Source organism: Etheostoma cragini, chromosome 19, assembly GCF_013103735.1.
Source record: "Etheostoma cragini isolate CJK2018 chromosome 19, CSU_Ecrag_1.0, whole genome shotgun sequence".
Classification (NCBI taxonomy): domain Eukaryota; kingdom Metazoa; phylum Chordata; class Actinopteri; order Perciformes; family Percidae; genus Etheostoma; species Etheostoma cragini.
In genome coordinates this window covers 2,330,017-2,392,516 of record NC_048425.1, presented here as the reverse complement: position 1 = coordinate 2,392,516, position 62,500 = coordinate 2,330,017, and the positions used below count along the sequence as shown (strand labels likewise).

The 62,500-nt window shown below is 40.9% G+C and overlaps 1 long non-coding RNA gene across 1 annotated transcript; it reads right to left on the bottom strand.

The window, feature by feature from the left end:
• Positions 1-33,755: 33,755 nt before the first annotated feature.
• Positions 33,756-52,958, bottom strand: LOC117935122. Its single transcript, XR_004654684.1, has 3 exons — positions 52,949-52,958; positions 49,675-49,677; positions 33,756-33,859 (listed from the first exon to the last, which is right to left on the bottom strand). It is a non-coding gene; the product is annotated as an uncharacterized LOC117935122 (long non-coding RNA).
• Positions 52,959-62,500: the final 9,542 nt, after the last annotated feature.

The window sequence follows — 62,500 nt, the reverse complement described above, 5'->3', positions numbered from 1 at the left end:
TAAAGTGGACAAGAACAGGCAACAGGTGACAAAAAGCCGCGGTAAAGTCGGACAGTGTGCAGCCGATTCCAGCCGCCTTCAGGCTGAACAGGAAGTCAAAGAAACACTCCCATCCTCTTAGGTCCGATTCCAATTTAATCCGACCCATGTAAATGTTATCAGACCTTTATATCAGCTTGTACAGTCCACAGTTGTTTTTATTAAGACAGAGTAGCTGTCAAAATTCTCTGCATGAGATCTGTTGCTGATGTTGATAAAAACAGACTTTAGATGATCCATAATCAGAATGGATTTAGTCTCTGATATCTTAACGTCACAATCAGTCACACGTGTTCTCTACAGAATAAGCCTTTAAATCATACAAATGGAAATTAAAATCCCTCTGGTTAAAAAAACAATAAATCATTTATATAAGACATCATTTTGAGTCAATTCTGAACCAATCAACTGTTAAATCTGCTGAGAGGCCAGCGTTTCCCAGCATGCTCTAGGTCCACTTGGGTCTTGCAGTCGGCAAAAAGCAACTGGCCTGACCGCGTCTCAAACCCGAGGCCGCCTTGATCTCCTGAGATTATTGTTGCCCTGATGTCGGATCAAGTCGGCCACAAATCTAACCGGGGTTCGGTGAGCGGCGATTGCCGGGATCCATCCTGCGCAGACCCGGCTCATCTCGAACGAGCCGATTGTCGTGTTTGGGGATTCATTTTTGTCCCTGCTCCACCTTTTTATTCCTCACTTCTTTCCTCCATCCCAAATCCATCTCAAATCCATACATCTGCAGAATCACGTACCTGCCCTGCATGTTAATAAATAAGTTTCCCATTCCCTCTTTCACTTTTATCTCCCTATACCTTGTTGCTCATCTCTCTTTGGTGCTGTTTTTATTAATCCTTTGGCAAGACTTTAAAGGGAGAATTGCATTTTTGACTTGGCAGGTCAACCTGAAGATATTAGAATATTTAGCATATACAGTATAACATATCTAGTGTTATAAAGTACCCTGAATAACCATCAGGAGCAGCTGGAAATAATCCAATAATTGCAAAATGTGAGAGCAACCTTCCCTTCATTTGCAGAACAATTCAAAACCTTGTATTGATGCTTCCTACCCTACATTTAAAATGGGGTAACACTAAGAAGGTGTCCACATAAGAGTGACAGGACACTGTCATGAACACATGAGACATGACACCCTAACCCTAACTTGTCATGACAAAACCAAATGACACTTACTAAAAGAAGCGTTATGTCACGCACGTTAATGACGTGTTTTCAATGTTTTTGACACTTTCATGACAGTGTCATGTCACTCTTATGTAATGTATGTATGTGTAAAATGGCAAGTCTGATTATGTGAATACATTGTATGAAGTTTCACTATGAAAACACAAAAAGAACAAGTCCATATTCTCTAGAGGACATCAACCTTCTGTCTATTTTTCTACTATTTTTCTACTATTGTTCTACTCTTTGCCCTCTGGAACACCACTCGTCAGTCCTCCATCTCCGGCCATTCTTTTCTCGTTAACTATATCAGTAATGTGGAAGTATTTATATGCTCTTCTGTCTCCAGTGTGTGTGTGTGTGTGTGTGTGTGTGTGTGTCTGTGTCTGTCCTGTCCCATGATACTATTATGATTGGCAACAGTAGCTCCCAGCCTGGCATGGAAGGAGAGAATGTGCACACCGATAGACGGACAGGGAAAGGAGACAAAAAGCTAACGAATGAGGCAGAAATGACCATAAAGATGGGTTAAAACAGAGAGAAATGACGGGAAGTGACTACAACCCTAACCCCTTTTTTTAAACTCTGTCTATTCTAATATTTCTTCTTCATCTCTGGCTTTTCCTCAACTCCATCTCTCCTAAACGCCGCGATGATAAATGAAATCAACAAACTTGTTAAAAACCTCCTGGCTCCGACAGCGAGCCCTTATGTAATGCTGGCAAAAGCAACGCTCCTATTTTCTTCCCTTCACTATCAACAAAGAGCAGAGAAACGATGTCTCCATAAATGATACTCACTTTTATCTATTTATTGCCAAAATCTCAAAAAGACATGTGTTTGGGATTATAATGTTACTCCCTCACTTGTCATGATTTAGAAAATGCAGTTGTGGCTGTATGGCTACCAACGCAGGACCGTTATGGTCTAATGTGATGTATAATTACTGTAATTTTTTCAGTTTTTTTACTTAAATGTTGCTTTGTATTTGTTAAGTGCTCTTTGCTGTGGTGTCTCTGCATTGTACTTCCCAGAAATCACGTTGTCAATCAAACACCGTGGTGCCGGGACACGTCTAAAGGCTGACTCTGAGTCATGTTTGTTGTCACTTGCTCTTGTTCTGTTTCACTTGTGTTGTATGAGAGAGGATTTAGATGCAAATAATCCAGGATCCCTTGATAATTTAGTAGAGATTTACAGTCTGAGAAAATAACCCTGATGATTTTGTCGGAGTTAAATCAAATTGCTGTAGAGATGGGTCAGTCAATGCGAGACTAGTCCATGTCCACGACATTCCACATGCCGTCACCTTTCGCTTTCTTTCTAAACTTTTGGTGGATTTCTGAGGACTATGGTTACCTGGTCCTCAGATCTCTGCAGGGTGAATCCAGACAGCTAGCTAGACTATCTGTCCTGTCAGAGTTTTCTGTTGGACAACTGAAACAGCTTTTGAACGTATACGTTACACCAAAACAAGTTCTTTCCCGAGGCTGTTTTCAGGGCTCCGTCCAGTTCTAAGCATCGCCCATGATGAATGTGATTGGTTTGAAGAAATAATAATGGCAATAAACCAGAGCACTTTTTTCTCCCATCCCAATGCTGTGGACTAGCCAGACCAGAAGGTCTGGTAATGCAAGAGTGTTCACAAAGTAAAAGGTTTTTCAAGGATTAAAATGATATGAAGACTGTGCAAAGATTTAGAAAATACAGAAGCCATTTGAATGGTTGAAGGTTGAAGATCTTTCAAAAGTTGTTAGTATTTTGGAGAAAAAAAATCCGGAGCACAGCAGTAGACAACCCTTTAACCCTTGTGTTGTCTTCCTGTGGAAATTGAATATCAACACTTTAGTGGATGCTTTTCACTCATTTTTTACTTTTTCTTGTGTTTTTGTCCCTTTTTTCAACACTTTCTTAAATGCTTGTCAATTTGTTTGAAGTTTACACTACATAACACTAACTAATGACTTTAGTTTCACAGTTATTTTTGAAATAAATGGTCAGTAAACCGCATTTTTCAGAAAGTATACATAATGTTTGAGTTAGAAAAGCAGATATTAAGAATTATTTAGACTAAAATTAAAGGAATGGATGGTGATGGATAATCACAGACTGGGATATGTCAACTTTTACTCAATACTATTTCAAAACCACTTCAACTGTTTTTCAAATGCTATAAAATTGAATATAACACCCCAAAATTAATAAAAGTAGAGATTTGTACTTGTCAAAGAGCGTTGTGTGGAATCAATCATGTTATTTTGGGTAGTTAAAAAGAACATTGGTACAGGAAAACGGGTCAATTTGACCCATGGACAACATAAGGGTTAAATACACCCAACACTAAGGGCACTGGCAGGTATGGTGTCTTGATCAAGCACACCTCAAACCAGGTTTTGTCATTTAATCCACCCTACTGTCAACACACTTCAAAACAGATGCAATTTGGAAGCTCTCCATTACTTTACATATTGAACCAGCAAGTTGAAAAGCTTAAATAGACTAATAAATAGCACTCAGCGGCAAAAAACCCGCCAAGCTCTGAGCTCCGTTGGGAATTGCTCAGCAGCATTTTCTGTGAATAAATATGGGAGAGGGAGAAGCCAGGCCGTAAAGAGCTGCTCAGGCTGCACTGAAGATCTGGTTCTCTCTTTAGCCGACTCATTAGCAAAGACAGGCCTTCATGAGCTGTTTATTACTGAAACACCGAGGCTCGATATGCTCTGTGTGTGTGTGTGTGTGTGTGCGCGCCTGCATGCATGCATGTATTCACCATGATGAATGAAATAATCAAATATGTTATTGACATAACACTAATTGAGCATGTGCAGGTATACATCCTGGCATCCTAGAGCATTAAGGGACGTGTGTGTGTGTGTGTGTGTGTGTGTGTGTGTGTGTGTGTGTGTGTGTGGGTGTGTGTGGGTGTGTGGGTGTGTGTGTGTGTGTTTTAGTGTCCCGGTACAGCAAGCCGTGTCTTTAGTGCCGACAGATGCTAAATCCATCAACGGATAATTAAAGGAATAACTGGCGCTTTATAGAAACGTTAGCCATATACACTGAATTCCGTTTCCTGCCAATTAATACCATTCAACGGACTGTGGGAGGGAGAGAGGGAGAGGGAGGGAGGGAGAGAGAGAGAGAGAATTACTCATCAAATAATTAAAATAATTAAAAATATAATTTGCAAAAAAGCAGCAGTTTGTCCCTTGTGAACCTCTGAAACTGTTGTCTGCATTTTATTTTTGTGCAAAAGTTCCTCATGTTCAACTTGGTTTTATTTCCCATAATTCCCGCCCTTCTTTTCTCTCCTAAACCTTTGGCTCAAAGCTGATCGCCCTGCTGCGGCTCACACACAAACACACACACACACACACACACAAACGCACACACACACACACATTGACTTAAGCGAGACCTTACACAAACGTGCACACAGAAATAGACCCATCAAACCCACACTCGAGCCGTGATTTGGGTGCATGTTCTCTGGCCTCGGACGAGGTTCCAGGATGTCATCAACACCTCAAACTGGCAGTCTCGTTCTTCAGGAGTTGAAAATCAAACAAGAGCCTGAAAATCAGACAAAGTGAAAGAGACAAATGGCCAAGGGAGAGAGTTGGAGTAAAGACTTGAGGAGAGAGAATTAGAGAGAAAACGATGAGAGGTGCTTGGACGGGGGACTCGGTGAAGAGGTCGAACCATGAAGACACAAGACAGAGATTTGGAGCGAAGGGGAAAAGAGATGGAGAGAAAGAAAAACAAAGGTTCACATTTGACCTGCTTTAAGAAATGAAGACACTAGCCCAACAAAGGAAAAGCAGCATATGGCCGAAACTACGTGGACGCCCCAGTTCACCCACTCTTGAGGCGGGTTTTCATGGTTCGGGCTCGGCGCCATGCTTTCGACTAGTGGTTTTCAAACTTTTTCCAATAGTGTTACCCTCCTTTGAAATATTTTTTTCAGCAAACTGCCCCCGGACCCAAGCTGATCCATCCCACTGACCCCATTCTTTTTTTTGAGACGGAAGTAGTTTGCGATTGCAATCTGTTTTCTCATCAATCAAAAAAATATGCTGATCCGTGAGTCGACTTACCTCTACACTGCTACATCCACCTAATCCACTCTGGTTGCTATTTTTCTGGCTCTGAAACAGGAAACGATTGATATTGCTGAAAAATCAGGGATGCAGAGAGGGATCCAGAGTTGTTGAGGCTACATTGACTTGAAAACTATCATCTATTGCGTCGTTTTCACCTCGCATTCACACAGCGTGTCCGAGCCCTTAACCCTGGGGTTGTCTTCCCGTCAAAATCAACACTTTTGACGCTTTCTATCAGTGTTTTTAACTTTTTCTTACGTTTTTGTCTCTTTTTTTCAACATTTTTGATGCTTTTTTTTCAATGCATGTAACTATTTATTTGTAATCTAATGCTAGGATATGTGATGCTATCCTGTATTACATAGAGTCGGGCCATCTCATCCTCCTGCGCTCCGTAGCGGACAGTGTGACGGGGAGACAGCGCCGATTAAATATTAAGAACAAATTTTGATTTGAATTTGAGGTGTTAATGGAACAATTATCATTCACTACAAGTGCAAATAAAACTGCTGGATTTATCTGCATGATACGAGGATGATAGGGAGAGACTTGAAATTATTAAGAGTAATCGTCACTCCCACGTTTACTTTCTGCAGTCTGACATCCGTTCACCTCCTCACCATCAGCCTACGCTTGGCTCAGAGTTTACGCGGCGTAAAGTTTGTTTTTTACAAATCACACCCTTAGTGTGGGAAGCGGCATACGCACATTTTCAGCCCTGTTTTGTGCATACGCCTCATTTACAAATGAGACCCCTGGCACGTATCTTGTGGAATTTCAAGCATTGACTTGAATAGCTGTGATTGTTTAAGGGGGGGGGGGGGGGGGGGGGGGGGGGGGGGGGGGGGGGGGGGGGGGGGGAGATGAGGCTAAGTCACTGCAGACAATGACAATGAGTTGAACCCCGGCCCGGCTGCATTACATGTGCACTACGGATGGGCGCCCGCTACCAACTGGGCTATCCGGGCGCCCTCTTTTCATTTTCCACTCATGTAGTGACCCCTTCACATGAGATACAGTCTTGTGGTTGAACAGCAGCCAATCCCAGCAGCCATCTTCCATGTGCATGGGTGTAATGTTCAGGTGTCCACATACTTTTGGCCATACAGTAACAACATACTCAAGTTTTGGCACTGTGGCAGAAAAACTACAGTTCTTTCTACAGTTTGCAGTTACAAACTCTTTTCTTAGTTTTTCTCATTTTCCTCTGACGGATTCTCGCCTCGGTGAATCTTGGCTGAAGTTGGGCTGCAGAGCCCTGCCAGACCGGACCGACCAAACCAAACACCTTTGGTAAAGATTTTTTTTTTGAAGTCCTGTCGGGCTCCGTCGGGTCTGGCGCGGCGTGGAGGGCAGAAGTCTCCAGTTTTCAACCCGTTCAGACCGCAGGACGATGTGAGCGTCCGTCAGCCCAATTGCATGGTGGTCCTGCTGGATGTAGAACAGGCGTAGGCGTCATCTAAGTAGTCTTAACGGTTCCTTTACCGGCTCATGGATCTGTGTCTCTGTAACACATTACTCACTAGAAGCTTCACAAAGGTCACAGAGCCTATTTATATGGGTCTGCATTACATTTCCATAAGTATATGTTGTATGTGGAGAAAGATAAGTCAGTTGTGGTAGCATGAACAATGGACAACAAGTAAGAAAATGAAGAAATAAGTTAACCCTTGTGTTGTTTCCTTGTTGCAACTTATTGTTTTTCTGGGTCAAACTACTGAAATTAAAACCATAAGACATTTTAGTCCCTTTTCCCTGTTTGTCACTGTTTTTGACTGTTTTTGGATCAATAGACAGACGGTGGTGGAGTGCCCCGACACTTTAATTCATCTACAATGTAACAGTGTACGCCCAGTGCAGTCTGTATAGTAGTCTGTTGAGATGATTTTTATTTTTATTAAGCAGTACATGAAATCAGATGCATTACCTACCACCATTTAGTTGTTCTCTGTTATATTTGTGTGTGTGTTCTATTTCTATTTAATTATTAATATTAATATCTGGTCATGCCAGATATATTTTTGTCAATTTTTTCAATGTTCTACTATCAATACTTTTCTTCAAATGCTATACAGTTGAATCAAGCACCCATTATTAAAGAAAGTAGTGAAGTGAGCGTTTATTTTACTTGCAAAGTGCATTTTTTTTGACAATTTGGTTGAAAGAAACTCGTGAACCCTTATGTTGTCCGTCGGTCAAAATTGTCTCGTTTTCAGTTCATTTGATATTTGTCACAAAAAATGGGCCGTCGAAATAAACGCTGAAAAGGTCAACATTATTAAAACTTAAAAACTTTGGAAAAATCAACAAAAAGTGGCAAAAATGTGGGAAAAGTAACAATAACACTGACCCTTTTTTTCATGGTTGACAGGAAGAGTTACATTGTAACAGGAGGGTTAACACTTTGCACTACACTGTTGCAAAGTGACAGTAAAGGAGTAAAAAAGCCTCTTTACCCACTCAGACATTTCATCATGCTGTCGCGGGGGGGGGGGGTTGCTTCCAGAGAAAAGACTTACCAGCACCAGCAGCCTCTTGCAACCTTGGGACAAGGTTCTTCGAGTCAGTCATGGCCACAGCCATTTGTTTTTGTGGACTATTTGACGGGCCTTAGGGGATGTAAAGCGAGGAGGAGGAGGAGGAGGAGGAGGAGGAGGAGGAGGAGGAGGAGGAGGAGGAGGAGGAGGAATTCCAGACCTCCCTCACTCGGCCACTTCATTCCTTCTGTTGGTGGTAAAGAACAACTGGTGCTGAAGCTTTCTGCAGCCTGTGGTGCCCATAGTTTAGATTCTTCCTCCTCCTCCTCCTCCTCTCTTTCACCACCTTCGTCCCTGGGGTTGGGCATTGTTTTGATTTTACCAATTCTTGTTCTTCCTTTCAAATCAACTTCTTATTGATTCTTCATTCTGATGCTTTGAGGGCTGGAGTTGGTCAGAAGCGTATTTCACAGATAAGAAGAGGATTCTTTTTTTCTATTTTGTTTCCGTGGTGATTTGTAGTTTTACCGGGCTTCTTCAACGTAAAGTAAAGCCACACTTTACAGCGTTGCTCACTGTGCTCCAAGGCTGCAACCAACCATGCGCCTGGAAGTACGCTGGAAACTAAGGAACCCAGAACTTTAAATTTGGAACCGATGATCGGATTCAAAACCAAACTTCCACTGGAATTCTTTTTAAAGTCTTCCAACTTGTAACCGGTTCTCGATGCCCAATCCTGTTCACTCCTCCCCCCTCCTCCTATCTTTCCCCTTTAAATGTGGCTTTTTGTGTCCCTTCTTCTCTCTCTTTGCTCCTTCCTCCTCTTTTTTTACTCTCTACGCCTTTATCTTCCCCTTTGTCTTCCTTTCATCTTGCATCCCTCTCCACGCTTTTTTCCTATTATCTTCTTTAATTTGATCTTATGCCTTTCTTTCGTATATGTTTCTCTTTCCTCCCACATTTATTTCATCTTTCTTCATCCTCTCTTCCCCTTTTCTCTTGTCTTTCTCCTTTCCTTTTCTTCTCCTCTCTTTGTCTCCTCACCTGCCAGTTGTCTTCTTCTGCTCCCACTCTTCATCTTGTTCTCCTTTTCTTCTCTCCTCTTCCCTTGTCAGGTTTCCTCAGCTACTCTTTTCTCTCCACAACCTTCCCTCTTAGTTTAACTTCTTTGTCCATTGTATTCCCATCTTCTTCTCCTCTCCTCTCCTCTCCTCTCTTCTCCTCCACCTCTCTGCCCTCCGGTTGACTCCTCTCTTCATTTACTCTGTTTAGAGACCAGTTAACCAGCTTGCCTCTCGCAAACCTCCCAGTGCACCCATTTAAACTGCGGACAAACAAACAAAAAGCACAGAGGGAACACACACACACACCCATGGAACCGCATTTCCACACACACACACACACACACACACACACACACACACACACAAGAGCCCACTGGGATATAACACCCACAAACAAACAAAGAAAAATGCACATGATGTTTGTCAGAAGTCTGCGTCCTCGAACATTCAGCTCAACGATGTGTTTATAGTGTTTGTGACCCTGTGTGCTGCCATGTGACAGCCATATAAAAACACACACACACGCGAATAAGGCAAAAACTGCTTTTTGTTCTGTGTAGTTTCATTTTTTCTGGCAGATTTCATTGATCACAGGATCCCAGGGTGTTGTTCGGGAAGACAGTAAACTCAATTAATAAGGGAGAATAGTGTGTGTTTCTACGTGTGTGTGTGTGTGTGTGTGTGTGTGTGTGTGTGTGTGTGTGTGTGTACATGTTAATGCATATGTGGACATTTTCAGTTCTTCCAGATGAATCCTGTGTTTGTTATTGATTATTTGAAGGACGGAGGGAGGAGAAGAATGGATCAATAAACTGAGAAGAAGAACTAAACAGGAAGTAAAAACCATGAAACAATAAGATACACAATTCCTTTATAATCAGATTCAAATGTTTCACTATACAATTTTAATTAATGATATTTCCTCTATAACCATTGGCAGATGGCTGAAAATATGAAACCTCAACAGTATGCGTGTCAGTTTGTCGCTAGACTTTTCCTCCTCACCCTCAACGTCTCTTTGGAACAACAACTTAAAGTAGAAAATTCCACAGAAATTTTAGCAGCGTTCCTACTACTTGGTGCACATCCGAATAGCAATAAAACTTAAAATGATAAAAGTGTTACGTGTCTAGAGATATAACTTTTTAAAATCTATTTAAGACTTTTCTGCTTCCCAGAAACAGCTATGACGCAGCTAGCGCTAAACCAACCAGACTCCATTTAAAAAAACAGTACTTTTAGCGTGTATAGAGCCAACATATTTTCACATGTAAATCTGTAAAGTTTTAGCTTATTTCAACCAACACTAGAGTTTTTCAGGGTTGGAAAAGTGTATTGAAGACCAAAAATGGCTTTTCATTGTTTTATTTGGTTTCTGTTGACTTTGAACAAAGTGTGTGTTACGATGCTAAAATGCCTGTTTATTTACATGGAGTCTGGTGGGTGTGGTCCATCGTAAATTTGGTTAAATGAAACTTCAACAGTATGTGTGTCAGTTCGACGCTAGAATTTTCCTCCTCACCCTCAACGTCTCTTTGGAACAACAACTCATACTATAGGTATCAGTAAAACAGTCCTGATTTCAGATTTGTGACGATGCATTTTTGGACAATGAAACACACTAAAACAGTCCAATCAACCTGAATACTATTCGTGTACAAAAAAATCTGTTGAAATAGTATCTAGTCTGACTGCACCTTATTCTCTACTGCTCTATCTCTAAATATGTTTATCACTCTACATGCTCTGCACTCCCATATAAGCATTTAAGCATTTTATTTTAATTCATATAACTATTATCTCAACTTTTCCAAAGTGTTTTTAATTGTCTCTATGCTGTGTTCTTTTAAGCTGGGAACTTTCCACGGAATTTGGTACTATAGTGTACTGTGGTATGACAAAAACGAAGTCTTGAAATTTGAATCTTGAATTTTCCAGCTGATTCAAGAGGCTTTTCAAAAGACTTTATTCAGCTTAACAAGGAGAAGACTCCTCCAGTTATCCCAAAAATTCAACATCAACACATCTGGAGATGCATGGTTTTAACTGGGAGGGGAGAAAAAAACCTCTGAAAAGTTACTAAATCAACTGTAGCAGAGGAAGAAGTAGAATATTTAGCTTTGAGATGAAGTGGTCTGTCTGTCTCCTCAGCAAGCCAGTACTTGGCCTTGTCCCTCTCCAATGGCTTGTCCTGCCAAAACTGTCTTTAGATACCACACACACACACACACACACGCAAAATAGTGAAGTGTAAAAAGATTGTTGTGTGGAGTTGACACTGAACAGGCCGTGTGTGTGTGAGACAGCAAATGGAACTGGAGTCAGTCTTCTTGTTCTGGATTCTGATCCGTTTAATTCCATTACATTCATTTGGTTGTTAGCGCCACACGCTAACACCTAGCTTATCCAAAACCTCGACCTCTGAATGGTCCACTGTTTCCTCCATTACGGTTTTCTTCCTTACACTCTTTCTCATTCCTCTACTTCAATATCTTCATTCATTTCGCCTCACTTTTTGTAAATTCCACCAAGCTTCTTTATGGTCATCCATTAAAGATAGCTGATGTTGTGACCATTTAAAGGAAGTCTTTTCATGCAGGAAAGGAAGTGGAAGTTTTTCTTAGTGCCAAAAACCTCAGTACAACACGTCAAATGTGTTTGGAGGATTCTCAACAAGACGTTTGCTGCTGATCAAGCCAACCCTGAAAAAGTTCTAACATTGTCCTGACTCTGTACTTTTCTCCCTGCCCATGGTTTGTAATTTGTTCTCCTTCGCCTCTTGTTCTTGTCTCTTTGTTTCTCCATCCCTCATATCTCCTCCTCCCCTCCATCCCCTCCATCCCCTCCCACTTTCTCTCCTCCAGACTCCTTCATTCTGCCTCACTTAAAAGCAGCATGGATTTTTCCGAAAGAGAAAGATGAGACGGCAACACATGGGGCTATGTGGGAGATGATTGTGGATGGTGTGTGTGTGTGTGTGTGTGTGTGTGTGTGTGTGTGTGTGTGTGTGTGTGTGTGTGTGTGTGTGTGTGTGTGTGTGTGTGTGTGTGTGTGTGTGTGTGTGTGTGTGTGTGTGTGTGTGTGTGCGTGCGTGCGTGCGTGCGCGCGCGCTACACAGAACTACACAGAACACAAACACACGCATTTGATGGCTCATTATCTCTGTATGTCTCCAACAACTCACAGACTATTAGAGAAAAGTGTGTGTGTGCGTGTGTGTGGCATTAACAAAAGGGCAGTTTTCTGAGGTTGTCTTTCGGATCAATGCTGTATAAGAATGTTCCATATATTTCAAAGTTTAGGATTATGCCCATACATCTTTTAACATTGTCTTCTCAATGTATAACAAACACACTTGAGAAGTTTTCCTGCTTCCACCTGATGAGCTCTTTCTGATGATGCACCGTGTAACTGTACAGATATTTTCCTGTACGATTTTCTTTAAGCAGATGTGTACAGAACTTGGGCAGTTTTGTTGCAGTGAACCTTTTTAAAATAATTCAGCTGAATGAGTGAGAGAGAGAGAGAGAAAGAGAGAGAGAAAAAGTAATAAAATAAAAGAGAGAATTTCTGGCCTGAAAGAAAAGCCCTGAGTTTTGAGGTCTTGTCATCACCTTCTGAGAGGTTTGAACCACTAAGACACACACACACACACACACACACACACACACACACACACACACACAAACTCTGGAATTCTGCTTAGTGAGGACCAAAAGCTCAGTGAAACTCATAGAAGAGTGTAAGAGCAGAGTGCCAGAAGAGAGAGAAGAAAGAAAAAGACAGAACTGTACAGAGAGAGAAGTTCAAAGAGATTGAGACAGTTCAGATAGACATCAGTGACAGATAGCTTAAACACATAAAGGAACAAGAAAGACAGAATGTCACAAGCGAGGTTTAGTTGCTCAGTGGCAGTTCTGTTTCTGAGGTGGAACTTCTCTCTGGTTGAGTTCAGGTTCACTGGGTGGAGACCATAGACCGGTGGAGACACCCAAGTCCAGTGGGAGGAAACAGACATCATTCTGAAAAAGTAGGACATTCAGATGATTTTCCTGCAGAACCAGAGCAATCGCGGAAGTGGAACGTCGTGGATATGGACAACTTTCTGTCTAACTACTGTTTTACTAGCTTCTGTAAATCAGTCGAAGCATTGGGCTTCTTTCCTCAGTTGTTCTGAAAGAAGGACACATCTTTCTATCCTATGTTTATTTGAAGACACATTCTTATGTACTATACACAGCCCTCGCTAGGATAGGTTGAAACCTGTCTGATCTTAAAGGTTAACCAACGTTTAATGTGCTAGCATACGAAAAAAAGTCTCCAGTGATTAGACTTAGACTTATTAATCCCTTTTAGGAAATTAAAGTTACCAGCATCTGATTCAGCATGAGAAGGAGAAAAGAAGAATAAAATACAAAAACACAAGACACACTCTGATAATAATAATATGAACTAGCACTCAATAATAACTTTATTATAAAGGTTGAAACATGCTTTTACGGGCATTTCTTGACCTTTGTGTGGCTGTCGCTTTATATGCTTGTGTGGATTTTTTTTAAATTAACACCATTCTCTGCATAGGTTTACAGATACATTTACATGTATTTTTGCATAAATCTGGATTATCTTGATATTAAACGATGCTCTCTTCTAATGTCAACAGTAGCTCAATGAATACATTTATAACATTTTAAATGCAGAGCATAAAGTTTAATTCATAAAGATCATGGACTCATGAGCACCTCCAAATGACTAACCCTGTGGCCTTACTTACCTTGTATCATAATATGAAACTGGGTTATCTCTCTATGTTCATTGGGTAAAAAAAATCTAAACATTCAAATAAAATGTTGAGAGACAGAGAGGCTGAAACAAAGAGAGGAAAGAATGTCAAGAGTCATGGTTATTTGAAGAATGTAGATACCGTTAAGTGAAAAGAAATAAGGCCAAATTGCTTCAGTTACGGGAATCCAACCGACAACCCCCCTGGATACGACTGACTGCTGACCAGCTAATTTGAGAATCCCGACCACACTACAGAGGGGAAGTGTGTGTGTCTGTGTCTGTGTGTGTGTGTGTGTGTGTGTGGACTAACTGTGTTTGCATGACTGAAAGTATTTGGCAGCAGCAGGAAGATAAATTTCTCTCCATCTTCTTTTTGGACAGCGTGGCTGATCTCTCTAAGTGTGTGTGTGTGTGTGTGTGTGTGTGTGTGTGTGTGTGTGTGTGTGTGTGTGTGTGTGTGTGTGTGTGTGTGTGTGTGTGTGTGTGTGTGTGTGTGTGTGTGTGTGTGTGTGCATGAGACAGGAAAAGAAATACAACCTTAAACAAAAAGAAAAATTTTGCTTGGATGTGATCCCTTCTAAAAATAAGTGAACTGGTCAAAGATATCGAGGTATTATGTGTGCGTGTATGCATGTAGGGGAAGGTGAACTGAGGTACTAAGCCAATTCAGACACTGCACTTACTGGAATAGAGGCCACCTAAAAGGAGACACACACACACACACACACACACACACACACACAGCCTGTATTTGCCCTTAGTTCAAATTAAACACGGCTGTCTAGTAATCCTGTTATCATAGGTTGTGGTCGCTCTATCTGTATCACTTACACTGTATGACAGTACACACACACACACAGAAAAAGACCTAAGGAATAATAATAGAAATGAGACAGAAAGCATTAAAAAAAGAGAAAACAAAAGCAGAGAGACACGTAGACAGACAAGGGGAAAGAAGGAGAGAAAAGAGGTAGAAATGTGTTTAAAGTATGCATATTTTCTGACTTTCCTCAAAATCCATTTCTTGGCTAAGGGTACTTTCTGATATGTGCTGCAGCTCTCATCCTTCCTTCACCTCTCAGCGTGACTCCCCAGTCTTTATTGTCATTTTTCCATCCGTGTTTGTGTTTGCACAGAGACAGAAAGTCAAAGCTGATTAAACTCACTTAAAAAGTCAATACAGATGAGTCCTTTTTCTGCAGCTGAATGGACTTTGTGCAGTCACGGTTCTCAATCGAGTTCCAACAAAACTGTGTCTCATAACTTTGTTTTAAAATCAAACATTTTTCTCAAAGGAATGTGACTGATTCATCATTAAAATAACTAAATATAACGGTGCAAACTGTAAAATAATCCTATTTATTTTAGCAACTGAGCCAAATTTTTAGCGCATAACCCCAAATAAAACATTGGATAGTTTTGTAAAGATGATATAAACAGGATATAACAAGTTAATTTGTTAGCTTTAGTGATGCTGGCAGGCCGATTTTGTTACTTTTGAACCGAACCAGGCTAGCTGCATATCCTTAGTTACAGCCCATCTCCTGCTGTAGATGAAACTCAGAAGCCAAAGTCCTGACGTTGTCTAGCCATGCTTGCAATAGCTTCTATAAATCAGTACATTCTCTCATTCAACATTTGTTTCAGCTGTCTTTCTAAAAAAAGATTTCATATTCTTTAAAGACATGAGAGTGGTATTGATCCTCATATTGAATTCTTAGCAAACTAAGTAAAGTAACTATTTCTTTTTTAAAGGTGGAGTTCATCAAGGAACCTACTGGGGCCCCTTGTGGTTTTTCTGATTTGGTTTTATTTGTCAGCAGGATTATGAAGAAATTAGTAGCCCGATTTTCATGAAACCCGGTGGAAGTGTGTAGCATGGGTCAAAGAAAACCTGGTTGCAATTTTCTTCAAGGTATCTACATAAGAGTGACATGACACTGTCAGTAACGTGTCAAACATTATAATCAACTTTTTTTGTGTCATTCGGTTTTGTCATGACAAGTTAAGGTTAGGGTTCATGTGTCATGACAGTGGCATGACAGTGGCATGTGTTCATACCTTTTTTAAGAAAAGTGTTTTAAACAAAACAAACTGTCTCACGGCAGTTTGTGAAATGGTCATGTTATTTGTTACCCCCACACGCAGGAGGCGCTACAACAAGGGGATGGTTATGGGTATGAGAAGAAGAACGGGGAAAGGAACTGACACACATGGGACGCAATCCCTGGTCTCCGGGTCGAAAGTCCTGTGTGGTTTGACCCATCCACCACCCCAACCAACCTCCTTACACGTTTTTTCGGCTTTTCAATACTGCTCTCTACTGTAATTGTGCTGTTATCACAAAAGATTGCTCCCATTGAAATACATTAGTTTCAAATTTGTGCTCACCACCACGAAAAAAAAGAGAAAATCGTGTCCCTTTTGACAAAATCAATAGATTAAATACTGCCATGAGAATAGGCTGTACATTTTGGAGCAGATCCAGATCATACCAGAGAGTACCAGGTCTAAAGAGGGCTTAAGAGTTTGGTATGGATCAGGAAAACTAAAAAAAAAAAAAAGCCAAACCACTAATCAGTGCTCCCCTGTGATTGCCAGGACAAATCTGGTGTAAATCAGCTCAGTAATCCTCTTTTGTGTCCCCAGCATGGCTGCTGTTCATCGTTGTAATTCATCTCATCTGTTTGCTATTTCACTTCAACCAAAAAAAACGGCAACCTGCCATGAATTACTCTGTTCTCAAGGGCTACGCTGAAGCGTGGGCACGTACGGACACAAACAACCCCGATTGAATCTGTGCTGTCACCTGATAGCTTCACTTGTGTTCTGTTCCTTCCAGGCGCCAGCTATGAGTATCGTCAATTATTCATTTGAACGGAAAGCTTACAAACTGTTTGTAAGCCAGAGCAACCACTTACAAAAGATGAATGTGTAATACCTAGAAGAGCTAATCAGCTTTCTCAGAGCGAGCATTTGCTTGAAATTATAAGAAATAACTAAAATTCCGATATCACTTTGCATCACTCCGTCCCTCCTTCCTCCCTATCCTCCCCCCATCATGTTGGTAATGTTCAGGCTGAGCATGGTTGTATTGGCGTTGAGGAAAACCAGCTTGCCACTGAGAAACTTAATTAGTAAAGCCTAAAACCCACCGGAGTAGTTATTCAAGATAATTGAATAGTAAAAGAAAACTTTTAATGAGTAGTAATCACTAGGCGTGTTTTGTATTTTCCTCTAATACGAGCTACAACTCTATGCCTGAAGCTATTAAAGTGGCACTGTAGAAAATGAAGACTGATGTCAGGAGTAGGTTTCTAGTTAGAAAGATATCTCTTTTTCAATAACAAATCTGGATACATGGATAACATATAACAGTCCAATTCTGTAATGCAAGCAGGAAACTTATAGGGCTGTACACTCAGAATTGGTTCAGTTGAATCGGCTTAGATATTTTCAACAAGTTGTTCCTGTTCTTTTCATATAGATTATCGAGCAACACTTTATTTACTGCCAGATTTTTGAACATTGTTTGGTGGGACGTTCAGCGTTACAGTGATGTTCACAAGCCAAGTTAGCCCTCCGTGGTAGTGTGTCTTAACTACGCTAACGATGGATTGGAAATGTAATGTCATTTTTTGCCAACATCAAACATTAGCCCCAGACTATATGGTATATCGTTGATAGCTGACCGGGCAACACTTCACTTCCTCCAACTAGCTGCCTCCGTCTCACCCTGGGTCAGTAGCTGCCTAGTTTATATCCATTATGTTCCACTTCCAGGATTGCTCCGTTACCGACGGAAATTCCGCCGGATTTCACTCTTTTTTCGGTTTGTTACTGTCCACTTCCTTTGTTTTTGAATTTAAAACTCGGATGGATTTCTGCGGACTATGGTTGCCTGCTCCTCACATCTCTGCAGGGTATCTTTCCAATCTGACTTCTCTGTTGCAAGACTAAAACAACCTTTGCAAAACAACCATTGAACGTACACATTGCAGACGCTCAGTGGCTCTGCCTTGTGCTTAGCAAGCACAAGGCCCCAAGCATCAAGCGCCCAACACGATTGGGATTGGTTTAAAGAAATGTCAATAAACGTCAATAAACCAGAGCGTGTTTTTCTCCCATCCCGGAATGCTGTGTGGACAAGTCCGATCTGGCAAGGCGAGAATATGCCGAACGGTTTTTGTTTTTCAGTATGTCAATTTCGTTCCATCAAGATAAGAAGCACCAAGACAATGCATTTAAGTCTGCAAGTCCATGTTTCTCTGCATAAAAAATTCCAACACATTTCAGCGTTGTTGAGGAAGGTCTGGCAATGCGAGACTAGTAGCTGCCTGTACCGGAGAGTGGCGTGATAGCGAGGAGCGCTCAGCGCCCTCAGGTCAGTGGAAGTTCACCAGCTGAACCAAAGCCAAAGGAGATCCCAAAAGCACAGAATGGGCTCCTGTGTGTGTGTTGCTGTGCAGCTGCCGCTTTCCTTGTGTAACATACAGTCACTGTGATGCACACAAGGTCTATCGGAATGTGCCTCTCTGATCTGTTTTTTAGTGTGGGACATTTGTTAACGTTCATAATATGGTTAAGTTGAAATCATGATTACAGAGGGGAAGACACACAGCCTACAGAGTAAACACACACACAAACTCATCCTCATCTCTCTGTTCCCGCCCCCCCCTCATTCAGTGAAATAATGCTTTCTTAGACACCCATCTTCTATTTCTTGCTGATGCACACGTATGCAGACTCGCACGCGGTGCTGAGTGATACATTTGCGGACTTCTATGAATAGCCAGCGGAATAGCAGAGCTGACCAAAAGCCTGCATTATCCCTGGTCCACACCAAACATAAACTCTGTATATTTTCCTTTCAGCTCAGTGATACAGATGTTGGCCAAAAGTCACCTTCGTAAAACAGAGAAAGCCAGCCACGTGTGTATGGGTCAGTGTGTGAAGAGACTGTGTGTATTTTCTCCTGTTTAAGTGTGATTGGGAATGATTTTATCTTTGTGTTACAGTAATGGTAGCCAGCCACAGGTCCTGCAGAGTTCATGAACAAAGACATCATCATCATCATCATAACCCTGTTGTTTGCCGACGTTCCTCAATGGGTGTGTATATACTTAGGCTGTCATGGGATTGGCCTGTGTGAGAGTACATGTGTGTGTTTTCCCTGAAGTGATACAGATGTTGGACAAAAGTCACTGGTTTACCTCTGCTCCAGCCAGCCATGTGAGTGTGTGTTTTTTTGCATGAATGTATTAGAATATATTGTTTATGAAACAAATCATGGTTTTGCAGGCAGGTGTGTGTGTGTCTACATCCAAGCAGCTCTACATGAAAGCACTGTGAAGTTACTCAGTTGTGCATCATGTTGAAATGCCAGGCTACATAGTCCCTTCAGTTTATCATGTTAGCGAGCATCACTGTAGCACATGGTAACCTTTGGCTGTCCTTCTGACTCAGTTAAAGAATCCAAGTCACTGAGAAAAGAAACAGAAAGCAACATCTTCATTTTCTTTCTAATAGCTGTCTCTGAGCCTGCCAACTTCAGCTCCAACTAAACATTGTCCCTCTTCACATTGTTTTTTCTTACAGTGTTGGCCGTTGTTTTACCCTTATGAATGCTAGCATGTGTTAAGCTTTCAGCTAAGTCACACGGGAGTTACTTTAAGTTTGCATGTGTTCATCCTGGCTGTTGTCATTTCCATTGCATGTAACCTCTGTGTGCCTGCTGTTATTTCAGCTTGTTTTGGCCTAACTTGAGCTAAACTTTGACTTATGGTGTATCTTGACAAATGGGATGTGGTCAGCGTTTGACCTCCACATTGCAGGGACAATTAAGAGCTTTGGTTACACTTGGCATTTGAGATCTAATTCTACAGATTGGATTTTATGTGACTGCGTTGCTGTGCGTCCAGACTTGGCCAGAGTGCAGCTGCTGTGGCTACACCGATATAAATCTTTGTCCACACCGGAGATAAATGCTGCTCGAAGGTGCAACCGCAAATAACACGCATGGTCGCTAAAGTCCTCGATCAAAACGGATGTTTTGGCCAAGAAGGAATTTTTTCAGCCAGTAAGCTTAGAAGGTATCCTAGAAGATTTGTATTAAGGCATTTTGCTTTTGCTCACCACTCTTCCCTGTGGTGTTTCTGAACTTTATCGATCAATCAAACTAAAATGGGGCCTTACCTGACCTTCAGCACCGCAATGGAATTTTTGTTGAATATTCTGTTAATGAAGTTTGACTTTCTGAAGCTGCTGTAGAATTTTTCATAAATGTTTATAATTTATAATTTTCTCCTTATTTTCTAAACTGTAATTTTAATATATTGGTTATTCTGTACGATAACATCCACAGTATTTCATGCTTGTCTATCCTGGCAGATAGATCTCTCCTCAGTTGCTCTTCTAAAGGTTTCTTGCATTTTTTGGGGGGGTTTTGAATCGAGGGTCGAAAGGACAATAGGGTGTTTTACGCCAACGCATTTTCACTCACAACTCGTAAATAAGGACCAAGTCTGACTTTGCCAGGCTACTCTGTGGCTACGCCACATAGCATGCTCTGGTTTAATGGCATTTCTATAATAGAAAGGTAGGTATTGTCTTGGGTGTTGCTAAACTCCGCACAGAGCCACTGCAAAATAGTGATAGGAGAGAAAACTCAGATTGGACAGATGGCCTAGCTAGCTGTCTCAATTTACCATGCAGAGAAAGTCAAAAATAGTCCTCATTAATCCATTGAATTTAAAACATTGAATTGCACCACCGGAGCAATCCCTGAAGTGTAACGTGAAGTGTAACTGTCTCCTGGGTGAGTCCTGTGTTTGTTTGATCCATCCATCCATCCCGACCTCCTCCCTATGCTAACTTTGCTGCTTTTTATCCCTGTGGATTTCATGACAGCATCAATTCTTCTTGTGAAGACACAATTCTAATCTTTTTGGCTCTATACACCACCACAATAGATTTGAAATGAAACGAACAAGATGTGCTTTAACTGCAGACTTTCAGCTTTAATTTTAGGGTATTTACATCCAAATCCGGTGAACACTTTAGGAATTACAACAGTTTGTAAATGTGCCTCCCCATTTTTTAAGGGACCAAAAAGTAATTTATAGTAAATATATAGTAAAAGACAGTTGACTGCTCAGCTGTTCCATGGCCAGGTCATTATCCCTTCTACGACGAGAAGATAAAAGGTCTAGAGTTCATTTCAAGTGTGCTATTTGCATTTGGAATCTGTTGCTGGCAGCTCTCAACATGAGATCCAAAAAGCTGTCCCTATCAGTGAAGCAAGCCATCATTAGGCTGAAAAATCAAATCAAACCCATCAAAGAGATAGCAACAACATTAGGTGTGGGCAAATCAACTGTTTGGAACATTCTTAAAAACAAAGAATGCACCGGTAAGCTCGGCAAAACCAAAAGACCCAGAAGACCACCGAAAACCTCGATGGTGGATGACCGAAGAATTCTTTCCCTGTTGTATCTGCCTGCATTTCTTAGCATTGAGGACACAATTAATTAACCCTAACCCTATTAATTAATTAACCCTAACCCACCAAATATGCAACTTAATTTGCAGAAATGCAGCTCCAAACTTGCAAGGAACCGGCACAATCCTTCACTGTTGCCTTCAGACACTCGTCAGGGTAGCGCTCTCCAGCCCTTTGGCCAACAAACTGCCTTCTGCTACAGCCAAATATTTCAATTGGTCCAGAGCACCTGCCGCCGTCTTTCTGCTTCCCGGTTCCTATGTTTTCGTGCATAGTTGAGTCGCTTGGCCTTGTTTCCATGTCGGAGGTATGGCTTTTTGGCTGCAACTCTTCCATGAAAACCACTTCTGGCCAGACTTATGACAGTAGATGGGTGTACCTGGTCCCACTGGTGTCTGCCAGTTCTGAACTGATGTCACTGCTGGACATCTTCGGATTTCGAAGGGAAATAGGCTTGATGTGTTCTTCGTCTGCTGCTCTAAGTTTCCTTGGCCGACTATTGCGTCTACGATCCAACGGTGCCCAACATTTTTGCAACCTCTAAGAATTGATGCTTGTTTGAAGGCAAAGGGTAGTAATTGAGTGTGATTTACCAAGCTATTAAAACAATACTTGTTGGCATGATTTTATAAATCATCTATTAATGCTAAACATACATGTGGCTTAGGAATCTTAAGATGAACTGTGGATGAATTTTAGTGACTACCTTACTGCCTTACCTATTGGCCAGTGAGCCTATCAGTGGTGATTTATATCTGCTACTATGTTAGAATTATGTTAAGACATTTTAATTAATGAAAAAACCTTTTTGACAATTGTTTTAGAGTCCCCCCCCCCCCCCCCCCCCTGCAGTGACTCTGAGTACCCCTGTTGAAAATCCATGCCTCAGACTATAAATATAGTACATGTCTGTTTATAAAATGTTATAGAATATGGGCCTGCTGTATGTGAATGATTAAATTGCCTTATACTGTAAAAAATACTTAGTACAACCTTCTAATTGGGCCTCTAGTTGTCTCCTGCAGGTTGTTTTTCTTAACTCTTGTATATAGAAGAACAAGGCACAGCCCTATAAAATAGAGCAGAACAGAGAAAGCATGCACTGACCCTTGAATGTCCTCTTTAGGCACATGGACAAATCATTAGGAAGAGTTTTTTTATTGCTGCCTATTAGCTTGCCAATAGCTTCCTTTCAACTTCATCCAATGGTTTAAACTTTCAAAGGTACCAAAATGTATGTTAAATTTATATTTGTCAATAACAAAACTAATAACCCAAACTACGTTTAAACCCAAAGGTGACAGTCCATGTAAAACAGGTGAGATTTAAGTATTTGGGTTTCCGTGGCATGTGTCACTCTAACCCTTCCTTGGCCTGGGGTTCAGATGGACGAATCATCAGAGACATGGAGACATCCTCATATCTGTATTTTATAGTCTTCTGTCCTGCCAATGTATTTCATCTCAACTTAAGCCAGCGTCCTACTGTGTCTTCTGGATGCTCCCCAACAGCATGGTTTCCATCGCAGGGCCAAACCAGTCCTAACTAGGGCTTAGCTACTTACCATTTATCCCAGGCTGCTCCCCTCAAAACAACATTTCTGGGATTCTCTTCGCTTCTGTTGGCCAAGACAAACATGTTTGCCAGTTTGGCTGCAGCTTTAAAGGATTGATAGTAGAGAATATGCTACACGGTCTGCGTTCTGCAATGACAGCACGTCTCTGAATTGTCTGGGAATGATTAGATTGGATTTTATCAGATCATCAAATGGATGCTCTAGTTTTCAAACAGTTTCAGGTTAATGTTGTTTTATTTAATGTCTCTGCTTTATTATTTTATGTGGACCTCAAATTTTACTTCAATATAACAAATTAAGTAGTTAAAGTCTGATTAAGATGCTGCAACCTGCTTTGTTAAATACTATCAAATGTCTACAAAAACGGATTCTACCGGTCTGAATGTTTCCTAAACTGCTATTATTCCATGTGACTTTTAGTTATTAAAAAGGCATCACTACTGTTTTTTTTCAGTGGTTTGAAATGGAGATGCGTCTCTGGATAACTATGTTGAACAGTTTGTTCAAACACAAGAAATCAAAGACTAGTATGACCATCACCAATGCAGCATGAATGTAGAATGCGGTCTTCCAATGAGGACCACATTCTTAAAGAATGAATCTCTTTCCAAAGAAAATTCTTGCAAATTGTAAAAAAAAAAAAAAAAAAAACTTTAATGACAGTTTAACTATAAAGAACCCAGTTATCAGTCGAACAGGAAACCAGCACAGCTATCCACTGCAATTTCAGTAGCAAATCTGGAGTTTTGATCACAACAGGTAGAAGGGCTTACACGTCTCCAGTTACAATAAAAGCTCACTTTAAAGCCATTTCAGAAACTTCAGCATTAACGTGTGGCTGACATTCATGATGGTTTTTTCAATGGAAACTAATCATGCCCAGATGCAGACCAGAGTCATGTTCAGCTCTGCCAGAATGATTTAACTAAACACTCATTTGGTTCTTCTATTATTGACATCCGCAGGGCAATACACACCACCATTGTGGGTTGACACACATTAGGATGTGTCACTATTCTGTTTCCCAACAGTGAAGCATGTACATTGTCTAAAATAACTGCAGTTTTATAACCTATGCTGCCTGGATCGTGGCTGCGACATGAAGACGTACTGTGTGTGTATGGCATGTCTGGTGTAGTACAGGCATCAATTGATCAAGTGTGTTACACTTAAAAGCAGTTTTTCCATGGGGTGAACAGTTTGAAGTCCACCTTTGTCAAGTCTAAGACAAGTCGAAGACCAGGACTAGTTGAGACCGAGGTAAGACCAAGTCCAAAGAGGTTGAAGTCCAAGTCTAAGCAAACAGTGCTGGACTGGCTCAAGACTAACTAGAATATTTGGCGAGTCCAATGGCTGAATCCAAGACCTAGTCCAAGTACCAACTAGTCCGAGACAACAGAAAAGTCCGGACTGAAGTACTACAGCCCCGTCCCCCTTAATCAATCCAAACCCTCTACCCTAACCCTTTTTGCAAATATAAAGTGCATTATAAATTAAAATGTATTATTATTTATTATTATTGTAGTTTTCCTAAGAATTGTTTATAATGTTGTACAGGAAAGACAAATGATCGCAGGCCTGGGCAAGTGTGGATGCCAAATTTAACAAAAGTTGCCCTGAGGAGATGCGTGTGACTCTGGATTCCAAATATGATATTAAACAGTTTGAATGGCCAACTAACTTTCACTGCCAATCATCTTGGACTTAGTTTATTGCCCACTTTAGGCAATCATCCTCCGTGTTAGGAAATAATTGCTTTAAGTATACAAAAAACATCTGTAAGTGGTGGGACAGTACATGTCGCTCTTACCTAAAATGTTGCACTGGTGACTTCCTGGTTTGGAGTCTTTTCCCTGCCCGTTGGATGACACTGCTGTTGGACAGCGACACCATCACAACAAATCAGCGGCTGGAACAGGATCAGAAAGCCAATCAATTACTGGAACGTATAGGCCCTCATTATCGGGCCTAGCCAATCGCAAAATTTGGCACCACTGTGCTATTTGTATCACTGTGTACTTCTCCTTTTCTCATTTTCTTTTGGTCTTCCTCAATGTTGGCCTCATATTCTCATCTTTTACTTTCATCAGACTCCTCTGTTTATCTTTCTGTTTCGGGGAAAACTAGGGGAGGACATACCTGTGAAGAAAGAGACAGAAGAGAAGATATAGGGACAAGTGTTCCTCTAGCCTTTGGCTGACCTGTAAGGATTCCAGCCCAGCCCTTTAAAGACACCATGGGACTCTTATAGCAGCCTCTTCCCCTGCACTGATGTCACCGGAAAGGAACAGTCTCCCTCCTCTTTAAACACGTCAGTGCTCCACACAAACAGACTGATGTACACTTGATCTTTCCTGCTTACCCTGTCTCTCAGTGTCTCTTTATTAGTCATGGCCCGACGTCACCCACAGGCCAAGCAGAGGTCGCTCGAGCCTGCAGCTCAATTTGACAATCCCACCTAGGAGATACCATATTACCTGGTGAACTAGGACCACTACACAAGACACAATCATGTTATACACTTTGAATTTGGGACAGAACGATCCCCACATTTCAGTATTTTTAGTGATAACAAATAGTGAACAGGTTGTGAGTCCCTAGAATAATAATCACTTCAGGTGAAAAATTATGTAACACAGCAAAAATTACCGCCATTTAAAACAAATAGCCATGCCGATGATCGTAACCAACACAATTGTTGAAAGTGTGGCTTCAAATTGGTTGTGCGTATCGGACGTGACTGTCGTTGTCGTGCATTTTCAGCCCTTGTCAGGGTCAGTCTTTTGGGTGCGCCACCACTTTGGTTCCCAGTTAATGAATCCCAATGGCTTTGGTGATCCACTGACTTTTCATCTGCAACAATAAACAGGAGTTTTTACTTCTTCATGTATTTTTAGCGTAACATTTGGCACATATCCCATTGCTTTATTAATCTGCTTCAGAGGTAAAAGGAGATGAACTGGATAGAAATAACAAAGATCAGTCAGAGGCTAAGCTGTCGCACGAACACAGACACACTAATTGGCTGCTTGGGTTGATTACCTTGGAAAAATTGTGTGATTGAAGATGCGGAGAGGGGAAGGGTACTCTGTCTGAAAACACCTTTAGTCTCATTTAAGGCATTCAGTTTCAGTCTGCTTCCCAGCTTGTAGGAGTCGCGGGGTCTCATAGTTGGATTTTTGGGGATTGCATGTAACCCTTAACCGTTGTGTTGTCTTCCTATCCAAATTTGAAAATCAACACTTTTGCAGACGCTTTTTAATCATGTTTTCACTTTTCTTATGTTTTTGTCCCATTTTTCAACACTTTTTTTGGACATTTGACACTATGTAACACTTACTTATTAACTTTAGTTTTACAGTTAGTTTAGGAAGTTATGGTCCATAAACCTCATTTATGGGAAATTATACCTAATGTTTGTGTGAGCAGAAAGGAGCAGAAATTATGAATTATTCGGACTAAAATTAAAGTATGTTGATGGATAATCACAGACTGGAATATGTCAACTTTTCTTCAATACTATTTCAAAAGCACCTACAATTTTTCTGCAAATGCCATACAATTGAATAAGACTTAATGAAAGTAGAGATTTGTACTTGCCAAAGAGCGTCATATGGAATCAATCAAGTTTTGGTTAATTAAAAAGAACATTGATATAGGAAAACGGGTAAATTGGACCAGAGGACAACATGAGGGTTAAAAAGGCACCTGCTCTAGCCATCTTTTAATATATTTTCTGTCTCTTTTACTTTCTCTCCACTCCATTAAGCAACTCTTAATATATTGTTTTAATAAGTGCTATATAAACCGATAGATATAAATAGACTTGCAGACCTGTAAAGCAGGTGGGACTGTCTTGAGCTTTCTCCTTTGACCTAAGCAGGACGAATGACACTATTACACTGCAAAATGACTTTGCAGAAGGGCAGCCAAAAGTCAGACGTCGTTGTTTACTTAGTGTTTATACAGTGACAAGTCACCGCGTCTCGCTGCCAGCCTGTGGTAGACCTGTGAGCGTCTCACACACACACACACACACACATGCAGAAAAACACGTACGCTATGCAAAAGTGAACAACTACACACACATAAACATAAGTTACAATGGCAGGGGATGGTCACTAAAGTCAAACACACACTCAGACAAAGTGTGGTTTAACCTGTAATTCACCCCAATCCCATCCCTTAACAGACATGACAGAGTAACAATTGTGCTGTCATGGTAACAAGGCAAACCTGAGGTCTAGTACCAGGATGTTTAACTGTGGTTCAAATGACCACAGCATTGCTCACTTGTGTGTTTGTGTGTGTGTGTTTGTGTTTGCAAGCTTAAAAGGAAATCAGGCGCAGTGGACTGAGTGACTAAACTGAAGTTTACATGTTCGTGTTTGTGTTTGAAAGAGTCATGGCTTGTTCGTTTCAGCAGTAGAATACACACCAAGACAAGGAAATAATAAACACTTTCAGCAATGCAGGCCGAGAAATGACTCCGTCCTACGTCTTTTTAACATCTTTCAGGGATTTAGGAAATTAAAAATTGTAAACACAGTGAAGAAAAGTGCTGCTTTGAGATCAAAGACTTTTGCTCTTTCTTTTTTTAGATGGGCATTTCCACCTTTAATAGATGGGATAGCTATGAAAGGGGGCTAGAGAGGGGGAAGACATGGAAATCATTAATGGTCAGACTTCAACGCTGGATCTTCTGCGTCAAGGCCTAAACCTCTATATATGTACGCTTAGTCTACCAGCTCAGCTATCGTGGCCACAAGGTTCAAGTCCTGATCCACATCAATAATCACATTCTCAAAAGGTTCAGGAGTATCAGGATCAGCTAACATTGCACCGCCAAGGTTACGTTCCAAAAACTCCAGAGATTGAAGGTGTAAAAATGACTAAATTCAGCAGTGTGAGACAAATTGTATGCTCAGTGATTTTGGAGTATAGATTCGGAAAAGTTGAATGAAAACAACATTCAATAAAACTTAATTGCGCAGAAACCTTTTTTATGCTCCTTTGAGGTGGTTTTCTCCTGTGTCAAAAAAGAGTTGGACTGGGACGTGGAAACCCCTTTGCCAAATAAAAGTGATCATGTCTCTCCACTCATCATCTTCAGTCTGTAACGCTTATCAGTTCAATTTTCTAAAACCAAACGGACATTTGGAAAAAGAGAAAAATGGGTTCAAATATCCAATTTTTTCTGCCTTGACAAAGTAAAGAATTGGATCTTGAACCAGTTTTTTTCCATTTTTTGTTTTTATTCAGAGGATCAGAAATTTAGGAAATTACAAAGTTGCGTCTGGGCCCCAATTATTCAATACTGCAATTATGGTCTCTCCCTCATTCCACCTACCTACCAACGATTGGATGGCTATCATCGTGTGTCACGGTGCGTCTGATGTCTTCAAGAAGACTCGGGGCACGTCGACAATTGCTGGATAATTATGAGAATATAATTTGCAATATAGTTGAGAAATTTAGGTTATACTTGTGGGCGACAAAGGGGAGTTCATTGTCTAAAAGACATTGTTGGAGATGTTTGCTTGTTACCCTTCTCTGACTTACAAAATGCATTCAGTGTACCATGCTCCTCTTTCTTCTTTTACCTTCAGTTAAGGTCGGCACTCAAGGCGTACGGTGTCCCCTGGCAGAGGCCTTTGCCCATCCGTCCTATTCGGAAGTTATTTACCGTGCAGCCTAAAAACTGTGGTATGGCATCCAGGCTTTATCAGTTCTAGTGATATCTCGCTGCTCTGCCCTTCCTTTTGAAAGCATCTGGGTACGCAATTGCCTACACCTGGGTGTTGAGCTTGACTTACATGATGAAGGGTCTAACATCCCAGAAGTGTCTCGCAATCCAGACCATCAGCAGATTAACTACCATTTAATTCATAGGACACATCTCACTCCTGTGAAAATGCACCACATGAAAATGATTAACAGCATTTTTTAGCACTTTCTGCCCACTAAAAACTCAAGGTGCATATCTTCACATGTTCTGGGAGTATCTCCTGTTGGTCAGTTCTGGAACAATATTGCATCCAAAATTTCCGCCTTGATTAATGTTACTGTGCCTGTTATTGCTGATGTTTTGGTTCTGAATGACCTGTCAGCCTTCCAGCTCTCTAAAGCTCAAAAACGTGCTGTGTTTGCTAGACTTACAGCTGCTAAAAGGGTGATTACAACCTGTTGGAAGCCGCCTCGTGCTATGTTTGATCATACATGGATCATTTCCTTTTTGGATGTTGTATACATGGAACCACCCACTGCTCGCGTGAATGGAGCCCCAGGAGAGGCCTACGGACACTTGGCTTTGAAATCTATGCGGTTCATTTGGGTTACAGTCTTTTGAATGTGTGATTGGTCCCCTGTCTATGTGATTTGGGCTCTGTCTATGTTTGTGTCTGTTTATGTATGCGTTTCTGTATGTCTGTTTCTGCATGTATTATTTGTATGTCACTTTCTCTGTTCCTCACACGGAGCAAAAAATTGAAAACCCTCTTCTCTGCAGACTGGATGGTGATGTTCATTATAGTTGTCGACATTCATTATTTGTTATTGAGTGCCCATTTTCTAAGAGAGCAGTATCTTTTATTAGCCTGTATGGAATATTATTAATTTGTCAGGTTGTTAAAGTGCTCACTCATATTGCTGGGCCGCTCATTTAATAAGTGTAAGCTAGTGTGCTGGTTTTTATAGGTCTGTGTGGAGTTCAACCAATCGTGATTTTGGTTGAATGGCAGAGAAAGATATTCCAGTTTGCGGTGTCATATTATTAATAATGATAGAAGCGGTTTTTATGAACTTTATTTGATTTTGGCCAAATTTGTGTCTGCGGCTATGATTTTATTGTGGAGTACGTGAACCCCACCTCCTTCTTCTGGTTCTCATGCTCCTTCATTTATCACTCTTTCCTTCTTTTTCTCATTCTTCTATCTGATTCATTCTGTCTTTTCTTCTTTTTCGCCTCTGTAATTTTCCCGTGTATTCTTCAGCTTCTTATTACATCCGTCCTCCATTTCTCATTTGCGCAGCATAGCTCTTTCCCTCCCTCTTTGTGTCCCTTTTTTGTCATAATCATTATTTATTTGCTTGCCTCTTTTCCATTTCCTTTGTTCTACTCTTACTACATTCATCGTCATGTTCATTTTCTTATCTCAACCCATCACCCTTCATTTCCTTTGATTCCATCTTCTATCTCTGCTTTCTTTTTTTTCCTTAACTTCTTTCCATTTTTATATCCTATGTTTTCCTCTCTTCTCCATTTCTTGGTCTTTCCTTGTTTTCGCAATTCTTAAATCTTCAGTTTGTGGAATTCCCTGTCAACATGACGTGTTATTTCCTGATAGGGAACAGGATGTAATTGACATTTTTTTTCAAAAACATGTTTAAAAGGAAGCCTTCTGTGGTTGTAGCCTTGGAGGATATTTGTGCAGAGGGTCAGTGTGTCACGTAGTCAAGACAAAAAAACTCATGTGGTTACTTTGTGGTACTTGAGTCAGCGAGTAATGTTAAGGAGTGGCCAAAAAACAAATACATAAATCTACTCTTCGCTAGCCAGTTGGCATGTGTCGCACTGCATGAATCAAAAAGACACTTATATGACTTGTGAAGACAATCTTAACTGGAAAGAATCACATTTTACTTTAATGTAATTTAAATAAAGAGCTTGACTCATATGGTATGTTCAAGTGAGGTTCATGTTCAAGTATGCTTGCATGTCCAAGACAACAATGACAAACAGAGAAGAAGAGAAAAAGAGATTTTGAGAAAAACAAGATATTTTTACTCTAACATTTTGAAAAACTTGTATGCTATTAGCTATGCAAATTCCTAACAACATACGTAAGCAAAATAAGTAAATAGCCAAAGCTATAACACTCCTGTTTTCTTTGTAACAAAATGCTACACAAATACCAAAAAAAACAGAATTAAACTAAATTAAATGGTGTGTGTGTGTGTGTCCCTGCAGGTTGTCAGCTGTGTGTTTGCCTGGTGTAAGCCTACTCTCGGACGGCCGATTCAACTCGCTGGGCCTCATCAATATAGTTTCACGTTGTCATGTGATCTTGTGATCTGGATGGGAAGGATAACTCTGGGAGTTGGAAGGGGTGGTTTGGGATTCTGCCTTCTCACTCAGGAACACAGGTTTGTGGGTCTGAGTGTTGCGCTTTCGGTTTCATATTTTCATATTTTGCATATCGTTATGTCATATCGCCCTAGTGACAATGGATAAAAGTAAGTTGCTCCCAACATCATCAGGACAGCAGAAACTGTACACATCTTCAGACTGAAAAAGTCATCTCTTCAGTCTGCATCTTGGCCCATGAAGAGATGAATGATCTCTTGTTTCTAAAATGTAGCACTTGAAGCAGTTTTCCTTATTCGATGAATGTCATGTATTCACATGATTCTTGCTTTTTTTGGGAGGTATCCCCTAATGATTGAATTCACTTTTTTTAAGTAATGTAATGTTTGAGATAGACATCGTAGATCTCGGTTTTTGTCTCTTTTCCAACAAACAGGCAACGTTGTTTCCTTTGATGCTTATGTTCCATGAAGGATTGACAAGTAGTTTCATTAACTCGGTGTAGGCAACGCCGTGGCGTTTTTCTCGCTACTGCTAGCACTCTAAATTTCCAAACAACAGAGTTACACATTGAAATGTAGACTATAGTGTTAACCATAAAGATGGCAGATCAGAAAATGTGCACATGAGTCGATGTTGCTGAGTTGAACCGTCAGAAACCTTTTCATCTTTTTTTGCTTGGGGGTCCTTCAAAAAATTGGAAATAAACCAGCAGGGCGCAGGTGGATGTTTTTCTGCGTGTTGGCAGTGGGAACCATCAGACGGACTGGGCCTAGGCACTCACTACACCACTGGCATGTGCTGGTAGCTGACATACACATAGAATAATAAGCATGGCTAAACCTGCTCTGATTCATCATCCCCTCCCTTCCTGGTGTATTACCAGCTGTCACTCATCATCTGCCCTTAAGTACTGAAGCACATCCAGAATAAGCAAGCGCCAGCCCATTCTGTCTTCGCCTTGCTGTAAAAACCTCTTCTTCTGTTCTTTGTTAACATACAGACTTTGGCTAGACTTTGATTGTGCTGCGTTTTGAGTTCACAGACCACCTGCTAGAGGAAGTGGAGTGGATATCTGGCAGATATTAATGAGACATCATGGTCAGGAAACAAGAGGATAACAAACTGTGGAGTTATGACCATGGTAAATCATACCTTTGTACTGCTTTGATACTGCATTTGCAATGATATTAAATATTCTTAATAAAACGGACACCTATGCTAATTGAATGAATTTTATGTTGCGCGACCGGACAATATTAATCCACTCGCTGCAGGTGGCTTGAACCTTTTTCTCTGAGAGTGTTCATGTTCTGTCTCATCACTAGCAGCTATGACTGCTCCTCGTTGTTTGAGTGTCTACGCGAGGTGGCCTGAGGAACACCAACTGCTGCATCTTGTTGGTTTATGTTTGGCTTTGTTTGACTTTCCTTTTCCCCATTGAGATTTCAATGTGCAGACAACACCACCCAAGGAGCCAGACAGAAGCAAACAGGTTACAGCGTAGGCAAAGTATAGCGGGACTCACCCATCCCCACCCATAAAGTAACAAAAATTAAAACAAAATACTGACGTTTTTAAATGACATTTTCCATATAGTGTCTTAGTGTTTCTTATTTGTAGTTCAGCATCTTCCTCCGGCTACCCACTGGAGTGGAACGGATCTGATTCCCATGCGGAGTCGCAGGCTTCCTGTTATTACACACCATGATGTCAAGCACTGACACATTACCACTACAGATCCACATATATCACACAAACCAGAAATTAACAAACACAAGCATGTACAGGATGGACACACAGTCTAAACCACCACATTCCTGATTCACGGTCAGAGCTGCCTTGGTGAGGACTTTGGTCAAACCTAATTCTGGAAGTGTGTGTGTGTTTGTGTGTGTGTTACTGTGTGTCTCTCTGTGTGTGTCCAAACTTTTTTTTTTAAGGAAAAACCACTGCACGGCCAGAAAACACCATCATTTGTATCGCAGAAGCAGAACCACAATTAAAAGTGAGCTCAAGTTCAAATGGAGATCATGGTCTCAGACACACACACACACACACACACACACACACACACACACACACACACGGTACACTGGACCAAATATAGAAATTATACAAACATACAAATAAAAACAAAATGCACATACTATATATGAACAACCAGTATGCGTGAGGGCCTGGTCCCACCAGAATTTAAAACAACCAAAGATCTGCAGAGGAATCAATCATTCCAATGAAACTGCTATGATTAGAGGATTTACCAGTGCAGGAGTTAAACTCATACATGTACATGGTACATGGAGGGAGTCATAGAGTTGGAGATTTTGGGAAGGTGAATCAGTCATTTGGATAGGAGGAGTTGGTTTCACACACACTCTTTCCTCTCGCTTTGCAGCTCTGATTGATGAGTGAAATGAATTTTTGACTCACCCATCCCTCGCTCTCCCTTACTCTACTATTGTCCATTAAGATCTTTAACAAAGAAATAGTTGTTCAAGTTTTCCTTCTCTTGCCCCCCGTTTCATTTCATATAGCAAGAGCAGTGTCAGCAGCACAAACACACACACATATTTCAGACAGCTGTATAAACGGGGTTGAGGTGTGTCGGAGTGTGTGTATTCTGCGGCCGTTATGGCAGAGTGTGTCACTGAGGCGAAAGGTTAAGTAAACTACCCAACTTTGTAACTGATTATAGCCCACTGGGTAGAATAGAAAATAACAGAAAGGAGTGGCAAGTCTGCTTATATGAGAATAGACATAGATAGAAACCCAGCAGAATGTAACAGTTTCATTATTGTTAATAGCATTTCATTGTTACTTTTAAAGTGTATTATTAAAATACACCTAGATTTGTGAACAGTGCAATCCTAGACACAGCACACAAACACGCAAAAGATTCAAAATAAAGATATTTCAATGCCTGACCCACAGATCCTTTTTTTCAGTCGTCAAACTAGCAAAAGTGGGCTTGGACACGCCCTAAACGCACCTGCGCCACGTGCTTTACGCCGTGCTCTTAGATCGTTAAAACAAGGCCCCTCGTCTTATTCCTGGAACCAAGTCTTCTCTCTCAAATTGATGGTTAACACTGTGGGGACCTGACTTCTGTCCCCAGATGGTATTTTGGTCCCCATATTGTTCCCCCCTAACACACACACACACACACACACACACACACACACACACACACTCAGAAGCCACCCAGGTCGGCTTAGTAAAAATTAACAGACGGAGAAAGACATTTTTCCATTTAAAAATGTATGGATGACTCTCAGTCACATATATCACTGCACGAGTGTGTGTGTGTGTGTTTGTTTTCAGTGTGGATATCATATAAGGAAGCAGAGAGAGAAAGATGATTTTGTGTGTGTTGGGGGGGTCAGTGAGCAGAGTGACCCTGAAAAGTGCTGAACTAGAAATGTTACAACATTTACTGTTTCCGCTTCCACTCCAACCATACATGCATTTTTTTCCACCATCCCTCTTTTCCTTGTCTCTTTTCCTCTTTCCTTTTTTCTTTATCTGTTTTTTTGCTCCACTCATCTTTTCATCATCTCATCATCTAATTGTAATTTGTCTGTTTTCAATCCATCATTTTGCTTTTTTGTTTTTCATCTCTCTTCATCCCCTTGTTCTGTCTTTTATTCCCTCTCTCCCTTCCTCCACCTTTGTGTTTCTTCTTTCATCGCTGTAGACTCTCCATGGCAGGCATTGAACGTGTGTGTGTGTGTGTGTGTGTGTGTGTTTGTGTGTTTGTGTGTGTTAGCATGTTACATAGTGTGGGCAATGGCGTGTGTGTCCACACAATTTTTTAGTTAAATAACAAAACCCATCAAGCAACTCTGTGACTTCCTCAAATCAACACACACACACACACACACACACACACACACACACACACACACAAACACACAGTTAAATCTTCAAACAGGCCTCACACACTGTTTTTACCCGCACCCTCATGATATGTGCTGATACTGAGATGCTATCTCCCGTGTTACTGTTACCGTGGAGATACCATCTTGGCATCACCACCTGTGTGTACCACTCCAGTGTTTGCTGTGCAGGTGTGTTTTGCCAGTCAGTGAATTTTGACATTTCCTGTTGTTTTGTAGGTATCTACTCTTAACACTAATATATAGTATATGTGTACCAAACTGTATACTAATATACAGGACCTGTTGTTACTTTTGGATAAACTGAACGACATCCTCAATATCATCAAATTTAACAAGACAAAGAACTGTGGCGTGAATAGATTTATTTATTAAAGGACCACACCAAGGTTTTGCTTTGTTTAAAAAGAAGCAGAAGCTGATAATTGTGCGTTTTGTGTCATGCAATATGTATCTTAAAGCGTGCATCCTCAAAGGCGCAACATATGGGAAGAGGAAATGAAAATTCCAACATAGTACCCGATTTCTGGTCCCAGGGTACTGCAGCAGAAGACATTGTGTCTGCAGTTTAACGTCTTAAATAACGAGTTCAAGTTAAGTCAAGTTAGCTTCACAATCTGGCCAGTACCTTCCAGGTGTTGCCAAAAAATATACAATCTGAGCCACGCAACCTCCTCTCCACCATGTGACATGGAAAGCGGACAGGCTACACAAACAAGACAAAAAGGAAAACTGAAGCATGTCCTGATCCCTGTGGTTTCCCCCACAGATCACCACATCTGTGTGAAATTCTACACATCGTGGTTTTAAGATATAACAGCTTCTTATCTAATTGTACAAAAAAAATATATCAACACCACTTCACGTCATGAGATCTACAGACTGCTATTGCAATGTATGTTTGGAATAATGGATTATCTGTAAATAATATGACCATGTAAGCTTTTATTACATTTGTGGTTTAAATGAAAGCATTGTAACATGCCATGCTTGGGCTTTATGGTAAACTCACTCTCTCTATATGAGCCTGTTTCTGTTCAGGGGGTCATGCAAAGAGTGAACCGAGATCTCAGCCTCTGATACACACAGACAACCAGGACAACAGATAGAAAACACATGTGGGAGGAACTGTAAGTGTGTGATAACAAAAGTGCGGGTCGCACACTAGAAGTTTCTTATAAGACAAAAAGAAAGAAAGAGGGATGAAATGTTTAAAGGACATACTCTGTGTGTACAGCCTGTTCTCATGAACCATATGTTTCAGAAAGCTAGGAAAAGATAAGCACTGTAATTCGTATTATTAACATATTTTTGCTGGGCGCACCACATTGGATGCTGTTTTATATCAATGCGTAAGAGCCAACTACAGAGGATGTCAGGGTGATGGGTGGGGACTTTCAGTCAGGACATGCGTGTCCCTTGGACGTGTTTTGACCCTCCTGTTGTCCACGGGTCAGATTTAACCCTTTCAAAATATATCTGAAATCTGGGTTTCTTTTTAACCAAATTACCACAAAAAATTGATTGGATTCCTTCCTTATTGGATTCCTTGGATTCAAACGCTCTTTGCAAATAAATACAAAAATCACATGAATCCCTTTCATTCCTGACTAATCTCATCTTTACGTTCCTCTGATTTTAACTTTTAGTCAAAATAATTCATAATTTCTGCTTTTAAATAAGGGGTTATTGACCATGAATTCCAAAAAGTACTGTAAAACTAGTGATAGTAAGGTGTTGTTAGTCCACACTAAAAAAGAAAAGTCAGAAAAAGGGACAAAAGGGTAAAATTTGTGTCCTTTTTTTTGACCCGGGGGGACAAAACAAGGGTTAATACAAACCACAAACTTTTTCTTAAACTCAACCAGTCGTTTGGATGCCTAGACTTGTGTTTGCTCATTTTTTCTTGCCTCAATTTAACCGTAATCTCTGTCGAAACGACTGGCAGCTCTCGGTGCTCTGTGACCCAGATCACTGTCTCCTATTATCAGGTAACTGAATCACCAACTACTGCTGACCTGACGGACCGCCACGACCGGCAGCTTGCGGTGTTTGATACCCGGCTAACAGTCACCTGATCTCAGGTAACCTCAGGTAACCTATCGCAGATATTTTATATTCAAAATCTCCAATTAAAACCACAAAAAAACTGGTCCCCTTGCTACAGAGTCCACATTTGTATGCAGAGATCTGTTTATTGAGAACAACTGTCTTGGAACTGCAACATTGGATCACTAGTTCCAAATTAAAATCTGAGCAAAATATTATCCCGAACATTCAATACTATTTTTTATTTGCTAACTGTTTTCTTTTCTCTTTTCCCCTTAAAGCTCTTTCATTTCCCCTGTGCGCTACTGAGATTATAGTGTTGGCCAATCAAAGCAACAGTAATGTTGCTGCAAACTGGTGTTTTTATCAGTCCTGTGTTGGGCGTTTATCATGTGGAACAGTAAAGAAGAGAAAGAGGGCGTCGACACAGCTGCTGTTTTCCCAGAGTGACATTGTACTGTAGTATGCAACTGGCATCGGACATGGCAGGTGTTATATTTATCACCTTGTAAGTTGCTTTTGTTTCAGTTCCCTGTACACTGAAACAGCGGAGTGACACATGGAGATGATGTATACAGTCTCTCACAGGTTTAGACACTATTATCACTTTTCAGTAGTTTCAGATTTCCCAATGCACAAATAAATGCAGGAACATATTTCATAATTTTTAGATTCTGTTTGATATCATTGCCTTAACATGGTTTCAGATTCTTTTTTTAATGGCGTACTACTTTTGTGGCAGATTTTGGTATTGATAGTGTCAAATTAAGTTCAACTTCAGAAAAACTGTGTTAAGTATTGGCTGTTGGCGGCGTTGAGCCAATAACATCAGTATCGGCCTTGAAAATACCCCAAGAGATCAGCTGAAATATAGAGAGTAACTGATTTGTGTCTCATTCCAGGTATTAGACATGCCGGAGGCCAGAGGGAATCCTCAGCCAGCTGCTGTGGTTTTGGATGGGGCAGTGATACTGGCTGTGATGAAGCCCAGACAGATCTACTTTGAGGGCAGAAACCTATTCTTGTCTTCAAACTCCTTGCATCTAACCACTGTTTCAACCAACAACAAAACAAAGCTGTTTTTTTACATGTTTAGTGGCTGGTGGCGATTTCCTTTGCATTGTTACTTTGACCTTCAATTAGATGCCGTTTGTGCACTTTGTTTTCGTTTTGAAACCAAAGATGAACAGACAAAACAAGAGAGAAATGCCGAAGGGAATCCTTAGCCAGCCACTGTGATTTTTGCATCAGGCTACATCCTGGCATACAATACAGGAATATTAGCAGTTACAGAGCCCAGAAAGCCTTATATTGAGTGCAGGAAAGCAAACCTCTATACCTTCAAGGCCAAAAGAGTGTCTGTGTCCCAAAATGTAACAGCTACTTGGATTTTTATGCAAACGGTTAGTTTGTTTGTTTGGTAGCTTGTTGGATAGATAGTTAGCTAGCTAGCTAGCTTGCTAATTCCACCCACTGTGCTTTAGTCACTCATCTGGCAACAGTGAATGAAACATTAGGCTGTTCAACTTTACTAATTTAGTATTTGTGTTTGCTAGAAGGCTCAGTTCAGCCTCATCTGTGCCTTCATCCAATGTTACTACACATTTTATACAAGTACGATGTATTATTAGTGCACCCTTTAATTGCTGGTCTTAAGAAATGTTAAATGCTATCTGTTATTGGCGCCCATGTTTGGGAGTAGCACACATCATCACACAGTTTATCAGTTTTCAGTGAAGTAACTCCCTTTTAACAACGGCAAAGTTTAGTAGAAATAATGTGTGAAACAGTCTTTGTGCACCAATCAAACCACAGAGATGGATTTGCACGGTGGCTGACTGTAATTCCATATCTCCCGCTGGTCACTGCTCTGTGCTCCTCGGCTTAAAAAACGTCAGAACAAAGTGTCTGCGTGTTACAGATGTGTGTTTGATTCCAGGTATTAGTCCTAGCTGACACCTAAGGGATCCCCAAGTCGGCCGCTGTGGTTTTGGATCGGGTTAAATCCCAGGACACAATACATTAATATTAACTGTGACAAAGCCAAAAAATCTGTACGGTTGAAACGTAAGATAACCTAATTTGATTTGGACGCTGGCTTGAAGCTGAGACAGCGGAGCTGCTCACGCCATTTCTGTCTCACAGCGCGAATAAAATACTGTTTGACATTGAGAGGTAGTTTTTAGTCATTCTCTATCCAGTCTATGATCTAACTTTCTCTTTCCATCCATTTCTGTCCTACTCTGTATTCTTTGAAAGGTTAAATTCTTATAGATTGAACAGGTTTTGTCATATTTAATTTATTGTATCGCTCAGAATCTCTTACTGTTCTTGTGGCATGTTTTGCTTTAGGAATCTATTTTTATATATCAACCTCTAAATCTTCCTTCTCTCCACAACATGTTACCCTTTCTCTCCTCTGCTGCTTGTTTTTGTCATATTTGGCCCGCTCAGCTCTTCTTCCCTTTGTCTGTCTCCCTTTCTATGTGTCATGTTTGCTTTTTCCCCCCCGTTTTCTGTTTTCTTTCTGTTTTTACCACCAACCATCCTTGTCTCTACCCTCCCTGTGTCATTTCTTTCCCTCTCTGTCTCTGATTGTCTCTGTCTTTTCTCTTCTCTTGTCCTCTCTCTTCTCCTTCCGTTTAATTCTGTTTCTTCCTTTCTCATCTGTTCTCTCTTATTCTCTATTCCCAATGTGTCAATGCCCCCCCAGGTGTGGCAGATATAAGTGTTTTATAATCTGACACCTCTATTGGCAGAGCAACATCATTTGTCAGTTCCTTCCGAAACTGTTACCCGTCCTTAAAGGTAAAAGGAAAAGCATTCTGTTTGTTGGTTTGTGTTATTATGTGACTTCAGTGAATCTGAACTAAAGTCACACACAGTGGCATGGACCAGCAGTGTTTTGCGAGGAAAGATTAGTGTTTTTGTCAAAGGAGTCTGGTGCCTTTGAAGAGAGAAGAGATAACAGCTTCAGTTCCCCATCGTAAAGAACTGTCTGACACCAAGGTAAAGCTGTAAAAATATTCGAAATGAAAACTGATATTGTTTTTTTTAGGTGACTAAAATACATTTAGCTGCCCTGTCTGTCCTTCAGTACGCACGCCTCCAAACTGGGAGCGTGCTGACCCCGATCTACTGGCAATACACTGACTATGGAGACGTATACAACCCCACTTCCTATGGTCCAAACTATCCCTTTAAGGTTAGCGCGTTAAATTTAGACACAAAAAAAGACTTGGTTAAGGCCAGGAAAAGAGAATGGCTTTTATTTTTGTTGATTTGTTGGGGGGCATTTTCAGCCTTTATTTTGATAAGACAGCAGAAGACATGAAGGAAATGACATGAAGCAAAGGGCCACAGGTCTGAGTCAAACCCGGGCCCTCTATATATGGGCGCCCGCTCTACCAACTGAGCTATCGGGGCACCCAGAGCATGGCTTTAGTTAAAATAACTACTGGGGAACAAAAGTTTACAAATATTGGATGTTGGAGCAAATGAGACGTGAACATTGACCTGTCCAACCAGCATGAACTCATCTCTCTCTGGCTCTAAAACATCATGGCTGCGATAGCACTTTGTCATTTGTAAGTCAACCTATATCGTCATTGGGAGATGGCCAAAGAAAATCAGCCAAAGGAATCAGTGTAGTTCTTTACATGTCAGTGTTTTGGCCCCTGTGCTGTTCACTCACTAGTTGTGTTTTATGATTAATCAGTTGCATTGTCACTGCGGTGCTGTTAGCTACCGGACCCAACAACTCTAATATCTACACACGACTGTTAATGAAATGGGTGTATGTGTGAGAGACAGATGTGTGTGTGTTAGTTCCTTTTTCTATAGAATGACATCAGTCTGTTTTGGATGGTGTTGTGTCTGTACACTCAGTGACCGTTGCTAAGGTCATCTGCTTTGTCTGTGTGTGTGTGTGTGTGTGTGTGTGTGTGTGTGTGTGAAGGAGATTAGAGCGATAAACTGAGCGGCATCATGACTTTGTTAAACTGTGGGAATGAGTACTGCTTGTGTGTGTTTCTAAAGATCATCTCATCAACACAGGAGAACCCTTAAAGGAGTAGTTTGACATTTTGACAGCCTGGCTATCAGAATCCTTTACTCTGGGCGAGCTCATGAATAGTAATGAGCTCAGGCACCATGACATCAGACTGACCAGCTGTTGTATTTGGCCAGATTTTTCGGCTTATTTTGTTTCAGTGGCTAGAACTGACATTCACGACATAACACACACACATGAACCTATAAAGTATGTCAAGAAAATGCAGTAAAAACAGTTTTGTGTGGCAATGCACCTTTAAATCAACTAAAATACTGAAAGCAAATGCTTTAACCTATTAAACTCCTAGGTAAGAGCAGATTGGGAACTATGAGCGTCATTTAGGAGTTTAAGAGTTTTAAATGGGAGTGCATATGAAGCGATTTTTCACCGGGGGTTAATCTGGTGAATTGGATCGCTGTTCATTGTTTATTCGCCCAAAACATGTGTTTGTGTGTGCGTGTGTGTTTTGGGATATGGGTTGTCTTTGTTAAATGTCATAGTTCAGTGTCAGTGTGATAAAACATCTCTTAGCGCAGCAGCGAGACTTATAACACATAGTCAACATTACTTAACCATCTGTCACACACACACACACACACACACACACACACACACACACACACAAAGCTAGGCCCGAGTTTGTCACATTTTTCACACATATATGCACACATTTTGCACACAGAACACACTTAAGCACTGCCTCAGTGGCACAAATGTATTCACACGTAGGCCAAAACACACACACTCACACACACACACACACACACACACACACACACACACAGAGCTGGCCCTTTTGCCTTTTGTCACCAAAACCCAAATTGTATAATGCAGAATGCATACACACATTTAAACACTCACATGTACACACACACACACACACACGTACACACACACACACACACACACACACACACCCCAACACACACACACACACACACACTTGCAGACCACAGAATGATAATTTGAAAAATACAAAACCAGAAAAAATTCTCTGCAAGGGATTGATGATCTTTAATCATCTTTCTTTCATTTTTCTTTTGGTTGTCGTTTTCTCAGCAGCGAGAATCAAAAACACCTGGATGGCCTTCTCTCTTCTTCTCTCTGTCTTTCCTCTCTGCTCTCGCTCCCATATTGTCCCCATCTCCAAGATCTCTTTCTCAAAGCGAGGCTTTGGTCCGGACACGTCCTGCAGCCACGCTCAAACGCTCGCAGCACCGTCATTCTTTTCCTTTTCCAAAGATAACAATAGGAAAACGGGTTTGTATTCTCTTGGATGTGGGTTGTGAGGTGACTTTAAGAGAGGGCTGTTTGATTGTGAAATAAAATCATAATTAAAATTATTTTGGTCAATTTTGAAATCATGATTACACTTACACTTACTTACTTTGACTTTTTAAATTTTGCCGTTATTTAACGGCTAAACCAAATCAACAGTTTCCCTCAATAGTTTCCCCGTTTGAGCTTTTTTTCTTCAGAACTCAAGACAAAATAAGAGTTCACTTGCAAATGATAATGTGCAAAATAACATAATAATGTGTTTTTTTGATGGTTTAGGAGCCAAAATGCCAAACCCGATTTAAATATGATTAATTGCAAAGCCCAACTTCAGACTGGTTGATTTTTGTTGGGCTATGGTTGTTATCATACTGGGGGAAATTAGTCTTTTACCCAACATGCAGCTGAAACCCATTTCTAACAACAAGGCAAGATTCTTAATTGATCTTAATTGATTGTCAAAAACTACATCCTGTAAAGTTTCATTGTGGGCCTTGATTGGCTAGTTACATTGCTGTAATCATCACATAGCCTTCACCATACACAGAGACAGTCATGGAGAACTTTCCATAAGATCATCTCTCAATGCAAATCAAACCAGCTATCAGTCTAAGTGAAATAAAACCATACAAATCTCTAAGTATGGTGAAGGGTTTGTGATGATGGGAGGGGGGGGGGGGGGGGGGTAGTTTAATTCTAAAGGCCCAGGGAAGTTTATCAGGATGCATGGTATCCAGAGCCATGAAATAACTGGCCTTTAATTATACAAATTTGCCTGCCTCTATGGGAATTTAACATAGGGGTGTGTTTACTTATGCCTCCTGTATTTTAAGGAAGAACATTTATGTATTTACATTACATTATTCATTCACAAAGAAAATTGGTGAAGATGAATTGCTGAAGATTTTGAATTAAGGCATTAAGATCAGTTTGCAAAAGATTTTTTTTATTCCTCTTTTTAATCAACTTTAGCGCGGGTGTGTGAACTTTCTCAAGCCACTGTACAATTAGGTTTGACTTGTCGATGGTTGACTTGTGATTAAGCTGCAAATGTCTGCACTTAGTATTAGAGCTCTGTCACACCGAGACAACACTTCATGCCATCTCGTCTCCATTTTTGCGCTTCCGTAGTTTTGCAGTCTGTCCACCAATGTTGGGTCTCGTTGGCCCTCATCGGCGTCTGTTCAGCCAAGTGAGCATATTGAGTTGGCCAATACACAATGTAGTAAGCTGTTCACTGTATAAGGTTGGGTGGTGAGTGTGTATCACGTCTTACTTCCATGCAAAAGACTGGACTCATTCTGTAAACTTAACCATATCGTAGTTCACGTTTGAAGATATTACTGAAAGTGCAAATTTGTGAAAAAAAACAACTGTCTGGCAATAGTGTGACATAATTGTGAGAGACCTGCTCTGTTTCTGGGTTTTTTACAGTTAGTTGTCACTTGCTTTATATGGAAAAATGTGATTTCATGAACAATTTGTTAAAGCCCCAACTTGCACACGTTCCCAGTTCATGAGATCTATGTTCGTGATGTGGTACATGTAGTTGGAATGTCCTCCCTGACCCTCTGAGGGCACCACAAACTACTGAGACCTTTTAAAAAGGACTAAAAACGTTTCTTTATAGCAGAACCCATGAGTTTTAACCTTGCACAACAATGTTGTTGCACTATTTGTATGTGTTGTAAACTGATGTTTTTATCTTGCTATTATGATCTTACCTGTAGCATGTTAAGGTTTGTCTTAAATCTAAAGTGCAATACAAATAAAAGGTTTTATTTTTATTATTACTACTATAGTTCCATGTGGTCAGTCGGTATTTGAATCAAGCGGTCCAAAGGATTGGGTGGAAATGACGCTGATATTACAGATGGCGCCAATAATGGACTGGGAAGCTTTTCAGATTTCAGCTCAGGGACTTAATAGCTCAAGAAAATAAATTCCCTTCAGGGTTTTACAATTCAAACCTGGACCACTTGGGTTGACTTGGTGGATCAAACTAAACTCCTTAAAAAGTTTGAGACATGTACACCGAAAGAAAAAGCTGATTCAAAATGTCAATAATCAGTTTCAGGGCATTCTTTGCATGAATCAACTTTGAGTTAGAACATGAATTTGAATGATGTTAATATGAACTGACTCATATCTGGTAAACCGTTATATAACTTTGCATTGTGTTATTTAGCATCTGGTAACCTTTGGCTGTCCTTCGGAGTCAAGCGGAGAATCCAAGTCACCGGAGGCAGAGATGGAAAGTGTGTTATATATCACAAAGGCAACAGAAACAACCTTGTATACTCCAGAGGTCTCATTTAAACTCGACCTTTTCGGGTGCGTGGCAGACGGTTTTCTCAGGACGCGCAAGCACACACAAAGCTTTCAGCGATTGTTTTCGCAATGTGTTGGAGAGCACGGTGCTCCGATTCTTGGTGTGTGTTTTCCTGACATTGACAAATCAGCTTATGATTGAATTCATCAACAACATGGCATCTGGATTAAAGATGATGAGATGGAGGGAAGGAGGCAGAGAAGGACAGAGGGAGTGAAAAGAGGAAGCAAAAGAGAAGGAGTCCAGAAGGAGTTTCTGGATGTTTTCTGGAGTAAAGTTGCGGATGCAGACGATGACAAATTATCTTAATTCCTCACTTATGGTACTATCCCCTTGACTGTCAAATCGACGAGGCTGGGGCCAAAGTCGGGGTCTACTCTCTGACCTCCGTGGAACTCTGTTTCCGAGTGTTTCTGCTGCTTTAAGTTTCCATGTGTGTGCAGGGGAAGGAGAGCTCCCGTTTTCGCTGTACCGTGTCGCAACTGTTTTGCATCTGACTCCAGGGTTTGGTTGGGGAGCAGATTACCTCATGTACTTAACATGCGTCAAGTAGTTGAGTGTTTTGTGCCTTCCAGCGTGATTTAAAGTCGGTCAATTCAAAGTTCAAAGTGGTTTTGTTTTGGTTGATTACATAGAATAGGGTAACCGTTTGATGGGAAACTGGGTCAAAGAATGCAGATGAGTTCAAAGAGTAGATGATGATAAATATGAATTAAAAGTTAATTAAGAAGAGCACATACGGAGGCCGATGGAGGATGTGTGCTGCTGTTTGATTTGTTTTTTTCAGTGCTAATGAAAGATGAATTGCTTTGGTAGTATAGACCAGTGATTTGCAGGGTTTGTGGGAAATGAGTAAAATGAGTGCATCACAAGGAATCAAATGTTGCTGTAATCTGACAGGAAGTGTCCAGAAAGTGTCAAAGTAAAACTTAACTAAAATACCCATGAAATACACACACAAAGAACGTAATGTACCCATGTTTTGCTCTTACTTTTATCTATTTTGTTAGACAAATCCCACTTTAACACATTTGAATAATTTTCTCTCTGTCTCTACCACCAACCACACACACACACGCACACGCACACGCACACGCGCACACACACACACACACACATTCAGTGACATTGTTAGGTCTGCAGAGCACAGTGGAAGCATTGTTACTCTAAATGAATGTGTTATCTTGTTTGGCTTTAAGACTGTTAGTCTGCAGGAGAAAGTCCTTTCCTCTGATATTGTTTCCTTCTGATATTCCTCTGCCTCTAAATGTATACATGTACTGTGTGTGTGTGTGTGTGTGTGTGTGTGTGTGTGTGTACATTCACCAGTGACCTGTTCTCTCTCAATGTGAACCAAGCATAAATATGTCTCCTTTCTGTTTTCGCTCTATTCCTTGCTGTTTCCATCACCTGACACAAATAAATAGACCTAATGAGCTATTTCAAAATAAAAGTTTCCACCAATCAAAATGGAAACCTTCTTAAAAGTGGGAGTGTGCATTTGGGCGAGCAATCCTTCTTTCATCTAAACATGAAAGGAAAGAAACGGGGGTTTTGCACTTCAGGGACGTTGGAGCAGACATATTTCACAGATCTTTCAGACTATTCCAAAGCCCCATTTGATTTGTCTTTCAGTGGAGCATTTGTTGGTTCAATCATGCTAAGACCACAAATGTATTTCTGTCTACATTAAGGGTGTAATTTCTTCTCCATTCTTCACACAGATCTGAGTAAGATGTCCAGCGTGTGCATCCCTGTTAGGACTCTCCATCACTACCATTTGACTTGTTTAAATATGTTTACATGTGATTAATAAGTCTCTGCCCTCTAATTTAATCTTCTTCAAAACATATTCCACATAAATCAGGCAGAAAAATGTTAATGAATCCATGAGGACTCTTTTTTCATTTTAAGCTAGTTTTTCTAAAAGGAGGTACTGATATCTTCATGGAAATGCTCAGATGGATGCATATTTCCCATTTTTTAAGTCTTCTTAATCACATTTCCAGAAGTTCTGTGTGAGTTTTTTTCTTCTTTTGTGCTAATGCTGGATTGTACATCATTTCCTTAAATGAAGTTGAGTATTTATAGAGAGAAACACTAACTCTTTGAGCTAACAAGCTTGTTAACAGTCAGTTATCTGTCGGGAATTCATTAACCAAATGGGCATGGATTTGCTGTCTCAGCACGTGTTTTGAGTGCATGTTAGGAACTTTAGGCAGACGTGACTGATTAACACACACATGCAATATGAGATCTGTTTTGTTGACGCATAGACAATAAAGCCTACTATTCATTTTTTTCATCCGATGTACATGGAAATTGATAGTCTACCTTGTAAGCCCATCTGTTAATGCAAATACGACATTGATATCAGGATAGAGACCTCCCCCATCTGAATAGATGCTGGACATCATCGAGGGAGCACACTTAACTCTAGCGAGTTCCTTCTGATGTTGGGAATTAGTCTGCGACAATGGAGTCGCTTAAGTTGTTTCGGTGTAAAGTCGGTATGAGACTGCAGGGAAGTCTAGTTGTGGTTGCAGCTGTGCCAGCAGTGCAAGAAGCAAAGTGTATCTTTGGAAATTTGACTATCACAAAAAAAGACACAACGACCAACAAGCTACTATGGTGTCTCTGCTCTCTTCTCTGTTCGCTTAAATGACAGCAACTTTGTGTCCAAGTTTACTACAATTGAAGAAAGGAAGGATTTTTTTGTCCCTGTGCACACGTTGATTGCAGTAATACCTTTGAAATCAAGTTGTTTTGCCTCAACATGTCACCATTTTAAATGTTTTTAATCGGTTCTTTCACCATAAGCATCATTCCCTTTACTTCATGGGGTTTCCTGTACGTCTCTCCACTTTATCTCCATATAGTTTATTTTTGACTAATTCCTCTCTTAACCTTTGGCTTATTTCTTTCTCCCCTTTCTTTCCTCCTTTCTCTCTCATGCTGTGATTTATAAAAGGCTCCATTGTAAAAGTTTGTTGACATTTCAATTGTAACAGTTATGTTTATTTGCTTTTGGACACAAACCGAATGTCCACTCAAGCTAAAACCTGGCCTGCATGAGGCTTCCAACAGTGTGCGTGAGTGTGTGCGTGCGTGCGTGTGTGCGTGTCTGTCTGTGTTCAAGTGTATTTGCACGTGTGTAATTGAATGTGTGCAAGTATTTGTGTGTGCCTCCCGTGTGTGTTTATAGGAAAATAGCCGGGGCCATCTTGGCTGGTGTGTGTGTGTGTGTGTGTGTGTGTGTGTGTGTGTGTGTGCGTGCGCGCGCGCGTGTGCGTGCGCGCGCGCGTGTGCGTGCGTGCGTGCGCGTGCGCGCGCGCGCGCTTATGTCGGTTTTCCGGACTAGGAGCTGGAAGCTGTCAGGTGGAGAGGATCAAATATCGGAATGCTGATTGGAGGTTGGTGTGTGTATGTTTGACTGAGTGAGTGTGGAGACGGAGGATAATTTGCTTAATGGTCAAATGGCTCAGCTAAATCCTGTTAGTATCCCTGTGAAAACAGCACACAAACGCACACTGCTACACGCTTGGACAGGGTCGACTGTCTAAATAACAGCATGCTGTTTCCATTGAGAAAAAACACAATAAGAAAGAGGCTTGTGGCGTCAACATTCCCAGTGGACATTCAGTCCTCATCATAATCACCATCATCATCATCATCATCCATCCTTCTATTGATTGTGTTTCTCGTGTTCGTCATTCTCATGTTTCACCGCATCCTCCATTTGTTTAGAGTTAAATGTGTGTGCGACTGCAGTGTTTTAGCTCATCAGTTCCTGATCGTAGTTTGTATTTACAGTTTTTCTCAAATGAAATGTGAAAGACATTCACGTCGCACCCTGAGGAAGCTCACAGTTCCCTAAAAACAAAAGCCTTGTCTTAACCCTTGTGTTGTCCTCAGGTCCAATTCGACCCGTTTTCTTTCATTTTTAATATCAGGAACTTGAATTTCTTTCAACCAAATTGCCTAAAAATAATGGATGCCATATAATGTTCTTAAGGTAAAATTAATTATTACTTTCACCGAATTTTGGGTGTTTTATTGAATTTTATGGCGTCTTAAAAAAAAAGTGACCAAAACCTCCGAAGAGATGACCTAAAAAAAGACAAAAAGCGCTGAAAAAAACAAACGTAATTGGTTTTGTACTTCGTAAAAATTAGGCTAAGGATTTTAATAAAACAACAGAAAAAAAACAACAAAAACATGGGAAAATGCACAAAAAGTTGATGATTGAAGACAACACAAGGGTTGATGTAGAAGCCTTGATTTTCATTGATGAGGTGATCTCATCAACAGTTTGGTTGTCTGCTTTGTAACGACCAATCGTCTTTGTATGATTTATTCTTAATTTAGAAATGTTCAATAAATTGAAACTACACACTGCGAGTACCCCGCAGTGTGTAGTACGTCAGCTTATCGCTCCTCTTGTTAGATCTTTGCCTCTGTTTTGTTTCTAGTTCAATATGGGCCTTTGTCATACTAAATGTGTCATTAGCCTCCTTAAACATTTAACACATTTCCTCTGTGTCTCACACTACACACACACACACACACACACATGAACCCCTCCCTTCTCTCTCATCTTGTAATAATTAGTGTAAATTGGAAATGTGCATCGTCGGGCTTTGTTCAAGCTCACAGCTTCCAACTTTCAGGTCATACCCTTTTGTCCTCGCTGTCTCTGTCATTCTATTCTTCTGTCATTTCTTGATCTTTCATTTCCAGTGGGCTTTATTGGCATGAAGTACAACAGTACCCAGAGCACATTCTGCTCCGGTTTACAAATTGTAACCAGATTCAGCTAGAAGCCATGACAGTGTCACACACAGTGATCACCAAAAGCAACTAGACTGGGACCAACTGTAAAAGTGTCAGTCATCATGTGTTTTCATTGGTGCTCAGCTGATGCAGTGAGCAGCACGCACAATTTTTCTTGAAGACATTTTACAGACCTAAAAACCTTGGAATTGCAATTTTAAATCCCCCAAAAACCCTATATGCAATGGATTAGTGTTACCTGGTGACCTCTAGTCATTTTAGTAATTACGGAGGTTGTCTTTGATCCTAATCCCGTGCAAATCAGCCATGTCTGCAATATGTCAAGTAAAATCCCCCCCCCCTCCGCCTTTTTTATCCCTGTCGCGATGTGGGATCGCATGGGGCTGAGGACTCGGCCTTTCATGGCCAAACTAGTCTGAGCCACTGTCAACCGGAGACCTCCGTTCCCAGGCAACGTGCTACGTCCGAGGGCAGATGCGATTGTTTGCCGCATCGTCCTGGTCGTCCTCTACGCGCCTCCGGGTATCACTTGTGGGACAGATAAGTCAATAAATTCAAGTAAAAGCAGTATTCGCACAAAACTCCGACGTGTGTGTTTGTGATTCTAAATCACATGAGGGCCCCAGATGATACTTATCCTGTGCAAATAGGGCTAAACTCTACATAATTACTCCTACAGTTTTTTTTTTTTTTTTTTCCACTGCTTGATTTCTCTTATCTTCAATTCACTGTGAAAACGTTTGGGTGTGCGTCATGCACTGCTTGAGCTCGAATCTTCTCGAAGTGTCCTCAGACTTGGCCACAGGCTTCCCAGCCTCTGCTGTTTGCACATCCAGGTCTCCATGGATACAGTATCATAGTGACAGTGTTGTTTCACTACACTACTGTTACTGTTGTTATAATCCATGACATGACAGTCAGACAGTGGTTCTTCCTCTACGTCTCTATGTATTCGCAAGTAGTTTGTGGAAAAAGACGGCAAGTTCCAAAACAAAAGTGATGTATGCATTTGGGTCATACACAACGTCAATGGAAACATCAATGTTTCAAACGTCACCTCACATTGGCTACACCCACGGCAACTGGTTAGAGCATCTCAACGTTAAGTTCAAAGGAAACTGGGAAACTGGATCTGGTGTGCAACAAGTTGACGCCTGGTAATAGCACCTCGTCTGAAGGCACCTTTAGAGTGACAGATCACGCTGGAGTTTTTCTCTCTGGAACGCTGGAGCTCATCTCTGGACACATTTGGTCCAAAATTTAGTTTAGTCAACACCTGGAGCTGGTTTGAAAACGATAGAACATGACTGAGACTAGGTAGATTCAGTTTATCACGGCACAATTGGGTGGATAGAAACTCAGCTCTCTGTCTATGTTTCTCATTCCATCTTTGAGGGATTGCATCTTTGAAACTGGAAATGTGTGAGTGCGCACACACACACACACACACCCACACACACACATACATACACGTACATAGACACACATAGTGAGGCTCACTATCTTTGTGGAGACCCGTCATTGACATTATGCATTCCCTAGCCCCTGACACTAACCCTAACCCTTACCCTCAACCCTAACCATAAACTAATTCTAACCCTAATCCTAAAACCAAGTCTTAACCCTCAAACAGCCCTTTAAAGTTGTAAGGTCTATCATTTTGGCCCCAAACTGTCCGGACCCCACAATACACTGTATTCCAAGTTTTTGGACCCCACAAATGTAGTTAAACAAGAATGCACAAACACACACACATGCACACAATCCCTGGGGAAGGGACCAGAATCTTGTTTGTCTCCGAGCAGCGATTGGGAAACAAAGTGGAACGTGCATTGTTTTCAACCCAGGCGCTCCCCGCAAATATCTCCCGTCACAGCGAGGGAGAGGATGTATTTTAGGGTCAGTATATGTGTTGGGATGGGTGGAAGGAGGGGAAAGAGGGTGGTGGTGGTGGTGGTTTCGGTCACGTTGTTGTGTTTGCCAACGGCACAAAAGCAAAGCACAGCTGGGCCTGGGATCCCTGTTTGGCTCATTACGGTCGCTCTTTCTTTTCACTTTCAGCGTCTGTTTTTCCTTACTTTCTGCTGCTCCTGTCCCTTTCTGTTGATTTTTGCACCTTCAGTGGGTGCGTGCGAGTGAGTGTTTGTGTCTGTGTGTGTTTTGCGTGCATCTGTGTATCAGCATGTGCTACTGTAAATATTCATGTATTTAGGTGTGTGTGTGTGTGTGTGTGTGTGTGTGTGTGTGTGTGTTTGCCAGCTTTCCAGCATCTTAAGCCCCCTCCAGTTTCTTGTGGCATCAGATGAACTTCAACAGGGGTCTGGGACACAAACCAACATACCAGTTGCTACACTATCATCCCCGCTCTTCTCCCCAGCCAATACCAAGACAACAATAATATTTCAGCCCATCATTTTCTTCTCCAACAATATATGCTTACAGATTCTTCTGGGATTTGTTGACAGTGGGAATAATAATCCACGAGATCTGAAAGGTTGGCAGAGATTTGCTGGAACTGAGTTGTTCTGTGGCATTTTAAAAAGGAATACTGGGTAAATTCTGATAGAGTCTTTCATTTTTTCCTTTGGATTTCCTATTTTATGTACACTATTTTTACTTTCCTTTATAATACACATTGTTCACAGGAAACAGCCACTGCATCACAGCTTGACTTTAACAGAAGCTCTACTTTCTCTCACTTCCATGGCTTTTTTATGTTACCCACCTATCTGCCGGCAATTGAAACAGGAAGAAGTTTTGCTTGCTTTAAAGATTAAAGATTAAGATGAATGTATCCTATATCAGTCCCACTTGGGACTAGGGGAAATTACAATTTACACTCTGTCGTAATTACACACAGGCCTGAATTACACACACATGCTCAGTGCCTGTACATGCACTAAATGGAGAGATGTCAGAGTGAGGGGGGCGCCCTGAGCAGTTGGGTCTTTAGTGCCTTGCTCAAGTGCCCAGGAGGGGAACATGTTTCCGGTCTCTACGCTAAGCTAACCAGCTGCTGATTGTAGCTTCATATTTAGCGTACAGCTAAATGAAAGTGGTATTGATCTTCTCATCTAAATCTATTCCTTCCAACTGGAACTGGTTTTCTTTCTGATAGACGTTCAAACTCAACACAAGACAATCCCTCCACTAATGGCAGTGCAACATCAGCTAAGTGCTTCCTCCTCGTTACTGAGACTGTCTCTCCATTCAGTTTGTGTTGGCCCAGACTCTACCAGCAGCGCAGGCAAAGTGAAAGAAAGTTATGAACATGTTGCTCAATGACGAGCGCTCAGCACTTGGCTGCATTCAGGTCTTGATTGCTTGGATTCTACGTTGACGAGAAACGGCATGCAGCTTTGTGCATCAAAGATCCAAAAATGAATTATTAAATGTACTTGGCTTCTGTTAATTTAACTGGGCGGCCCGCCTGGATATTAGCACGCCTATTTTGTAAATGAACTCTTTAAATTGTCAGCACATGACAGACTCACATGCCTGAGACTGGGATTTGATGGTTATAGGGTCATGTATTGTTGATGTAGGGAGTGTTTTCTCTTCTTCTGTCTCACTTACACAGTTTGTTAGTTAGTTAGTTAGCTAGTTAGTTAGTTAATTTGACAGCCAACCACCGGGCCAACAGTCAGTCCACACTCTCTATGTCCAGTATTTCCTACAAAAAGAGACATTGTGATAATTATGTTTATAATACAAATACAGGAAGCATACTCTTTCTCGATTGTTTTTATCTGCCTCTATGTATAATTGCTGTGTTCATATCTGCCCAAAGAAACTGTAAGGGGGGAAAACGAACCAGAATCCAATGAAACAGACATAATAACATAGGTTTGAAAATGCCTTGTTGTGACCTAAACCATTATAAGCGGTTCTTGTGTTTTTGAGGCTAGACCCTTATTAATCGAGGGTAGTGTGGTATCTACTGTAGTGGCTAGGACAAAATTCCCAATGTCCATCTTTTCTTTCCACAAAGACACACAGGTCAGGCAGATCAGGAGCTAAGAATTTACCCTGCCTCATGCCCAGTGCATGCTGGGATAGGCCCCAGCTGCTCACCAGCCCGTTAAAGCACTCATAATTGTAAGGGAAATGAACTCTTCACTTCTCTCTGCATCTGTTTCTTTGTTTTTTTTTGGTTTTTCTTCTGCTAATGAACAACAGTGCAGCTCTTCTCCTTCTTTCCATCTCTACATCTGTCTGTCTCTTTCTCCCCTTTTAGATTCTCTATCTCTTTTCCTCCCTCCCTCCCTCAGTGGCTTGTTCTCTTTTCCATAATAATTAGCTCCCCTCCAGCCCAACTTCAAACCCTGTGGTCGGAAATCTGCATTCCGAGGATGGAGCGGGGCTGAGGAAGACGAGGGGAGGAGGAGAGAGAAAGAGAGAGTTTGGACAGAGAGGGAGGGCAGACGGCTGAAAGAAGCCATTGTTCCTTCATAAAGGCAGATAAGAGCCCCGAGAACTGGAGGGCAAGTGTAGTCAAAATAGTCTGTTTGAGTGTGTGAGTGTGTGTGTGTGTGTGTGTGTGTGTGTGTGTGATGGCACTGATAAAGTAACAGAGTTTTCCTCAACATTTTAGATGTTAATGGGCTGATAGAGGAGGTTAGCGGGGCCAACACACACACACATCTGATGCCAACCTCCTCCTACTATTCATTTCTTTCTACCCATTATCTCCTTCTCTCTTTTTTTCTTCATTTCTTTCTCTCTCTCATCATCCTCTTTTCCTGCTTTGATCTCTCCATCTTTTTTTCGTTTCTTCTTACCTTTTTTGCTTCCCCCTTCCATCCCATCCTCATTCCTTCTTTTCTTCTTTGCCATCCTACTCATGTGTTGTCCTTGTCTTCTTCTCTCCACTTCCTCACTCTTATCTGCTTCTCCTCAAGTTCTTTTACTTCTTTTCCATGCCCCTTTTTTTGCGGTCCTCTTTTACCTTCTTTGATTTCTTCCCCCCCCCCAATCAAACTTCAGACAATGTCCGCAACTTTCCGGACATTGTGCAGAGTTCAGAAAAACAGCTTTACTCTTTTCCTTGCCTTTTTCATCTTCTCTACATTTTCTCTTGTTGTTTTCTCTCATTCTCTTCTTCTTCTCGGGATGTCATTCTTCCCTTCTACCTCTGTCTTTCCCTTCACTGCCCTTCTGTCTTCTCTCTCCTTCATTGCTAATATTTCTCTCTTTCCCGTCTTTCTCAACCCTTCATCTCTTTCTTCATTTTCTTGTTTTTAATTCATTACCCAGCCATAGTTTCTCAGACATATTTTCCCATGACTGTTTCTTTTTTTGTTTTCTCCTGTGTCTCGGACCCCCTGTGATTTCCAATCATTCTGTTTTTCTGAAAATTATAGAAAATCTGTAAATATTCACAGACTGGCAAGACACTCAGAGATCCATTAAAATAATAAAAGATGTAAAACGCAACAGGATATATAACATTCATAGCGTATTTTCATCATAAAATGTCCAACAGTCACTTTCATTGAACATCTCCCTGGTGTTATGTGACTGGTAAAGTCATATAAGGTTCATCTTTCCCTTATCAATCAATGTTATTGATTATGGATACATCTGACTCCCATCTTGTGGTTTGGGGTTACAGAATGATTATGAAGAATAGCTCTCAAGAAGAAGAGATAATGTTTCTTTTTACTGGCACGCCAAGTTGTTGTCATCAAACTATCATCCACCAGGGAATAAGTCCTTGGGCTAATTTGACTTATTGTAAATATTTGGCATGAAAACATACAAATGGAGAGAAAATTAAAAACAATATATCTGCACTGACATTAAAAACTATTGAATTGGCAGGAAAGTATCTGTAAATAGATGATACACAGCTACTGTGTATGGCCAAAACTGTCCAGTCTGAAACTATTACTGCGTTCAGTACCACCTAAGAGTGCTCATGTAATGCTTTTTTTATTAGGATTTTTCTCTTTATGTTCCTCCGAAACAAGTTACTTCTCAAAGCAATTTTGCATCGCCACCGGAGCTCCGCTCAGCGCCGCTCCAGACGCTTGTGATTGGTTTAACCCTTGGGTTGTCTCCCCGTTGAAATTGAAAAATCAACACTTGTGTTGGCAAAGCAAGACCATACACAAAATGAATTCTTGATAACAAGTTCCAGTGTTAAGTGTGTGTTTGTTTTTGGTCCCTCTATCTTTTTTGAAGACCAATTTTAGACTTTATTGAGGCAATTTTTGGAATATGAGGACATTTTTCAAAGGGACTTTTTCAGTTTAGGGAAAATAAGGACTGGGATTAGATATTAGGGCTGCACGATTATTTAGTCACAATTATATTGTCATTCTGTGCAGACTTTGTAAGAAAGACCACCCTTCCCCCCTCCCAACCACCCCCAAATAAAAAATGATTGGACTAGATTGCTTTCATCTGACAATTGTGATTTGCATTGGATCAGAGTCTGTCACTTGGCTGCCTATACCGCCAATACCCCTACCCCCCGATTGATTATTGGTCCAACCCTGTGCCCCCCCCCGCTTACAAAATCCCAGAATCCCCCCCCCCCTCCCCCCGTTTGCTGTGTGCATGACACTCTGTGTACCACTGCAGTTTCCACGTTGTTACACCTGTCACTTTACTGATAGGATTAACAACAGAGGAAGCCACTGTGTCTTAAGACGCCTGTTGTTTTTTATTGTTCTATGTTAGTTGCCTTAATGTCGTCCTTGCTATCTCTTTTCTTCAGGCTTTTTCCTCTTTTTTTGTCATTTCTTTCTGTAAAATATTAAAGTGCTCATGTTATGCTCATTTTCAGGGACATACTTGTATTTTTATACCAGAATAACCTGGTATAAAAAATTTAAAAACACCATATTGTTGTTGTACTGCACATTGTTGCAGCTCCTCTTTTCACCCTGAGTGTTGAGTTTTCTGTTTTAGCTACAGAGTGAGGCATCTCACTTCTATCCCATCTTTGTTGGGAAGCGCACATGTGCAGTTCCTACTATCCAGTTCCTACTACCCAGTCAGGAGCAGAGTATGAGGGCATGCCACGCCAGCAACTAGGTGGGCATTATAACGTGTGTCACGTTTGGAAAGCCATAAGTATAATATGAGCACATTATTAAAAAAGTATTTGTTCACGTATTTCCTCTAATATCAGTTTAACTTTGTATGGTCAAGTTAAGAAATATACATTTCAAAATATTGGTAGCCTATTTCTGCATTTCCCTGATAATTAAGTAGACTCATGGTACCATTACAGTATGTTGTAATTGCAGTATCCAAACACCCAATATGACTTTTTCTCCAAAAAGCCCTATTAGGTGTGTAGTTCTGATGGTTAGAGACTAGGAAATGCATTATGTCATTGAAGGAAGTATAGAACTACAAATAAGTGCTTTTGAGTGTCTGTGCCATGACCTCAGTGTGACTCCTGCACCTGCTGGGCTTTAGACCCATCAGTACGAGTTCACTTGAAGTTCACGGCCCTGCACACTCCCACTTGTGGTAATCCCCACACGTTATCAAGGATTTAATCTTCCCATCATTGCCTACATCTCTTGTCCCTTATGGTTTTGTTTTCTGTTGTTTTGGTGTGTCATCAAACGTAGCTTCCTTTTTATTTCCTCCTTCCCTCCCACTCTCTTTCTCCTAATCCAACCTTGAGATGTTGTTGGGTTAACCGTTTTGCAACAGGTTCTTCCAGTTGTCCGTCACACCTTTTTTCCCCTCACGTTCTTTTCTTCCTCTACTGGAAAAATAAGTATTAAATAAACAAAGGAGGGTTTTATCTACAGATAACCACTTCAGTATGTGACAATAGTTAACGTGAAGGTAACTTCATGATCCGTGTTGGCCATTTGAGATCAACAGTTTGGGGAATTCTAAGGGTCATTGGCAGGGCTTCCTGTCATCATTATGAGAGAAGAGAGCAATAGATTTCTAACTGGAGAAAAGTCCTGCTTTCATCCCTTTTAGCCACATTAGCAGTATGGCTCAATGAGGACGGCACTGCCGGTTCCGTCAGTTCACTACTTTGTTGACTTAGGGCGCATTCACTTCTAAAGTTCTGTGGACTCTGCGATTTGGGGGTTAAGTTATGACATTGTTGCATTTTTCATTCATTTCGCTTTTCTTTCACTCTGCACTCTGTCAAACACACCAAACACTGTAAACCCACGTCACGCAATCGAGACGGTTGCTTGTGATTGGACAAAATATCCGAAACTTCTGCTTCCAGATATATTTTTTGGGGTTGAGCTTTTTTTTTCTAATATTTCAGAAGAAGGGGACCAACGAGCAGCTCACAGACAGCGAGTGAAGGAGAAACATGATGATGTGTGACCAGCAATGTGTGCAGAACATCTTAAATCATAGATCTGAAAGTTGTCATCAGGGTTGTCTGTCCTCTTGTAGATATTGCCAGATTTGATAATGTGAAAGTTAAATAGAAATGCACTTATCTATGAAAAAAAATGTCATTGTCACAATTATCTTTTGTATTTAATTGCAACATAACCAAATCAGCGCCACTCAGGCATAGGCTAGTAAATGCTCTGGTTTTGGTTCACTTCCTATGTTTGGGTCGGATCGCGTTTTCACTAAAGTGAACCAAACTCTAGTTCACCAGAGCAAACTGAGACCTGTTGTTAAACGGACCAGAGCCTGTTTGTTTGTTCAGTCCACACCAGAGTTCAGAGCTTTCACACCTAACCAAACGGTCCAGGGTTTGGTTAAAATGGACCAAACAAGGTGGGTGTGAAAGCACCCTAAAAACCTAAATATCTCAATGACTATTGGATGAATTGCCATGGAATTTATGAAAGACATTTATGTCCCTCTAGAATTAGAATCTGGTTCATTGCAGAGTAATGGAAGGAATTTGCGTTCCAATTTACTTGAAGGTATCTACAAAAAAGTGACACGACACTGTCATGAACATGTCCCAAACCATGCAAAATTATAAACACATTATAAATGCTCAAATGGTTAACACATCAAGATATAAAAAAAGAAGAAGCATTCAAACCTCACATGTTAATACAGTGATTTTGGCCAAGGACATGAACTCTTTTAAGGTTTCACTTTTATTTTTACCTGGCAATATCCAGATTCAATGCAGCATAGTTAGTCTGGAAATCTGGAGAATTGAAACACTTTGTGACTTCACTGAGTTTCACTATGTGTATTATCTGGCTGCATACAGGCTGTGGAGCGATGGATGGACAGATGGGCGGAAGGTGCAGCCCTTTCAGATGGGAATTTTTGGAACAAAATATCGTGTGAATCAACTCAAAAGTCCTTGACAGGAAAGATCTAGGAAGTGCTTTGTTTTTTTTTTGTCTATTGGACTGAGAAGGTAAACGTCCAAATACCTTCCCTTTCTCTTTTCTTTTCCCTTTTGATATTGATTGTGAAAGGATTGTCGGTTGGTTGGTGAAAAAACTATTAGTTCCTTAAAGTGTTTTCTCTACCAGCGGTGGTTGTCACTCATGTTTTCTTTGGGACTTTGTTATGACAAACCGCAGCTGCAGCTACAGTTACAAAAAGAAATCTGAAAGCAGGTGCAGTTCACACATTTGACAGGAAAACCCCACGCTAATGCAATGAGAAAAATAACACACCTCTTACATACTGAAACACATGGCAATTTACCAACAGACACGTCTACCTGCCTGCCTGGAAATACTGACACTTGTATAAGGACACGCCTACAAGAAAAAAGTCGTCCACAGAAAATAAAAGCAAAAATTAAAGTGCATGACCTTTTCAGTCCCATTGGATCACTGTCTGTGCAGTTTTAGCACTTTGGCCGAGGGACATCTTTCTTATCTTTTCCCACTATGAGATTTTGATCTCTTTTTCCTGCTGACACCTCCTCAAACGTCAATGTAATCCCTTCTTGCTCGCCAGCATTTTTCTAATCTATTTATCTAATTATTCTATCCAAACTGACACACACGAAGAAAGCCAGTAAGTAAAGTTGGATTGTAGTAGCATGTTTCCCAGATAATAGACAGACAATAAATTAGAACATGAGAAATAGAAGACATAAGAATACAAGGAAAAAATAAAATCCGCCAGCAATAAAACCACTTTGTCTAATTAAAAGCATGTTTTAATAGCCAACTGCTTTCTAAAAGCTTCAACAGAGTACATAAGCAACGTGAAGAAGGCTGCACCCTGTCTGCTTGTTCACGCCCAGGAGCGTCGGACTGGGGAGAAGAAGGGGACTGAGTACTTAGGGCACTCATGTGAGGAGGGTCCAAAAAGATGCTTAAGTGAATAGCTGTGGTTGGGGGGGGCGTAGCAAAAAACTTTGCTTGCTTTGTCCCTGGTCACAACAGCTCTTCGTTATGCAATTACTAAGCTAGTTTTACACTACATACACTACATGGCCACCAACAAAACTCAGCAAAGATTGTTCTTGCTTGTCTAGGCTTTAACTTCTGGATATTCTGCAGCGTTGCTACAACGGACTGAATGGCTTTTCTCGCATCTTTCTGCGCTGCCGTTACAGAACTACAACTCAAACTAGCGCACCACATCAACATCATCGTTCTCAGACACTCCCTCTCTTTGCTGGTTGGACCGGTTAAAATGTGGCCGCAAGAATATACCGCAAACCCATAGGGTGTACTGAAGGAAAAGAAAGATTGAGCGGAAGGACGTAGGAGGGCAGAGCCAGGCTAGATTTTGGTAGCTAAGAGCCACTGACCAAGCGTCTGTAATTTACAAGTTGGGAGTAAGAACGGGTTGTTTTATGCTGAAACTTTCTATGCTACTAGCCAGGACTTACGTGTAGAAGAGATTGTGATAGATTTCTGTGTGGTTGTTTTGTTGTTGTCTTTGTAAATACTCAATATCACGGCAAATGAGGGCCGGCCCTCAATGATCTTTTGAGTCAAGATAACTGTTGAATGAATGAATACATTAATAAAAATAAAAAAAAATAGAAAACAGCAGAATCAGGATTGAGTGGGACAGACCCTGCTGCAGATCAATGCTAGGCTCTCCAAAGGGAGTCTGGCAGGTGCGTTTCTTTGCAACATGATGAGCTGGTGCTTATGTCCACAGCAATTACTGCACTGACATCATGTAGTTTCTCTTCTGTGATCTTTCTCTCTTTTATTTTCCCCACATTATCCCGTCCTGAGATGGACTGTCACACTTCTCTCCCACAGCGGTCTGATTCTGTGGACTCAGTCTGCGTGCTGACTGGGTTTTGTCTGTTCTCAGTATGTCTCACGATCCCTCGTACCTGCAGTTGAGGGTTCAGCTGTGTGCGTCTGCATCCAGTCCGTTGGATAATAAACTCTGGTTTAATCTTTCAGAAGACGTGAGAGTCACAGCCGACGGGACATCTGTGATATTCTTTCCTTTCTCCAGTCCTTTGTCACTTCATCTTTTCTTTCTTTGTTTTTCGATGTTCCTTTTATTTTTTATTTTTTTTTCAACACAAAGGTAGAACAGACACTTCTCTTTTCAAAGATACTTACACATTTTTTAAGATGTAAACTACAGCCATGGCCGTTTGTTGAAAGACGTAAAATGTGGCAGGCTTGTCAAAAAACGACGGTTGCATCTCAGTTGCAAATGCACAGTAACATGAATTGTGTGTGTTTACAAAAGCAGAACAGTTACAAAGTTAGCATGACCCAAGGCAACAAAAGTTTTTAAATAAGAGTTTGGAAAGAAATTCCAAAATAAGTTTCCACCTTGGTATTGCTGAAAAGGAGAAGAACAGATTCACCAGAAGATTAGACAAAGTTTTTATTGTTTTTATTTACTTTCACAAGTTGAATTTTATTATTGGAAGCATGTCTACGAGTGAAAAAGTGTTTACGTAGCACATTTGTAGAACATGAAAATCCAGAATGTATATACTGAAACAGTTCAAACTGGCCATTCAGCCAGTGATCATAGAACTTCACTCCATTCATGAAAACCACACACATACTGTAGATAGAAACACACACACACACACACACACACACACACACACACCAACTCACACCGTTGGTTTCCTTGAAGGGATTTATCTTCAAGAACTTTGTGTTGCAAACAGAAAGTCCTTGTGTGCATGTGTGTTTGTGTGCCTGTGTGTGTGTGCATGTGTGTTTGTGTGCCTGTGTGTTTGTGTGCCTGTGTGTGTGTGTGTGTGTGTGTGTGTGTACGAGCGCATGTATCCAAGTACTTTTTCATAATTTCTATTCATGTAATCTGTGAATATGCATCTTTGTGAACAATTATTTCCAAAAAGTCATGTTTGTGTGTATTTCTTTACTCAGTTCTTTGTGTGCTCCCTCTCAGACCATCTTTGAAGTGTTTTTGTTTTTGTTTTTTTTACATCTGTACTCATTATAATAGCTTTCTCTCGTTCTGTCTTCCATCAAGCCAGAGGAAAACTCACAGGCGGTTCCTGCTTGATGTTCTCAAACCACAGTGATCTGCTGGCTGGGGGATAAAAACAGATATGGAGGCATTGGGACACAGTCAGTGTGTTGAGAGTATAAACCAGACCACCAGTTTCTGTGTGTTCCCCACATGACAGGTCCTGGTCCCATTGTTAGACTCATTTTGAGGAGTTCACAAACAAAACAGTTAAGATTTACATTTACAGCAACAGCAAAATGTTGAAAGAATTGAGTTGATGTAATCAAGTTTATCTTAACTTATCTAACCCAACCCTTTGATCCTATTTTTCTAAAATTATATAGATCAAGTCACCTTAGTATAAGTGATACTTATGTAAAATAATTGACCATTTTTGGCAATTCCAATTAAACAGATTCAATGGAAAAGGCTCTGATTTTTGAGCGAGAACTCAAAAATCGGTTCAGCAATGAAGATTTGAGGAAGTTGAAGGTTAAAGTTTTCTGTCTCTGTGTCCAGCGGCGGCAGATGGCCACCCACCAAGAGCCAGGGTCTGTCCGAGGTTTCTGTCTCCTGTTGTGATTGGACACTATGAATGAAATGGAATTGACTTACGTTGGTGCATTAATTAAGTTGGACATTACAAGTCAATAGCTGATGAAAGAGCCAATCATTAAAGAGATATCCTGCTGATTTCGATCCAGCTCTGTGTCATGGCAGTGTGTGCAAATGAACAGTGTGTGGTTTTCCCTCCCTGGCTGCACAGAGCTCCCACCTGAGCCGAGCAGCGGATGTCTGCCATGATCTGCCAGATAAAGCATGCACTGGCGCCATGGAGGCCAAACACCACACTGTAACAAAATTTCCTGTTAAATTACAGTAAACTACTGGCAGCTATAATTGCCAGCTTGAAACTGTTATTCT